The sequence below is a fragment of the Cervus elaphus genome, chromosome 23, assembly GCF_910594005.1.
Source record: "Cervus elaphus chromosome 23, mCerEla1.1, whole genome shotgun sequence".
In the NCBI taxonomy this organism is placed as follows: Eukaryota; Metazoa; Chordata; class Mammalia; order Artiodactyla; family Cervidae; genus Cervus; species Cervus elaphus.
The window spans coordinates 73,124,890-73,196,978 of NC_057837.1; the positions used below are offsets into that span (position 1 = coordinate 73,124,890).

The window sequence follows — 72,089 nt, forward strand, 5'->3', positions numbered from 1 at the left end:
TGCCCTTCTTTGGGACTGGAATGAAAACTGACCTTTTCCAATCCTGTGGCCACTGCTGAAATTTGGAATTTTCCAACTTTGCTGAACATATTGAGTGCAGCACTTTAACAGCATCATCTTTTAGGATTTGAAAAAGCTCAGCTGGAATTCCATCACCTCCACTAGCTTTGTTCATAGTGATGTTTCCTAAGGCCCACCTGACTTCACACTCCAGGATGTCTGGCTCTAGGTGAATGATCACACTATCATGATTATTTGGTCATTAATATCTTTTTTTGTATAGTTCTTCTATGTATTCTTGTCACCTCTTCTTAATATCTTCTGCTTCTGTTAGGTCCATACCATTTCTCTCCTTTATTGTACCCATCTTTGCATAAAATGTTTCCTTGGTATCTCTAACTTAATACTGCTATAAATTAACTATTGATAAAAGTTAAAGAATTTATATTTTTGCAGTATTACTATTACTCTTATCTATCTGACATTCATTAAATGGTTACTCGCCAGTACTTGGACAGACAAAGCATTTAACAAATACAACTCTTTTATTCTCATCATGACCCTATGAGATTGCTAGAGAAAGAGAAAAGCAACTATGAGTTCCAAGACCTGAGCTGGTACCACAGTGGTCCTTATGTTCTTCTGCTCAACATAAACATTTTACCGAACTTCAACATCAGAACAGGCCATTCTGTGTTTGTGAAAGATCTAGAAAAAAACAGTACACTGGATAATCATATTTAAGCTTTGACAAAAGGAGCTAAATTACAGAAAGCACCAATATGATCAAAGCACCTTCCTATCTTGAGTAACTTCTACTTCTTGACCAAGTACAGCTCTCAGAGCCGCGATGAATTTAAGCCTTCTTAGATTTAAGATTAAGATACCCAGTCAGAGAACTACCCCACTTCTTCACAGCCTTCATCCAGAGCAAAGACGGCTTCCTGAAACCCTCCATCAAATCACCTAGTACAGCCCACATCCTGTAAGTTCTTCCTAACATTTTCTTAATAAGACAGCATATTGTTTTCCATGGTGATTCCTGTTCCTTGCTGCAGTGAGTAATAAATCCAATGAGTTCAACTAGGAATGGAAGTTCATCTAGGAACAGGGGTGTTTCTACAGGTCTCTGGCTAGAACTATTAACAAGTAAGATTGTTATCTTTATTTTATAACTGAATAAAGGGAAACTCAGAGATGCTGAGTAATTTTCCAAGACTCTGAGGAAGTGAGTAACAGCACCAGCACCATCTATGTTGTCATTTATGTCATTACTGTGCTTCCTGTGGTCCCCACGCCTCACTTTACTCATCTGTTGTGAGACAGATATTCTCTATTTTCCCAAGGTGCCTCTGTCCTACATCTTTCCGGAGGCAGAGCTGGAAAACGTCATCAAAGTGGATCTACTTAGGAGACTTGGAAGCTGCCGTGTTAGGAAATGAATACAGCCAACTGTCATCTCCATGCCTCCATTTCCTTCCTTGAAGGACTCTTAGGAAGATTATAGAAAAATGCAGGGAAAATGCTAACACAGAGCCCGAGGCACTAAAGTGTAGTTGTCTTTCTGTAACTGAACTAAGAAGCCCCCTCCCCACATGTGATATCAGGGAGTCGGATTTCTTAGAAAAGTGGACAACTGAGCCTCATGCCCATTCTCCTTCTGAGAGTCCAACCTGCTCCCAAACTTGACTGAACTTAGAAGAATGAAATAAAAGCTGTCATGTTGAGGTGTGTGGCTAGCACATTTCTGTGTAGCTTGGGGTGGCTACTAAGAGGTCAATGATGCTTCCCGTACCTGGTAGGGCACAGTGTCTGGACAGGGAGATGGGAGGTGCCCACTGCTCTGCAGAACAGTGAGAAGGACCACTATTTCCATGGACCTTATTGGTTAAGGTTTGTAGTTGCACACAACAGACTCCATTTCAGTCAGTTTAATTTTAATATGCATTTATTAAAATATAACCCACAGTGTTTGAAGCTACAGAAAGGAAAATACAGGATCATTATGGGGTTTAGGGGCTTCTTTATCCCAAAGTCTTCTCTCAGGATGGATGCTGAGAACTGGATGCTGGAAATTCTGCCTTGGCCACCCACAAGGAGAGCAGTGATGGTGGGCAAGGGGATGAAGGTGAGGATGCCATGAGGATGGGGGTGAAAACAAAAATCCTGTGATAAACCGCAGGCTCTGTAGTTACTCTGGTCGTGAGGAATGTGCTCCTACCTTCCTCCCTCCCTTCTTTCCTCAAATAGAACTGTCTCTTTGGTGTCAGGAACTGTGCTAAGTGCTTGGGATAAAGGGAAGACATGTTCTCATGGTGCTGAGAGCCAGCTGAATGAGACAGAAAGGGCATGAAGACCACGGAGGAGAGGAAATAGGCAGGCTCTGCTGTGGAGGGTAGGGGAGAGAAGAACTGCGAGGAGACTGAATAGTGTAGAAGCAGCCACGGCCTAGCCCTGCAGGGATCCTCCGTGGACTTCACATTTTCCGGGAGACAGTCTCTGCGTGTCCTCTGCAAAAAGAAAGGAACTTGCTGAGTGCCATCATTTGTAGCCCCAGACCTGGACACTGGTCATCTTGACAGATCCTAGATTTTCCAAAAAACACAGAACCAGAGTCCTCATGACCTGAACGGCCTACAAGAAAGAAGTGAACTTTCCAAGCCTAGGTGGGGTGCTCAGGAGCATGGCAGACCTGCCCTGGAGGATGGCTGAGTCAGAGTTCCCATCTAAGAAAAGGGAGCATGTGATCAGGCTGAGATGACCACAAAGAGGCATCAGGGGTTGACCTTCTGCCATTCTCTCCCTGGAGACCTCGCTCAGTGTGGGTTTCACAGGACACTGCAGGCTCCCCTCCTGTGCAGGGTGACTGGCGTGTGGCCCCCTGAGCTCCGCCTCTTTCCCCAGCCCTTCCCCTCCTCCGGTGCCCTGCCCCCCGTCTTACCACAGGGACTGTGCCTTTGGATGGCAGGTCTTCCTGCAGTCCCCCAGTGTTAGGAAGTTGTTTTTGTTCCCTCTGATGCCGCCGTATGTAAACGGCTCACAGTGACCGGTCTTGGCGTTGTAGAAGTACCTGCGCATCGAGGCCTTGCCGATACCTACTACTTTAGGCTTCAGGCAGAAGTCAGGCCTAGAATCTGCTGGAATGAGAGGGGCAATTGTCAGTTATGTGGACGGTCATCACAGCTCCATACAAGGACAACAACTAGAACCACTAGTGTGTTTGGAATAGAGAATCTTAGGGTTGTGGGCGATGGTCAAATTGAAAAGCCCATTTGAAAACTTCCTTTTTCGGACTAATTATGATTGTTGCTAGGGGTGACGTGATATAGTAATCATGTACAAATGTATATCTCCTCATGAAGTCTTATAAGAAAATTTGGCATAATGCCTTTGAATAGCCTTAAAACTTCTATAGGACTTCCCTGGTGATCCCGTGGCTAAGAATCTACCTTCTAATGCATCAGTCCAAGGTTCAATCCTTTGTCAGGGAACTAAAGTCCCAAACGCTGTAGACACTAAGTCAACAGGCCATAACTGCTAAGCCTGGGACCCACAACTAATAACCAGCCCACCCAAATAAATACATAAATGCTCAAAAAAGAAAAAAAATTCCACAACTGTGCAACAACAAAAGGACAAAGGTAAAAAATATTCCCTATATGTCAATAATTACTGGGTCTGGATACCTGAGTTTTATAATATTATTAATATTCTCCGTGTTATGTGTATGGTAAAAGCTTTCCATTGTTAATAAAAATTGTGAAGGAATCATGCTATAATGGAAAAAGGCATGAAGAAAACATAACACTGTGTTTACTTCAGTTACCTCATGGGGATTCTATAAATGAATATTGATACTATATATTGTGTATATAAGGAGAAATATACATATTTGTTTTTTCATCATTTTCCTGACAATGAGCCTAAAAATCTTGGTATTTCTTTTGTGATGAGAACAGTAAAAGTGTCTTTTGGTATGTGAAGTGGTTGAGTTTGGAAAGACTCTAATGAGACCAGAATGGGCTCTGATTGCACAGGAAGGGACTGCCTACAGGAGGGTGGGCACTTTCATTCCTACCCTTCCCCTGATCTTCTATCCACTGCTCCTCTCCTTTGCTCAACCTCAGGGAGGGTAATGGAACCATCTATTGAACAGTCTCCAATGGCTAATGATTTAATGCATCATGACTAGGTAATGAAGCCTCCATAGAAACTTCAACGGAGCAAGACATTCATGTTATTCAAGAGACCTGGGATCCACCCAGGGAACAACATAGATACACACTCGGTGAGAGCTAGTTGCAGCGCGCTGCTGGCTGGGGCTCTGTCTCTGCTCTTTACCCCCTTGAGGCCACTCTCTGAACTGCAGCCTGAAGGATTCTGTTATTCTGTCCTTTCTTCACATGGCTCCATCACGACCAATCCTTCAGTGAGTCCCTTTTTCTCTGAGAGTCAAATTCTGATTCTTAAAAAGTCCTACAAGCGTCCTCACGACCTGCTCCTATGGCCTCTGTGCCTCCTCCCCTTCCACTCCTTTTCCCTCATATAAACCCTCTCGTATCCAGCTACCCTGGTCCCTCCTGCTGCTCAGACACAAACAGGCACCTTATTTCTGCAGTTCTGCTCAGGGCCTCCTTATCACAGAAGGTTTCCTTCACCTTGTAGAGAAAAAGGACAGCATCCTTTCTCTGCCTCGCTCTCTATCTTCAAGAAACTGATAACCTACCATAGCATTTCTCCCCTTTGCTATTTTTGTCACCTTCCAAGAAGGCAAATTATTTTGCCATGTTTTTTTGATAGCTGTGTCCCCATCCCCAAGAATAGTGCTTTATAGGGACTTCCTAACTCCCATTTTCATTCTCTCCACAAGTGCAAGGTCATCAAATAGAATGGGTATAATTGATTTCCTTTTAGTACAAAATCACCTTGATGATGGGGCACATCAACATAAAGGTCAATCTCCCTCTAACATTCAGTCCCCAGAGAGCATAATAAAATAGTCTGTCCTAAAAAAAAAAAAAAAAAAGTCTGTCCTGGTAATCATTAACCCTGAAGCCTCTGAACCCAAATATTTATGGATTTTTAAGGAGGTTTTCAATAGATAGCCACTTTGACTGAATTAGCAGCCATTGCTGATTGATCTCGAAGAGCCTGTCTCTCTCCCCAGAGGGGCTGGCAAGAAAGTGGTGAAATTTCCAACCTCTAAACAGGTGTTTGAGTTTTTTGGCAGACAACCCAAAACCTGAAGTTTCCTGGGTTGCTTTCCCTGAGTGGTCTCATGATCTACCAAAGAAAGTAAGTTCCAAGAGTTTCAGGATGTCTGGACCATGAACCAGGACAAAGATCAAATATGGATCAAATATATGAGTAATAAAATGGTAGTCAAAAGAGGACAAGTGAAAGGGCCTGGAGACTTTACTCATATTTTCTCAGCCTAAATCCCACGAGACAAACCACACAGGGCTGTGTTTTTGCACTCCTGAAGTTGATCTGCTCAATGGTCCCACGTCTTTCTGTTTATTTTAATAATAGAAGTATAATCATTATTTGAGCCCTCAGTATGTTTTCTTGCAAGGATAAACTTCTTCAGATTAACTCATTGGTGGAAAATGGGCAAAATTGGTCATGAAATGTGAACAGATTCTTTATATTCATGAGTGGTAAACTGTTCAGAGAACTCATGTAGCATTTTCCCCGTTCACATGAGGAAACTGCAGATGACTTGCCCCAGGACACAAGCATGTGGTGGCAAGGTCAGGACAAGTAACTATGATGTCACAACCCATCGATTACAATACCTGATTCTACCAGGAGTTCAGAAAATACAGCTTACTTTTAAGAGTTTCTGGATGCGGTGTCCTAATTTTATTGCTTCCCTGTCCCAAGCTTCATCTAAGCTCCCACGTCACAGGGCGGAGTGAGCTTGGGTTAAACCTTGACAGCAAATATGTGGTGTCTCTACCAACATCAACCGATTCCCCAGACACCTGCTGGGCGTCCCCCAGTCAATTGACGCCTGATATGAAATCCGTGCAGTTAGTGCAGATCCCACAGGTCTCAAGACTGTCCTCACTTTAGTGCCAGTCATGTGTTCCCTTGTTACTCACACTTGTGACCAAACGGCTAAAATGTGGAGGTTCCATGACCCCACTTCCAAGTTTAACAACTGAATGGAACTGATGACAAAACTTAGGAAAACCCTTACTGTTCTCAGATGAATATACCTGAAAAATTCACAAATAGTGAAATGGAGGAGATGTGTAGGGCAAAGGGGGAGTGGAGGTGTGTGGAGCCTCCGTGCCTCAATGAGCACAGCGCCCTCACATCACGTACTTGTGCTCACCACCCGGGAAACTCTCTGAATTTTAATATTTTTACATTTTTTGAGATTTCAAGAAATAGGCTTATTGATTGAATCACTGGCCACTGGCCATTGGCCAGTGGTGACTGATCTCAGTCTCAGTGCCCTTTCCTCTCCCCAGAGGTACAGAAAGAGAAAACCTTTGTTCTTCTCATTGAGTATTAAGTGTTGAGTATTGAGTGTTGAGTATTGGGTGTTGGGAACTCCTCTAACTGTATGGTTCTTGAGGTGTGCCCTGGAAACCACCACGTGACCTATGAAGGAAAGTAAATTTCAAGAGTTTCAGGAGGCCTGGTCCATGAAACAGGATAAGGATCAAACATGGATAAGATAATAACAGTCAAAAAAAGACAAGGGGGAGGGCCTGGAGACTTAAGCAATATTGTATCAGTCTTGGTCCCACAGCCTCCCACACAAGGGTTGTGTTTCTTGCTCTCCCTGCAGTTGCTCTCCTCCATGGTTCCACATCTTTTGATTAGTTTTAATAATAGAGGAATAACCATTATTTGATAAAGAAATATTTTTACTTGTCCAAAGCAAGTAGGCAGAGAAATTTTTTTCAGATTAATACACCATAGTGGAAAATGGACAAATCTGGCCATGAAATGTGAGTAAACTATTTACATACATGATTCATCATCTGTTCAAAGAACTCATGTAACATGTTTTCCCTGTTCAGATGAGGAAACTGCAGATGACTTGCCCCAGGACACAGTCACGTGGGTAATAGGGTCAGGATAAGATACTGTGAGGTCACAACCCATCTGATACACTGCCTGATTCTGCTAGGAACTTGAAAGTACAGATAACTGGTAAGTGTTTCTGGTGTAGTGTCCTACTTTCCCTACTCACCTCTCCCCAAGCCTCATGTGAGCCCTCAAATCACAAGGGAAGGCGAGTCTGTGTTTTTCCCTGAAGCGGAATACGTGGTTTCTGCACTAACACCATCTGATTCCCAACACCCAATGGGAGAACCACAGTTAACTGACTTCTGACACAAAATCTGTGGAGTTTGGGCCGATGCCACAGGTTGAGGGATCTAGATTGTCCTCTCTTCAGATGCCAGCCAAGTGGTCTTGAGTCACTCATGCTTCTGACCAAGTGACTAAAAATGAGAGTTTCCGTGACCCCAACTCCATGCACAATAATCAGTAGAACCGGTAACTGATCTCAGGAAAACTCCAATTGTTCTCAATCAATGTACAGGATAAAATTCAGAAAGAATGAAATGGAGGAGCTCTGTAGGGCAAAGGGGGAGTGGAGATGTGCGAAGCCTCCATGTCCTGGTTAGATGAGCACCCTCATATAACCTCCTTTTGTTACCGTCCTGAACGCTCTCTCAATGCCAATATTAATGAATTCTTATTGAGGTTTCACTAAATAGGCATGTTGATCAAATCGTTGGCCAGTGGTAACTGATCTCAATCTCAGTGCCCTCCCTTTTCCCCATAGAAGCAGAAAGTTCAAACCTTTCTTTCTTTTATGTATTGCTTTAGCCACTTCATTTGCTAAACCGGATCCTGCTTTGACAATCTTGGCACCTATGAAAGACAAAAATTCCACAATTTTCAGGAGTCTTAGACCATGAACTGGGACAAGGTTCAAATATGGATAATAAAATGATAGTCAAAAGTGGACAAGGCAAAAGGCCTGGAGACTTTGCTAACATTAAATCAGCTTTGTCCCAGGAGCCAGCCACACAGGGCTGTGTTTCATGCTTCCCCTGCAATTGCTCTGCTCAGTGATCCCAGGTCTTTGTGATTTATTATTACAGTAGAGGGATAATCATTATCTGACACATAAATATTCTTTCTCACCCCAAAGCAGTAGGTAGAAATATCTTTTCAAATGAACATATCCTGGTGGAAAATGAGCAAAACTGGCCATGAAATGTAAATAAACTCTTTATATTTATGACTGGTAATATGTTCAAAGAACCCATGTAACAGATATCTGCTGTTCAGATGAGGGAACCACAGATGATTTTCCCCAGGACACATGGCATGTGGGTGGCAGAGTCAGGACAAGATACTGCCCTGTCACAATCCATTTGATATACTACCCTGTTCTCCCAGGAACTCTGAACATATCGATAAGTGCTGAGAGCTTCTGGGTGCAGTGTCCTACTTTCATTACTCCCCTGTCCCCAGGACTCACCTGAGCTCCCAAAGCTCAGGGAGAGTGAGTCTGGGTTTCCCTGGCACCAAATCTGTGGTGTCTCTAGAAACAACTTGCAATTCCTCCAAACACCCACTGCGTGTCCAACAAGGCAATTTAATTCTGATAGAAATCCGGGGAGTTAGTACAGATTCTGCATATTGAGGGCTCAAACTTTCCTCAGCTCAGATGATAGCCATCTTGTCCCAATTCACTCATGATTTGACAAAGTGTCTAAAACTGGGAAGTTCCATTACCCTACCTCGGTGTTCAATAACGCAATAGATCTGACGACCAAACTCAGGAAGACCACTGTCAATAGGGATCTCACGTTATCATAAAGGATAAATCTTGGCACAGCAATGTGAGTGAGATGTGCAGGGCAAAGTGGAAGTGGAGGTGTGGGGAGCCTCCATGTCCTAGAGAACACGGGACCCTCACATCACCGCCATGTGTTACCACCCCAAATGCTCTCTGAATCACATATTTAGGGATTCTTATTGAGGTTTCACTGAACAGGCATTTTGATTGAATCGTTGGCCAGTGGTGCCTGTTCTCAATCTCAGTGCCCTCTCCTCTCCCCAGAGTTGCAGAAAGTTCCCACCTTTAGACACACCATCGATGATATTTTTAATCAGATCTTTTGTTGAATGCTTCTCACGTCCCTGTCTATGGCTTGTCTCCAGACCTATGAAAGACAGTAAATTCAGAGAGTTTCAGGAGACCTGGGCCATGAACCAAGGCAAGGATCAAATATGGAGAATAAAAGAATAGTCAACAGTGGACAAGGCAGGATACAAATATGTATAGTAAAGTAATAGTCAAAAGGGGACAAGGGAAAGGGCCTGGAGACTTTACTAATACTGTATCAACCTTGGTCCCAGAAGGCAACCACACAGGGCTGTGTTTCTTGTTTTCTCTGCTATGGCTCTGCTCATTCATCCCAGGTCTTTCTGATTATTTTTCATAAATAAAGGAACACTCATTATTTGACACCCAAATATTCTTTCTTGCCCAGGACTGGTAGGTAGACAAATTATTTTCAGATGAATTAACACATCCCGGTTAAAAATGCACAAAGTTCACCACCTGCAAAGAGTTGAAATGTATTTCACCTCTTTATATTCATGACTGGTAATCTAATCAAATCAGTCAGTCTGAAAGGCAGTTAACCCTGAATATTCATAGGAAAGGCTAATGCTGAGGCTGAAGCTCCAATACTGTGGCCACCTGATACAAAGAACTGATTCACTGGAAAAGACCCCGATGCTGGGAAAGATTGATTGAAGGCAGGAGGAGAAGGGGATGGCAGAGGATGAGATGGTTGGATGGCATCACTGACTCAATGGACATGAGTTTGAGCAAGCTCTGGGAGATGGTGAAGCACAGGGAAACCCGGTGTGCTGCAGTCCAAGGGGTCGCAAAGAGTTGGACACGACTGAGCAACTGAAGGAAAACAACAAATTTGCTCAAAAACCCATGTAACGTGTATCCCCTGTTCAGATGAGAAAATTGCAGATGAGTTGCCCAGGAAACATGGCATGTGGGCGGCAGGGCCAGGACAAGGTACTATCACGTACAACACATTGGATACACTGCCTGATTCTGCCAGGAACTCGGAAAATACAGATAACCGAGAACAGTTTTTGGGTGCCATGTGTACTTTTGTTGCTCCCCACTTTTGGAGCATCACTTGAGCCCCGAGATCATAGGGGAGAGTGAGTCTAGGTTTCCCTGACACAAAATATGTGGTGCCTCTACCAATAGAAACCAATTCCCAAACAGCCACTAGGTGCCCAGCAAGAAATTCACTTCTGTTTCAAATCCATGGAGTTACTGCAGATTCTGCAGGTTGAGTGCTTAAGAATCTCCTCAGCTCAGATGCCAGTCATGATGTCCTGAGTCACTCATGCTTGTGACCCAATGGCTAAAATCAGGGCCTCTATGACCCCACCTTCAAATTCAACTACTGAACAGAATTGGCGGCTGACCCTAAGAAAACCCTTGCTTGCTATTCCCAGATTAATATGCAAAACAAAACTCAAGGCAGCTCAAGGGAGGAGACGTGCAGGGCACAGGGGGAGTGGAGGTGTACCCAGGCCCCATGCTCTAGTGAGCACAGGACTTTCACAGCATCTTCCTGTGTCCACCATCCTGCAAGCTCTCTGGACCCAGTAGTTATGTACTTCTTTCCAGGCATGTTGGTTGGATTATCTGCCATTGGTGATTGATCTCACTCTCAGTTCCCTCCCCTGTCCTCTGAGGTGCTGGAGTGAGAGGTGGTGAAATCTGTACCCTTTAAATGGGTGTTTGAGGTTTCTTGAAGACCAGCCCCATCTTGAAGGTATCTTGAGTCACCTTTAGTGACTCATCTCATAACCTCAAGTCTCTCACCTCAAGTCAGAAAATTTCAAGAGGTTTAAGAGGCCTTGGCCAAGTCATGAGAAGGATCAAATATGGATCTTTTTATTACTACACTATAGTGAGGTTCAGGGACAATGCAGGGACCAAGAATAGAGAGTCTCACAAATGGGGTTCATAATCTGGTAGATTTAGGTGGGATATATATATATTTAACATATTTCCTCATGAGAGTCATAATGTCAGTGGAGTTCAAAGCTTGCAACCTAAGCCTTCCCTGGTGGTCCAGTAGTTAAGAATCCACCTGCCAACGCAGGGAACAAGGATTGGTCCCTGGTTTGGGAAGATTCCATGTGCCTCATTGCAACTAAGCAGGTGAACCACAACTACTGAACCCAGATGCCTCAAGCCCCGGCTCTGCAACCACGATGAGAAGCCCACACACCACAACCAGAGTAGCCCTTGTAACTAGACAATGTCATCGCATAGCCAGCAAGTCCAAGGCAGCAAAACCAAACAAACAAAAATCCTGCCCAACGTGACAAGAGAAATCCAGAAAGGGTTGGCAGCACCCACCCCACACCTGCCCTGCCCCTTTCCATAGACTTCCATCATTTCCCTCCAGTCTGTAGAGGGGAGGTGAGGCTGGACCTACCTTCATCCTGGGTATGGTGTATATTCAGCGGGGTGCTGTCCACCAGGATAACCAGGAGGACGAGAAGGGCTGCGGAGAGGCAGAGCCGTCTCATCTTGGTGGCCTTGCAGGAGGGCTCCTGAGGATGCTGGGGATGCACTGAGCTTTAATATCCTGGCTGAGGGGTGGGGTCAGGTGATGGGGAGGGGAGTGGGCAAGGGGAGGAGCTGGGTCAGTCCTGTTTATTGCATAATCTCCCTACAAAATTATGCCTCTGGCTTCTCTCTGTAGGGGCCTAAAGTCCAGTAAAAGTACTTCTCAGATTTGACTCTCCCTGTGGGTCTCCTCTAAACAGAGATAGTGATTCTAATATGTCCACTCAGGGAGCGTCCCCGGGCCTAGAGCAGCACATGGCACATGATGGACGGTCAGTGAGTGGATGCGACAAATCACAGGACCTACAAGTGAATAGCAGTGTGTGAGCCCACGTCCTCCTTTCAGCCTCCTGCACGTATCATCTCACCTGGACCTCAGTGCCCTGACCCCCTCACCTAGCTCAGATGACAGGTGTGACACAGGTCACCTTCCTGCAACACTGTCACAGCTTCCCCACTGGATGGACACTTACTCTTGACCAGACACTGGTCCAGGGAGGAACTTAGCTGGGGAAGCTGATGTCCTCCTGGGCTGTAACCCTCCAGTGTGTTCACTCTGGTCACAGCATGAGCACTGGAACCATGGAATATGGAGGGAATACTGATGCTGTCACTATAAAGAAATATCAATTTGGTCTTCTTCCTATTCTTGGCACAGAACTCCTAACACCGCTGGAGTTTCCTGAGAGATGAGAGAAACAAGGAGACTTCTGTCATGTGAGGGAGATGACTGGTAAACACTCAGCCTAAACCAAGGAAGGAGTGTGTTATCAGGGTAACCAACACTTGATTGGGGGAGTGGGAATTTTCATTTCCACCTTTCCTCTTTCCCTGCCCCCACACCTCAGGGAGGGGTGAGAGGTGGAGGGTGAATCCATCACAAATGCCTGAAGATTGAAGGATTTGTGACGAAGCCTCCACAGAAACCTCAACAGAGCAAGTCATTTATGATCTAAAAAACTGAGATCTACTCAAGGAACAACACGGGTACACACTCCACCATGGCTCACTGGACCCCTGCAGCAGCCTGCCCAGGGGCCTTTGTCTCTGCTCTTATTTCCGAGGAGCCACTCTCCACTCTGCAGACTCAGGGATCCTCTAAAAACTTGAGTCCTATCACATGGCTTCCATGACCAATCCCTCAGTGACTCCTCAGCTCTCCCAGAGTCGAATTCGGATTCCAATAAAGTCCTACAAGGCTCCTCACGTCCTGCCCCCATGGCCTGTCTGCCTCATCCCCTTCCACTCCCCTCCCCTCACCCACTCAGCTCCAGCCACCCTGGTCCTGGCTGCTGCTCAAACACACCAGGCTCATTTTTGGCGGCCTCTGCTCAAGGCCTCCTTATTCCAGAGTGTTTCCCTCACCCTCTATAGTCTCCTGAATGCCCATCACTCTCTTTCTTCACAACACTCATCACCGCCTGGCAAGGATTTTCCCTCTGTCTTCATTGTCTGTATCCCTCTTAGAAGGCATATTATTTTACTATACTTTGTTTACAGCTGTTTTCCTACACCAAGAAATATGCCTTCTGGGACAAAAATCCTAAGTATATGATACATATTTGTCATGTAAATGAATCTCCCATGTCATCCTTATTTCAAGTGCACAATCATTGAAAACTCTGGATATAATAATATTCCTTATATTCTATCTGATGATGAAACCTGTATATATATAAGTGTATATATATATATATATATATATATATATATACACCCATATTTATGTATATATAGATGTGATGAAACCTGTCTCTCCCTATGTACCTGTATGTATATGTATATATAGCTTCCCTCATGGCTCAGTGGTAAAGATTATCTGCAATGTAGGAGACCTGGGTTCAGTCCCTGGGTCAGGAAGATCCCCTGGAGAAGGGAATGGCTACCCATTCCAGTATTTTTGCCTGGAGAATTCCCTGGACAAAAGACCTGGTAGGCTATAGCCCATGGGGTCACAAAGATCAGGCACAACTGAGCCATTGACACTTTCACTTTCGTTTACCTGTCCATATAATTATGAGTCTCCTCTAACATCATATATCCCTATAGGAAAATGAAATAATCATCTGAAAGGACAACAAAATGAGCTGCATTGAGTTTTGACTTATATTTTACCAGTTTGGAAAGAACAGTCCTTGCGTCTTGAGCAAACTCCCGGAAGTACTGCATTGCCTGCTGTTCCCACAATGGTCTTCGAAGGTAAGAAGCCCAGTTGTCACTCAATGTTCTGATTAATTTCATCAGAGAAGTGATCATTATTTGATAGACAAATTTTTTTGGAGGGTTGGTGAGGAAATATATGTAGACAATTCTTTTGGACTAAAACATTGTGGTGGAAATTGGACATCATTGACAATGAATGTCAAACTCTTTGTACTCATTGACTGGTAATCCTTTCTAAAAACTCATATAACCTGGTCCCCCTGTTCAGGAGAGGAAAGTGTAGACGACTTGCCCAGGATGGAAAACATGTCGGTGGTAGGACCAGGACAAGTCAGAGTACATTTAATCAAGTATATGATTCTGCCAGGAATTCTGAAAATGCAGAGAACTGGGAGGGGGTTCTGAGTGCTCTGCCCCACATAATATAGTCTCAGGGCCCTGACCCTCATACCATACACAAATGATAGGGAAGTGTGAGTCTGGGTGTTGTCCCTGACTCCAAACATGCTGGGTCTCTACCAACAGCATCTGGTTCCCCAACGCCCCCCTGGGCATCCAGGAGTCAATTCACTTCTGACACTAAATCTGCAGAGTGTACCAGACCCCACATGGTGGGGGGCTCCCTCCCTGAGGACGGCCCACACTTTAAGTGTCGATCACAAGTCCTGGGGTCACTTACACGTGTGGCCAACTGGCAATAAACTGAGAGCTTCAAAGACTCATCTGTAAGGTTCAATAACTTATTAGAACCACTCACAGGACTCAGGAAAGTCCTTTATTTACTGTCCCCCGTTGATGTAAAGCATAAAACTCAGGGACAGGGAAGTGGAAAAGCTTATGGTAAACGGAGAGTAGAGGATGCTGACACTCCAAGCCCTCTCAGGACTCTCCCCCCTCACATTCCCTCGATGGTATCACCTTCTCTGAAGCTCTCTGAACCCAGTGTTCATGGGTTTTAATTGAGGGTTGGATACACACAATTTGATTGAATCTTTGGCCATTGGTGACTGAAATCAGTATCAGTATCCTCTCCTGTCCCCAGAGGGACTGGGCTTGAGAGTTCTAACCCTCTAATCACCTGAGGGCATGTTCTGCAATCCAGTCCCATCCTGGTACTATCTCAGGTCCCATCTTTCACTCATCTCATGATTGAGAATATACAGAAAATTCCAAGTGTTTCAGGGGGCCTGGGGCATGGACGGAGACAGGGGTCAAATTTGGATTTTGTTATGATGCTACAGTAGGATCAGGGTCAAGGCAGGGACCAGGAATAGGGTTTCAGTTATGAGGTCCCTGATCTGGTAGAATCAGGTGGGATATGTCTTTTACAAAGAAGAACACATAATGATACCTCTTGAGAGTCAAGGAATTTCCCTGAAGTGCAAACTGCTAAATTTACTGGAAGAAATGCAGAGAGGTTTTGCTGTGCCCATCCCGTGCCTATACCTCAGCGCCTTCCATGGACTCCCCTCATCACCTGTCCCCAGTCTGTAGAAGAGAAGTGAGCCAGGACTTACCCTGGCACTGGTTCCTGGTTTCACCCACCAGGTGCCCAGAAACACAAGAAGGGCTGTAGAGAGGCAGAGCTGGCTCATCTTTGTGGCCTTGCAGAAGGGCTTCTAAGGAAAGCTGGTGGCCGACTGAGTTTTTGCACTCCAGCTGAGGGGTTAGAACAGCCAACAAGGAGAGGAATGAGGAAGGGAATGATCAGGGGTCCGTCTTGTACAGTGTGTAATCTCCCCACCTCTTATGGTCCTGCTTCTGCCTACTGGGGCCCAATGCCCAGTAACACTGATTCTCAAACTTGACTATGCCTGTCGGTCTTGTAGAAACACAGGGTGTGATACCAAAGGTGGAATTTTGTTCAATATAGTCATTCAGGGAGCATCACAGCTCTTAGAGCAGTGCATAGCAAGTGATGGATGTCCATTCTGTGGATGAAAGCAAATCAAAGGTAGATAATTGAGCAATACTGTGTTAGCTCATGTCCCATTTGCAGCCTCCTGCAGGTGTCTTCACATCTGGGCCTCTATGCCCACCTGCCTCAACTGTACCTACTTAAGAAGACAGGTGTGACCCAGGTAAGCTTCCTGCAACTGTTCTGGCAGCATCTCTACTGGACCCACAGAAGCTCTTCACCTGGCACTGGTCCAGACAGATGGTGAGTCAGGGAAAGAGCATCTGTATCAGCGGAACAAACTCTGATATTTTGGGCAGAAAAAAGAGTAAGGGAGTGGCCAGAAGGGAAGCAGAGACAAACATGTCTCCAGAGCATGACCACCGCTCACCCCTTATCTGGTTTCACCAACAGGAGAGCTGTCTGCCTGAGTGGACTTCAGGGGACCTTGGAAGAACACTGGTAACCACCTCCTTCCTCCTGCTCTCCCTCAGTAGCAATGGGACCGTAGGACCTCGGTTTGGGCACCAGCCCTGTGTTTTCCTAACTTTGTTCCTGAGGATTTAAATCTCCCAGAGTCCTGTGTCCTCAGGTATCAGATGAGATCTGTGCTGCCCACATCATGTGGATACCGTGGAAGCAATGGAGGCAATGGGCAGGTATTCCTCCTCCCTGAGAAGTCTAAGGCCTTTGTAGTGTTAATTATAAGAGTAATAAGTAGTTACACCAGGTAAAGCTTTAAGTCTTCATTGTGGCAGGCATTATCCTAAGCACCTGACACATATAACTCATATAATCCTCAAAAATCTTTAAAGAAAGAGGGAGAAACTATTGATATTTCCTCATGTGACTGAGGAGGTACCTGAGATAATAGGAGATAAAGTAATTTGCTTGGGTCATAGCTTGTAGAGAGAGGATTGGGGCCCAGGGATCTGACTGCAGAGTCTGTGCACACGTGCTCTGCTGCATTGCAAGCTGTGAACCAGAGTGCACACGTCAGGTGTGTTGTTGTTGTTGTTCTGTCACTCAGTTGTGTCTGACTCTCTGTGACCCCACGGACTGCAGCACACCAGACTTCCCTGTCCTTCACTATCTCTCAGAGCTTGTTCAAACTTGTGTTCATTGAATCGGTGATGCCATCCAACCATCTCATCCTCCATTGCTCACTTCTCCTCCTCTCCTCAATCTTTCATAGCATCAGGGTCTTTTTTTTCCAAAGAGTTGTCTCTTCGCACCAGGTGGTCAAAGTATTGGAGCTTCAGCTTCAGCATCAGTCCTTCCAGTGAGTATTCAGAGTTGATTTCTTTAGGATTGACTGGTTTGACCTCCTTGTGGTCTAAGAGACTCTCAAGAGTCTTCTCTGTAACTACAGTTCAAAAGCATACATTCTTTAGTGCTCAGCCTTCTTTTTGGTCCTACTCTCATATCCGTACATGACTACTGGAAAAACCACAGCTTTGACTATATGGACCTTTGTCAGCAATGTTATGTCTCTTCTTTTTAATATGCTGTCTAGGTTTGTCATAACTTTTCTTCCAAGGAGCAAGTGTCTTTTAATTTCATGGCTGCAGTCACTGCCTGCAGTGGTTTTGGAACCCAAGAGAATAAAATCTGCCACTGTTTGACACACCCACAATCCCTTCTTGTATATTTACTTGCAGTTACAACCATGTAACTTCCCAGGTGGTGCTAGAGGTAAAGAACCCACCTGCTGATGCAGGAGACACAGGAGGTCAGGTTTACTCCCTGGGTTGGGAAGATCCCCTGGAGAAGGGCATGGCAACCCACTCCAGTACTCTTGCCCAGAGAATCCCCCATGGGGAGAGGAGCCTGGTGGGCTACAGTCCATAGGGTCGCAAAGAGTCAGATGCAACTGAAGTGGCTTAGCACAGCACACAACCATGTAGCACCGTTGAGAAGGGAAGGAGCTCTCAGTCCTGATCACCCTAGGATAGGATGGCATCAGTAGCCAATTACTCGCAAAACAAGCCACTGTGGGTGTAGGGTCTCCTCTCTCCTGAGACATCTCATATGTACCATTTCATTTAGCCTCATGTCAATCTTATGGCATCTGGATTCTCATCCCATTGTGTCAAGGAGAAAGCAGAGGCTCAGAGAGGTGAAGAGACTTCCTCATTACTCACAACTTGCAGCTGGCACAACTAGGACTTCAGTTTAGGAGGCCCTCTGGCCCTTCCCTTCTTCCTGCTTCAATCTGCCCACCTGAGACCAGGGAGCAGCAGAGACTCCCCCTAAGAGCACAAACTCCTCTCTTCTCCCCCTCCTCTCTCATCTGTCTGTCTTTCTCTCCCAGTGTCCTCCTGTCCTGGTCCTCCTCAGTTTGACCCAGGTTAGAGCCCCCACCCCCACCCCCACCAGCCCCCTCCTCCTCCTCCCTCCTCCCTCTTCCCTGCTCATGAGTGACTGAGATCTCCGATTAGAAACCTCCCCAGTTCCTGGGGGCATCTTCAGAGAAATCATAAGACAGGAAAATCACAGGGTTTGTATCTGGATAAAGACCAGAGAACCCAAAACTCTGATATCAGGTCATATCTCTGCCCCTTAATCCTCAGTTTTTCTGTCAAAAAAGGGAGAAATTTGAATTCCATGATACTTAAGGCCACATCCTGAAAGGATGGAATGTACACTGGGCATGCAGAAGATGTTTAGATTTTTCTGAGGCTTTGTCCTGTGACCATCATTCATATCTGAGTCATGGGTGGTCAATTTCAGGCTACATGATAAAACAGCACCTGACTTTTTGGAAATAAGTAGTTTGCATTCTTCCAATGATGTTGTGAATACTGTTTTTGTTAGGATAATTTTCAGGATTGAAAGGAAAAGTGGAAACCAGAGATTGCAAATCCGGCTAGCATACAAGTATTATTAACCCACATAGTACTTTCTACAATTATGAAACATTTCTGGGATTTAACAGTGGGAGATTTTATAGAAAATGAACTTCTCACATTGTTGGAAAAATAAGTAATCTGGCAACACAGTCCTGCCATTTAACAAGAGCCCTTTTCTGTTACATGGGATTCTCCAGGCAAGAATACTGGAGTGGGTAAACATTCCCTTCTCCAGGTGATCTTCCCAATCCAGGTATCAAACCCACATCTCCTGCATCGAGAAGCCACCTTTACCATCTGAGTCGCCAGGGAGCAGTGGGTCTCAACTCTGAGCGAGCTTCAGAATCCATTAGACATTTGTTGAAACACAGATCTGAGGCCTCCACTGTCTGAGGCTTGATTTGGTAAGGCATGGTTGGGATCTGAGTATCTACATCTACTAGGTTTCCAGGACTGAGGATGTGCTCAAGGGACCACGTTCTGAAATTCGTGAACTAAGCTAAGGAGAGCTGCTCGCTTCTCAAGAGGGGAGCATTCTTTCCAGTTTCCATAATCCCTGCCATTCCTTGTTGTCCCTCCAGCCTCCACCCCAATCCAAATATGTCCAGCCATGTTACTCACCTGGTCCAGGGGCATTTAACATTGTGACCTATGGGATGGGCTCACAGTAAGTGTTCAGGAAAATGTGTTGGTTTCTTTTTAGCTGCTATGTCGTGTCTGACTCTTTGTGACCCTGTGGACTGTAACCTGTCAGGCTCCTCTGTCCATGGGATTCTCCAGGCAAGAATACTGGACTGGGTTGCCTTTTCCTTCTCCAGGGGAATCTTCCCGACCTAGGGATCGAACTGGAGTCTTCCACATTGCAGGCAGGTGCTTTACCCTCTGAGCCACCAGGGAAACCCTCTTTCCTGATAGCTCAGTGGTAAATAATCTACCTGCAATGGAAGAGACATAGGTTTGATCCCTGGGTTTGGAAGATCACCGAGAGAAGGAAATGGCAACCCACTCCAGTATTCTTGCCTGGAGAATCCCATGGACGGAGGAGCCTGGCGGGCTAAAGTCTGTGGATTAGGTTGAGTCAGACACAACCTAGTGACTGAGGATGCACGCACATTCACATTTTAGACATGAGGAAACAAAGTTTATCTAAGGAAAAGTTTCTTGTTGAAAGAAAAAAAGCTGAAAATCAGAAGGAAGACATATACAGAAAGTGTTAGTTGTCTGTCCCATTTCTTTTAATGTTACTAATATACAAACAACACTCAGGCGAACTAGTCTGTTATTAGCATAGATGATGCATTGAAGATACTGAACATGACTTCATGAGTGTCAAATCGTATTTATCAAGAAAAGGAGGTGGGTCCCAGCAGTTGTGGCTGTGGGAGGAGGGGCAGGGTCCAGGCACACAGGTTTCAGAAGGTTCTGGAGATGATGGTGGGGTGGAGGATGAAGGTGAGGATGCAGTGAGGAAGAAGATTAGGACAAGATCCTGGATTTAATCCCGGGGTCCAAAGTCACTCCAGTCATGTGGAGCTTTTCTCCTTCCTTCCTCCAATATTTATGGACTGTATCCTTTGTACCAGGAGCTGTGAGAAGTTCTAGGGGTAAAGAGAAGACTTGCTCTCATGGTGCTTAGGGCCAACTGGATGAGACAGAACTAAACCAAGTAGCCCCATGGGGGGAATGAAGGAGGCAGATTTCTGCTGATGAGGATAGCATTGAGAAGCAAGAGAAGGCGGAACATTTTCAGAAGCAGACAGAGTCCAGCCATGGACTTGTCCTTCAGCATCTCAAGGGAGCACAGTTCACAGGTCCTCTCTAAAAGGAAAAGTGAAAGTGAAAGTGAAGTCACTCAGTCATGTCCGGCTCTTTGCGACCCCATGGACTGTAGCCTACGAGGTTCCTCTATCCATGGAATTTTCCAGGCAAGAATACTGGAGTGGGTTGCCATTTCCTTCTCCAGGGGATCTTCCCGACCTAGGGATTGAACCTGGGTCTCCTGAATTGCAAGCAGATGCTTCTACTATCTGAGCCATCAGGGAAGCAAAAGGAAAGGAACTTGCTAATTAATACCTCTGAAGATCCAGACCTGGATACTGCATCACTGGACAGGACCTAGACCATCCCAGAAAGGAGCAAACCACTGTCCTCCCAAGATGAGGATGGCCACCAAGAAGGCAGCGAATTCTCTAAGCCAAGGTGGGCACTCAGGAGCAATATAGATGGCTCTGTAGGGTGAGAGGTGACTCTGTGTAGGGTGACTGACTTAATGTTCCCATCTGAGGAAGGGGAGCATGGGAGTAGTCTCAGATTGTCATGATGGGGCTTCTAGGTGTGACCTATGCCACGCTGGCCCCTGGAGGACATGCTTAGCCAATGGTTTCAAAGGACACTGCAGCCACGTCCCCTGGGATGCCCTAAGGAAAAAGACACTGTGGGTTTGTGAGGAGTGTGTGCTCTCTTGAGCTCCGCATCTTTCTCCAGCCCATCCTCTACCTGTCTTAGCCCAGGGCCTGATGGCACCACTGTGGGTCTGGAACAGTCCTTCCCCATCTTGACATTGTTCTTCTTTGCTTTGCAGCAAAGGACTTGAAGATCCTGGACTTGGTGTTGTAGATGTATCTGATTACTTTGGCCTTGCAGGGACCCTTGTAAGCAGATTGCAGGCAGAAGTCAGGTCCCAGGGCTGCAGAGATGGGAGAATCTCAGTCAAATAGAGGATGGTCATCACTGTTTGGTTTACAAGGTGAGCAACTGAAACCCACCAGTTTGTTTGCAATAGAGATGGTAGGGGTGCAGGGGGGTGAGTGTGAAAGGCCCTTTGATAGCCTTCTGTCCAGGGCATTATTACCAATGTTGTTAGGCATCACTCACCCTAACAATGTTGTTAGGGTAATGCTGTAAATGTTATGTTGTTACTGAATATCTTTAGATTAATTGGCATAATGCCACTGATTAGCTCCAAAAGAACAAAAGAGGATATGTATTAAGAATAGTCTCCATATGCTGATAATGACTGGAGCTGTACAATGGTCTGTGGGTACTATTTTCTGGATGTGTGTGTGTGATTGAAACTTCTCACCATTAATAAAGGAAGTGTGAAGCTGGATAACCAACAAGGACCTACTGTATAGCTATAGTATATAGTTATATACTGTATACCTACTGTATATACACCTACAGTAATGCTGCTCAGTGTGAAGTGGCAGCCTGGAGGAGAGGAGGATTTGGGAGAGATGAATACATGTGTATGCATGGCTGAGTCCCTTTGCTGTCCACCTGAAACTATCACAATATTGTTGATTGACTATCATTTCACTTCAGCGTTCAGGAAACTAAGATCATGGCATCTGGTCCCATCACTTCATGGCAAATAGATGGGGAAACAGTGGAAACAGGGCAGACTTTAATTTTGGGGGCTCCAAAATCACTGCAGATGGTGACTACAACCATGAAATTAAAAGACGCTTACTCCTTGGAAGAAAAGTTATGAACAACCTAGACAGCATATTAAAAAGCAGAGACATTACTTTGGCAACAAAGGTCCATCTAGTCAAGGTTATGGTTTTTCCAGTGGTCGTGTATGGATGTGAGAGTTGGACTATAAAGAAAGCTGAGCGCAGAAGAATTGATGCTTTTGAACTGTGGTGTTGGAGAAGACTCTTTTTTTGTTGTTGTTGTTGTTTTTTTTTCATTTATTTTTATTAGTTGGAGGCTAATTACTTTACAATATTGTAAGACTTTTGAGAGTCCCTTGGACTGCGAGGAGATCCAACCAGTCCATCCTAAAGGAAATCAGTCCTGAATATTCACTGGAAGGACTGATGTTGAAGCTGAAATTCCAATACTTTGGCTACCTAATACGAAGAGCTGACTTATTTGAAAAGACCCTGATGCTGGAAAAGATTGAAGGTGGGAGGAGAAGGGGACAACAGAGGATGAGATGGTTGGATGGCATCACCAACTCAAGGGACATGAGTTTGAGTAAACTCCGGGAGTTGGTGATAGACAGGGAGGACTGGTGTGCGGCAGTCTATGGGGTTGCAAAGAGTCGGACACAACTGAGTGGCTGAACTGAACTGAACTGATAGCCTATACTCCAATACAAAATAAAGAGTTAAAAGAGAGTGGGAAGGTACCATGCTGTACTAGAGAAATGCATGGAAGAAGAGCCACCAGTGTGTTCACTTTGGTTACATCATGGGCACTGGAATAATGGAATAGTGAGGGAATATTGACACTGTGACTTATATGAGAAATATCCTGTTCTCCATCTACATTCATCTGGAGGGCAAAAGCTCAGCTGTCACTCAATGTTGTGATGAATTTTATTACAGATAAATGATCACGATTTGACAGATAATTTTTTAGAGGGGTGAGGAAATATAGGTATACAAGTCTTTTGGAGTAAAACATTTTGGTGGGAAGTGGACATTATTGGCTACAAATGTGTAAACTCTTGATACTCATGACTGGTAGTCCTTTCAAAAAACACTTGTAACCTGGTCCCCATGATCAGGTGAGGAAATTGCAGATGACTTGCCCCAGGGCACAAAGCATTTGAGTGTTAGGATCAGGATAAGTCACAACCCATTTAATCAAGTATGTGATCCTGCCAATAATTCTGAAATGCAGAGAACTGGGAAGAGGTTCTGAGTGCTTAGTCCCAGGGTCCTGACCCTCATGGTAGACACAAATGGTAGAGAAGAGTCACTTTGAGATTTGTCCCTGACTCCAAACATGCGGGATCTCTGCCAATAGCACTGAGTTCCCCCAAACCCACTGGGCATTCAGGAGTCAACTCACTTCTGACACTAAATCCACAGAGGTGACCTGGATCTCACAAGGGAGAACTTGGTCCCTGAGGACTGCCTATACTTTCAAGTGTTGATCACAAGTCCTGTGTTACTTATATGTGTGACCAACTGGCTATAAATTCAGAGGTTCCATGATGCACCTCCCATGTTCAATAACTTATTAGAACCACTCCCAGAACTCAGGAAAGCCCTTTATTTGTGGTCCCCAGTTATTATAAAGCATAAAATCAGGGACAGCCAAATGGAGGAGAAAAGGTATTAGTTGCTCAGTCATGTCCGATTCTTTGCAATCCCATGGATTGTAGCCCTCCATGCTCCTCTGTCTGTGGAATTCTCCAGGCAAGAATACTGGAGTGGGTAGCCATTCCCTTCTCCAGGGGATCTTCCCAACCCAAGGATGGAACTTGGGTCTCTTGCATTGCAGGCAAATACCTTACGATCTGTGCCATCAGGGAAGCCCAATGGAGGAGAAGCGTAGGGTAAATGGGGAGCTGGGGCTGTAACGCATAAAACTCAGGGACAGGGAAGTGGAAAAGCTTAGGGTAAATGGAGAGTAGAGGATGCCGAGACTCCAAGCCCTCTCAGGAGTCTCCCCCCCTTTATCCCTTTGTGTGTTCACCTCCCCTGGAGCTCTCTGAACCCAATGTTTATTTGGGTTTTAATTGAGGGTTGGATGCCCGCAATTTGATTGAATCTTCAGCCACTGATGCCTGAACTCCATGTCAGTACCCTCTCCTCTCCCCAGAGGGACTGGGGTTGACAGTTCTAACCCTCTAATCGCCTACTGCCATGTTCTGGAGTCCAGTCCCATCCAGACACTATCTCAAGTCCACTCATCTCATGACTTACAGAGATACAGTAAGTTCTAAGAGTTTCAGGAGACCTGGGACATAAATGGAGAAAAGGATCAGTTACAGATCTTGTTATGACACTACAGTGCAGTCAGGGACTAGACAGTGACCAGAAATAGGGTCTCAGAGATGAGGTCCATGATCTGGTGGAGTCAGGTGGAATGCTTTTTTTTTCCCCAAAGCTGAACACATAATGATACCTTTTGAGAGTCAAGAAAAGTCCCTGGAGTGAAAACTGCTCAATTTATCAGGAGAAATCCAGAAAGGGTTTGCTGTACCTCCTCTACCCCTACTCCCCAGTCCCTTCCATGGACTCCCCTCAACCCCCACCTCCACCAGCCTGTAGAGAAGAGGTGATCGGGGACTTAACCTGGGCCTGGATGCAGGTTTTACCCGCTGGGGGTGCTCTGGAGGATGAGAAAGTCTACAGAGAGGCAGATTCTGGCTCATCTTCATGGCCTTGCAGTAGGACTTCTGAGGAAAGCTGGGGGCTGACTGAACTTCTCACCTCCCAACTGTATGGAGGATGAGGAGAGCAAAGAGGAAGGGGAGGACTGGGCTAGTCCTGTTCATGCTTGACCTCCCCATCTAACCAGACTTCCTGTCTCTGCCTGCTGGGGTCAAGTGCCCAGTAACAATATTTCTTAGACTTGATTATGCCTGTGGGCCTGGTGGAAACATAGATTATGATTCTGCAGGTGGAATTTTGTCCAGTATGGTCCCTCAAGGAGCATCCCAGCACCTAGAGCCGTGCATGGCATGGATGGATGGTCCGTGAGTGGATGAGAGCAGATCACAGGACAGGTAGGTGATCAGCAGTGTCTTAGCTCAGGTCCTCCTTCTGAGCTTCCTGTAGGTGTCTTTACAGCCCCTGCTCCACTTCAGCCCCACCTTCTTCACAAGGTGGGTGTGACATATCAGGCTTTCTGCAATTATTGTGGCAGCATCTCTACTGGACAGACACCAGCTCTTTACCTGGCAGTGGTCCAGGCAGATGGTGAGCCGGGGGAAGAGCATCTCCATTTGGGGCACAGCCTTGATATTCTGGGTAGGAAAAAAAAAGAGTAAGGGCAGTTGGCTGAAGGGGAGCAGAGAGACAAAAATGTCTTCGTAGTGTGGTCCCCCACCGCCCCTCACCTGGTTTTACCAACAGGAGAGCTGCCTGCCTCAGGGCACCCTGGCAGATCGCCTGCAACACCACACAACTCTGGTCTTTCCACCTGTGGTTTTGGGAGCAGAGACCTCAGTTTGCATCCAGTTCTGCCTTTTCCTAACGTTGTGGCCTGGGGTCACAAATTTCCCTCCTCTTTACATGTTACACAGCAGAGTGACATACATACATAGTTACATAGCAACTCATGCTGCTCACGTTGAGGAGTTCTGAAAGCAACTGGAGAAGGAAATGGCAACCCACTCCAGTACTCTTGCCTGGAAAATCCCATGGACGGAGGAACCTGGTAGGCTACAGTCCATGGGGTTGCAAAGAGTCAGACATGATTGAGCGACTTCACTTTTTTTTTTCTGAAAGCAATGGAGGCCATGACATATATCCTACTCCCTGCCAAGTGTAAGTCCTTTGAAATAATAATGATGGATGAGTAGTTATGTTAACTCCTTTGGCCAGAGGGTCAAATAATGGCAAAGTTAGGTGGGAAAAGGGTTGGACCTGGGTGAGGTCAATCACTGAAGCAAGAGGGCTTTCAGTTACCTCTGAGGAAGAAGGAGACCTGTTTGGAGAACAGACTGTGACTCCACTCTGGCACTGGGGGAACTTCCTCACAGTGAACTTCTAGAAGGGGACACTACAATAGTCAATGCTATTTTTATTTTTTCTTTACTATAGTTGACAGCACATTTAAAGAGGAGTCAGGAGCCGAGGAAACTAACACTCTATGTGCTTCTAGACAATTTGCCTGTTCTGTGGTGTTCAAAGCACGTTAGCAGCATAATCAACAATGGTTCTCTAAAAGACCCAAGTCTGGGGTTTTCTTAATGCAGACACCATGATCCTCTTTTCCTAAAAGAGAATCTGTGTCTCAGGGAGGTGAAATGACTTGTTCAAGACCACACAGCAGTTTAGTGAGTTATGGAAGTCAGTCTCTTTCCTTTAATACCAAGTCATTTCCCATTACACTGTTATAAATTAATAATTTTAGTAAAAATCAAATTCTTTACATATTTGTAGTATCACTATTATTGCCATCAGATCTGACATTTATCAAAATGTTACTGTTGTCAATACTTACACAAAGGATTTAACATATATCTTATCTTTTTTCTTCTGATTACAATATTATGAGATTGATAGATGAAGCAAAAAGCAACCTCTGAGTTGCAAGGTCTGACCTGGCACCACAGTGGGGCTTCTGTTTTCTTGCTCATCATAAACATTACACAGAATTGAAAGATCAGACAAGTTCCTACCATGTCTGTGAAAGGTCAAAACAAAAATAGGACATTTGGTAATTATGTCTGAACAGACACAAGAAGTTACATTATACAAACCACCGAAATGACCACATATCCCCCTATCTTGAGTGACTGCTACTTCCTGATCAAGTACAGCTCTAACCTCTATCTAGTCTTCCCTTCTTAGAGTTAAGATTAAGATACCAATTCAGAGAACTACCCCACTTATAACACCAATCATCCTGAAACCCTCCCCCAAATCATTTAACACAACCCACATCCTAGAAGTTCTTCCTAACATTCTCTTAATGAGACATCATACTGTTTTCCAAGATGATTTCTTCCCCTTACTGAGGGGTGGAGGGTGAATCCATTATAAATGGCTAAAGATTTAATGAATTGTGATTTGTGATGAAGCCTACACAGGGCAAGAAACCTCAACAGGGCAAGTCATTCACGTTCTTCTAAAGAACTGCGATCTATCCAAGGAACAGAACAGGTACACACTCCATCATGGCTCCCTGGACCACTGCAGCAGCCTGCCCAGGGGCCTCTGTCTCTGCTCTTCGCCCCCTAGAGGACACTTTCCACTCTGCAGCCTCGGGGATCCTCTTAACACTTGAGTTTTATCAAAATGCTCGCATGATGAATCTCTCAGTGACTCCTCAGCTGTCTCAGAGTCTGCCTTTCTGCATCCTTTCTCAAACTCTTGGGCAGCCTAGTGGCCCACATCACATGGGGTGAAACCAGTAACCAGGCTCAGGATAAGTCCCAGCTCACGTCTCCTCTACAGACTGGAGATGAAGGAGGTGAGCCCGTGGAATAGGCTGGGAACAAGGGGTGTGCTGGATTCTGCCAGACCTGTCTGGATTTCTTTTGGAAAGTGAGCAATAGAACTCTAGGGACATTTCTTGACTCTCAAAAAAACTATGTGTTCAGATTTATTTTTTAAAAAAGATCCTACCTCACGTTACAGAATCAGGGACTTTATCTCTTCACTCTCTAATCCTGGTCTCAATTTTGTCTCTAAACCCCACTTTAGTATAACAAAAATATCCATATTTGATCCATGTCCTGGTTCATGCCCCAAGCCTTCTGAAACTCTTGGAATTTAATATCTTTCAATAAGTCATGAGATAAGTGAAGAATGAGATCTTAGATAGTGTCTATGTGGACCTGGACCCCAGAACATGCCATCAGATGATTAGAGGGTTAGAACGATCAGTTCCCAGTCCCTCTGGGGAGAGGAGATTGTACTGATACTTAGTTCCATTAGCAATGGCCAAAGATTCCATCAAATTGCCTCCATCTAACCCTCAATTAAAACACATGAATACTGGTTCAGAGAGCTTCAGCTGAGGTGATAACATCAAGGGATTGTGAAGAGCGTAGGGTCCTGAGAGGGCTTAGAGGCTCAGTATTTCCTACTCCCTCTTTGTCTTATGCTTCTCCTTCCTGTCCCTGAGTTTTGCTATCCCTGAGTTTTATTCTTTATAATAACTGGGGACAGTAATTAAAGGGCTTTCCTGAGTTCAGTGAATGGTTCTGATAACCTATTCAACATGGGACATGGGTCCAGGGATCTCTGAATTTATAGCCAGTTGTTCACAAGTGTAAGTGACCCCAGGGCTCATGATCAACACTTGAAGTGTGGGCCATTCTCAGGGATGCAGTCCTCACCTTGTGGGGTCTGAGTCACCTCTGTGGATTTAGTGTCACAAGTGAGCTGACTCCGGGATGTCCAGTGGATGTGGGGTAATTTGCCTCTATTGGCAGAAACCCTACGTGTATGGAGTCAGGGACAAATCCCAGACTCATTCTTTCCTACCATTTGTGTCTGGTGTGAGGCTCAAGGACAGGGGACCATATTATGTTGAGCAGAGCACTCAGAACCCCTCTCCACTTCTCAACACTTTCAGAATTCCTGGCAGAATCAGGTACTTGATTGAATGGATTGTCACAGACTGTGTCTTGTCCTCATCCTACTACCTACATGCTGTGTGTCATTTGGCAAGTTCCATCTGCAGTTTTTTTTTGGTGAGAGCAGGGGAACCATATTACTTGAGTTTTTTGAAAGGATTACCAGTCATGAGTACAAAGAATTTACATGTTTGTGGCCAATATTGTCCATTTTTCACCAAAAGCTTTTAGTCTGAAAGACTTGATGACCTACCTACATTTCTTCATGACACATCAAAAAAAATACATATGTGTCAAATAATGATCATTTCTCTGTGATGAAATCAATGAGAGAGTTGAGTGGCAGCTGAGCATCTTCCCTCCAGAGGCAGCTGCAGGCAGATCAAGAAATGTAGTACTTTCTTGAGTTTGCTTGTGGGCCCAAGACTGCATTTTCCAGGCTGGTATGATATTAGTCAAGACTCAATGTCCTTCCTCTTGGTCCCCTTTCAGACTATATTTTAATTTCCTTTAATGATATAGATGAAAGTTACGCTCATAATTATATAGACAGGCCTCATCATCATAGAGACTAACAAGAATTTTACTCTATCCAGTCTCTTCAATGATGGTGTACTTGGCATGAGTATGAAATAGGAGAGTCATTTACTGGAGAAATATTTATCAAAATTTATCCTTTTGGTTCAACAAACAAACATGGTTCTTGGAGTTGGTAAACAACTGTAAACAAAATATAGTAAAATAATACCCTATAGGAGAAAGACACAGAATAAAGACGGGAAAATCCTATGCCAGGTGGTGATTAGTGTCATGAAGAAAGAGAGTGATGGGGATAAAGGAGACTGTCCAGGGTCAGGTAAACCCTCTGTGATAATGAGGTGTTGAGCAGAGCCTGCCAAAGTCATGCCTATTGTGTTTGAGCAGCAGACAGGAGCAGGATGGCTGGACCTGAGTGAGTTGAGGGGACTGGAGTGGAAGGGGATGAGGCACAGAGGCCATGGGGGCAGGTCTTAAAGAGCCTTGTAAAACTTTAAGAATCAGAATCTGACTCTCAGAGAGCTGGGGAGTCAGAGAGGCACTGGACAGGGGAGCCACGGGATAGAATTCACTGTGAAACAGGTTCCTTGTGGCTGCAGTGTGGAGAGTGACCTCTAGGGGGCGAAGGGCAGAGACTGAGGCCCCTGGGCGGGCGGCTGCATTAGTCCAGGCGGCCCTGGAATGTGTACACATATTGTTGCCTGGATGAATCACAGTTCATTAGAATTACATGAATAACTTGTTCTGTTGAGGTTTCTGCAGAGGCTTAATAAAAAATCATGATTCATTAAATCTTTAGCCATTTGTGATGGATTTACTTTCAAACTTTCTCCTTTCCTTGAGGTGTGGTGGCAGGGAAAAGCAGAAAGTGGAAATTAAAACTCCACCCCTTAATCAGGAGTTGGTTACCCAGGCAAGTAATCTCCATTCTAAGGTTAAATTTAGCCTTTACTAGTCACTTCCCTCACATGATAAAAGACTCCTGTAGTGCTCTTATCTCTTAGGAAATCCAGTGAGTGGTTTTAGGAGTTCTGTTTCAGGAATTGGAAGAAGACCAAATTATCAATATTCCCTCAATATTTCATTTTTCCAGTGCCCATGATGTAACCAGAGTAAACAGTGGGCTTTCTTCCATGCCTTTTTTCATTAAATCATGATGCCTTCACACTTTCTTTCTTTTTTTTTTTTTTGTAGAGGCTTTCAACCACATGCATGTACAGAAAATAGTATAAAGTCATGGGCCATTGTTCAGCTCCAGTCATGATCAACATATGGAGAATATTCTTAACATATATCCTTTATTCTTGTTCTATTTGCAGTTAATCAATGTGTCATGCCAATTCATCTATAAATATTCAGTAACAACATGTAATTATTTACAATATTACCCTGTCATTGTGAAACCTAAAAATATTAATAATAATGCCCTAAAAGGCAAGATATCTAAGGCCTTTTCACAGTCACACCTCTGCACTCCTTCCACTCCCTATTGCAAACATACTGACGAGTTCTGTTTTTTACCTTTTAGACCCAGCTGTGCTGACCATCGTCATATTTCACAGAGATCCTCCCATCCCTACAGCCCTGCAGCCAGACATCTGCCTGGAGCCTCCATACACATGTCCCTGCAAGGCGAAAATAATCAGACACTTCTACAATGCCAAGTCCAGGTTCTGGGAGACCTTTGTATATGATAGCTAAAATGTTAAGAACAAAGATGGGTGGGTCTTTGTGGGTGGATGGGGCTGTGTTAAGACCCTTGGTGGTGCTATCCTATCCTGGGTAAGACAGGGGGCAGGGCATGGGTGGAAGGGCTGGGGAAAGAGCTGGAATTCAGGAGGGCACATACTCCTCAAAACCACCCACAGTGACATTTGTTTCCTCGATGCCTCCCAGGGGAAGTGGCTTCAGGGTTCTTGAAATGATGGACTGAGCATGTCCTCCATGGACCAGCTTGGCAAAAGGCCAGCTATAGAAGCACCAGCTTGATAACCAGAGCTTACTACCGTGTTCTCCTTTCTCAGAGTGGATCACTAAGTCAGCCACTCTACACAGCAGGTCCGCAGTACTCCTCAGTGCTCCACTTCGCTTGGAAGATTCACTTCCTTTGAGTATTTTGGTGGTCATCGTGGTCTTGAGAGGACTGTGTCTGCTCATTTCTAGGATGGTCTAGGACCTGTCCAGGTATACGTTGTCCAGCTCTGGGGCTTCAGCGATGTCAGTCAACAAGTTCCTCTCCTTTTGCAGAGGCCATGAGCACTGGGCTCTGAGATGCTGAAGTCCAAGGAGCAGCCAGTCAGGGCTGAGCTCTGGCTGCCTGTGATAGTTTTCAGCCTTTCCCTCTTGCTTCTCAACCCTACTTTCCTCAGCAGAAATCTGCTTCTTTCCTTCCCTCCATGTGTCTACTTGCTTTACTTCCATCTCATCCAGTCAGCTCTAAGCACCCTGAGAGCATGTCTTCTCTTTATCCTTAGAACTTTGCACATCTCCTGGCACTAAGGATACAGTCCAAGAACATTAGAGGAAGGGAGGAAAGAATGCAAGAGAAAAGCTCCTTATGATTGGAGTGACTGTAGAGCCTGGGATTGAATCCAGGATCTTGTCGTAATCTTTTTCTTCACTACATTTTCATCCTCTACCACACCATCTCTTCGAGAGCCTTTGGAACCTGGACTGTGTGGATGCTGCGAGAATTGCTAGGATACAACTCTGATTCTTGTAAATGTGATTTGACACTCATGAAGTCATGTCCAAAATCTTCGATGCATCATGTATGTTAATATCAAATAAATTTGCCTGGGTGGTGTTTGTGTGCTTGTGAATTAGTGACATTGCAATAACTGAGGACACTTAACTAACAGGCAAGTGTCTTCCTTCTGATTTCAGCTGTTTCTCTTCCAGCAAGTCACTTTTCCGTAGCTGAAGTTCAATATCTTCATTGCTAAAAAGGGAATAATAATATTTAACTGATGAATTGTTATAGAAGAGCAAGCTACCTTTTTTGAACACTTACTGTGAGCCCACCCCACAGGTCACAATTTTAAATGCCGTCTTACCAGGTGAGTAATCCCTAAGGTTAGAAGTATGTGGGGGTAGGGATGGAGGCATGGGAACAGTAAGGAATGATGGGGATTATGGCAACTGGAGAGAATGCTCCCCTCCTGAGGAGAGAGCTGCACTCCATAGCTTAGTTCACGGTTTTCGAAATGTGGTCCCTTGAGCCGCATCATCAGTGCCTTGGGAAACTTGTTGATGCAGACACTTAGATCCCACCTTTGCTACTGTATCAAAAACTCTGGACTGAAGTTCTCAAATCTGTGTATGACCAAATGGCTAAGGGTTTCTGATGCTCACTCAAGTGTGAGTCTCGCTGCCCTTGTTAAATTGCAGGACTGTGATGCTAGTTTGTTTTCCTTTTCCAGCGTGGATAGAAATTTTTATATGAAATCGCCCACTGTGAAATCCTGTAAATGCTTTAAAATTGTAAAATGAGCTCTGTGGGCTAACAATACATATATTCTAGACAGGTTTGCAGCCTCTGGTTTATTCTCTTCCTTTTAATCCTGAAAATAATCTTTAAAATCGCACAATGTGGTCCAAAAATTGAGGTGCTGTTTTATCATGTAGCAAGAAAGTTGTCACCCTTTACTCGGATATGAATGTACTTCTCGGAAGCTCCAATACTTTGGCTACCTGATGCATGGAGCCGACTCATTGGAAAAGGCCCTGATGCTGGGAAAGCCTGAGGGCCAGAGGAGAAGTGGGCGATAGAGGATGAGATGGTTGGATGGCTTGCTCACTCAATGGACAGGAGTTTGAGCAAACTCCAGGAGATGGTGAAGGACAGGGAAGCCTGGCGTGCTGCAATTCCTGGGGTCACAAAGAATTGGACACGACTGAGCGACTGAACAACAACTCAGAGGGCATAGCATCTCAAACATCTAAACATCTCTTTGCCCTGGGTGCATTCCGTCCATTTCAGGATACAGCCTTAGATAGCATGGAATCCAAGATCTCACTTTTCAGATGGGAAAAAATGTAGGATAGGAACAGAGATATGAACTGTGGTCCCAGGTTGTCATGGTTATTGGTCCTTATCCAGAATATGAACAATATGAGGTTCCTGCCCTGTAATTTCTCTGAAAAGGCCTGCAAGGGCCTGCAAGATTCCTAATTAGAGACCAGACACAGTCAGGAGTAGGCAGCGGGGAGGTGAGGGGAGGACTGTATTATCTGGGGGCCTCTCCTCTGGGGGCATCTAATCCAGATCAGAGTGAAGAGAACCAGGAAAGGAGGACATGAGGGAGAAAGACAGGCAGATGAGAGAGGAGGGGGAGAAAAGAGGAGTCTCTGTTGTTAGGAGGAGGCTCTGCTGCTCCTGGTCTCAGATGGACAAACAGGCAGGAAGAGGTGCAGGGCCAGAGGGTTCCTCAACTGAAATCCTGGTTGTGCTGTCTATTGTTTGTGGGTCCTGAGCAAGTGGTTTTACCTCTCTGAGCCTGTACTTCCTCCTTGACACAGTGGGATGAGAACCCAGACGCTGTAGGATGGACATGAAGCTAAATGAAATCATGCATGTGGGATGTCTCAGGAGAGAGCAGACCTTCCTCTCACAGTGGCTTGGGTTTGGTGAGTCACGGGCTCCTGATGCCCTTCTGTCCTGGGGCAGCTCAGTACTGAGAGCTCCTGCCCTTCTCCAGGGAAAGGGTGTCTGTGCAGGAAGGCAGCCCCCCGTGTCCTCTCAGCTGATCACCCAGCTCTGAGCCTGCTTGATATTTGGCTGGACTTGCTCCTGTGGCTTCTGGGCATTGAGCCCGGCTCCCTTCTCCTTGACCCTGGAGTGGAGCACAGGGTGTGTGTGTGTGTGTGTGGTTGGGAACTGCTTGTCAATGTGTGGATGAGTGAATGGGTGGGAGTCTTGCGCTACATGATTGTAGCTGAGAGTGGATAAATGGGTGTGAGTGAGGGGGTTGTGGGTGTATCACCCTCATGTGTGCACCATAGTTTACAGCCAACAATGCAAAGAGTATGTGTGCACAGACTCAAACCAGATTCCTAGGGTCAAATCCTCTTTCTCCACTCTATGACTTTAGAAAGATTACTTTATTGCTTTTTACCTCAATTTCTTTCTTTGTAGCATGAGGAAATATCAATAGTCCTTCATACCCTCTTTTAGGACTTTTGTGAATTAAATGAGTTAATACATGTCAAGACCATAACACATATAACACATAGAAGAGTCTATATATTATCATCTATAAATACTCAGTATTATTATTAATACTACAAAGGACTTTGACTTCTCAGGGAGAAGGAATATATTTTTGCTGAGTCCGTTGATTCCACAGCAACCCCGTGATGTGGGCAGCATGGATCTCATCTGACACTCGAAGACACGGAGCTCTGGGAGGTTTACATCCTCAGGAACAAAGTTAGGAAAAGGTAGAGCTGGTATCCAAACCAAGGTCCTGTGGCCCCATCACCACTGAGGGAGAGCAGGAGGAAGGGGCAGCTGTAGCCAGTCTTCAAGGCCCCCTGAGGTCCACTCAAGGAAGGCACACTTCTGTTGGTGAAGCCAGGTGAGGGATGGCAGGTGGCCAGGTTGTAGAGATGTGTATCAACTCCCCGCTTCCCCTCTGCCCGCTCCCCTTACCCCCTTTTCTACCCAGAAAACAGGGTTGCTGCTCCAGCAGGACATCACTTTCCTCATCACCATAGGTCCTGCCTGCACCAGTGGCAATTGCCAGCAAGCGTCCATCCAGTGGAGAAGTGGTGACAATAGTTGCAGGAAATCATCCTGTGTCACACGTGTCTTCTGAGCTAGGTGAGGGGGGAAGGACATTGCTATCAGGATGTGATGATTCCATGGGAGGCTGAAAAGGAGAACCTGAGCTAAACTCAACTTTGCACTTCTCTGCCCATTGATTTGCTCTCATCCACTCACTCCGTGTCCATCACTTGTCATGCACTGCTCCAGGTGCTGGGATGCTCCATGAGCATCAAACAAAAATTGCACCTGTGGAATCACAGACTGTGTTTTCACAGGATCCACAGGCAAAGTAAAGCTGGAGAAGCAGTGTTACTGGGCATCTGGCCCCAGCAGGCAAAAGCAGAAAGTCTGGCTCTGTGAGGGATTTCACACTGGACAAGCCTGACCCCCGCTCCTCCCATTCTTTACTCCCCTCTTTGTCACCTGTCCCACCATACACCTGGGGTGTGAGAAGCTCAGTCACCCCCAGCTTTCCTCGGGAGCCCTCCTGCAAGGCACTCTGCCTCTCTGCAGCCCTTCTCATCCTCCTGGGCACTGTGATGGCTTGCATCCTGGTGGGTGAAATCAGCAATCAGGCCCAGGGTAAGTTTCAGCTCACCTCTCCTCTACAGGATGAGGTAGGATAAAGAGAGTCCACGGAAGGCGCTGGGGAGCAGGGGTGGGGTGGAGGCTGCCAAGTTCCTCTTGATTTCTTCTGGGATATTGGGCAGTTTTCACTGCAGGGACATTTCTTTTTTATTTTTTTTAAAATTTATTTTAATTGGAAGCTAATTACTATACAATATTGTGGTGGTTTTTGCCGTACATTCACATGAATCAGCCATGGGTGTACATGTATTCCCCATCCTGACCCTTCATCCTACCTCCCTCCCCATCGCGTCCCTCAGGGTCATCCCAGTGCACCAGCCCCGAGCACTCTGTCTCATGCATCGAACCTGGACTGGTGATCTGTTTCACATATGATAATGTACATGTTTCAATGCTATTCTCTCAAATCATCCCACCCTTGCCTTCTCCCACAGAGTCCAAAAGTCTGTTCTTTACATCTGTGTCTCTTTTGCTGTCTTGCATATAGGGTCACTGTTATCATCTTTCTAAATTCCATATATATGTGTTAATATACTGTATTGGTGTTTTTCTTTCTGACTTACTTCGCTCTGTATAATAGGCTCCAGTTTCATCCACCTCATTAGAACCGATTCAAATGCATTCTTTTTAATGGGTGAGTAATATTCCATTGTGTATCTGTACCACAGCTTCCTTATCCATTCGTCTGCCGATGGATGTCTAGGTTGCTTCCTTGATTCTCAAAAGGTAACACTATGTGTTTCTGTGCTCAGTCCCTCAGTTGCGTCTGACTCTTGGTGACCCCATGGACTGTAGCCCACCAGGCACCTCTGTCCATGGGGATTCTCCAGGCAAGAATGCTGGCATTCTCCATGGCAAGAAGGGTTGCCATGCCCTTCTCCAGGGGATCTTCCCAACCCAGGGGCCAAACCCAGGTCTCCTGCATTGCAGGCAGATTCTTTGCCATCTGAGCCACTGAGGAAGTCCCCAATTATGTATTCACATTTTTTTTTCTCTTAAGTATCCCAACTCACTCTACCAGAATAGGGACCCCATTACTGAGATCTCTCTTCCTGGTCACTGCAGCTGGTGCTGCTAAGTCACTTCAGTTGTGTTTGACTCTGTGCAACCCTATAGACGGCAGCCCACCAGGCTCCTCTGTCCCCGGGATTCTCCAGGAAAGAACACTGGAGTGGGTTGCCATTTCCTTCTCCATTTTTGGTCACTATCTTGTCCCTAAAACTCAATGTAGTATAATAACAAAATCCTTATTTTGTTTATTCCTTGTTCCCATTCCTGCCCAGGCTTCCTGAAACTTGGAATTTAGCATCTTTCTGTAAGTCATGAGATGAGTGCAGGATGGGACCTGAGATAGCATCTGGATGGGACTGGACTTCAGAACATTCCATCAGGTGATTAGAGGGTCAGGAACTATCAACCCTAGTCCCTCTGGGGACAAGAGGGTACTGATACTGAGTTTAGTCATCAATAGCCGAAGATTCAATCAAATTGCCTACCTCCAACCCTCAATTAAAACCCATGCAGATTGGGTTCAGAGAGCTTCAGAGGAGGTGATAGCATCAAGGGTTAGTAAAGGGGAGAGTTTGTGAACCTGAGAGGGTTTGGAGGCTTGGCAGCCTTACCTCCCCACTTCCCCTATGCTTCTCCTCCATTTCGCTGTCCCTGAGTTTCATGCTTTATACTAACTGAAGACAGGAAGTAAAGGGCTTTCGTTAGTTCTGTGAGTGGTTCAAATAAGTTACTGAACTTGGAGGTGGGTTATGGAACCTCTAATTTTGTAGCCAGCGGGTCACACGTGTTAAGTGACCACAGGACTTGTGATCGACACTTGAAGTGTGGACAGTCTTCAGGGACCAAGCCCTCACCCTGTGGGATCTTTGTCACCCCTGCGGATTTAGTGTCAGAAGTGAATTGACTCCTGGATGCCCGTGGGTGTTGGGGAACTGATTGCTGTTGGTAGAGAACCCGCATGTTCAGACTGGGACAACACCCGGACTCACTCTTCCCTATCATTTCTGTCTGGTATGAGGTTCAGGTCCCTGGAACTATGTTATCTGGGGAGAGCACTCAGAACTAATTCCCAGTTCTCTGTATTTTCAGAATTCTTGGCAGAATCAGGTACTTAACTTAATGGATTGTGACTTTTCCTGATCTTAATACTCACAGGCTTTCTGTTCTGGGGCAAGTCATCTGCAGTTTCCTCTCCTGAATAGGGGGACCATGTTACATGAGTTTTTTTGAAAGGATTACCAGTCATGAATATAAAGAATTTGCACATTCGTGGTCCATGATGGTTCACTTTCCACCAAAATATTTTACTCCAAAAGACTTGTCTACCTACATTACCTCACCATCCCTATAAAAATATTTCCTCTGTCAAATCATGATCATTCCTCCGTTATGAAATTAATCAGAATGTTTAGTGATGGCTGGGCTTCTTACCTTTGGAGACAATTGCAGGAAGAGCTGGAAATGCAGTACTTCTGAGAGTTTGCTCAAAGTGAAAAGACTGTTATTTCCAGCCTGGTACAATGTAAGTCAAATCTCAATGCACCTCAGTTTGTTGTCCTGTCAGACTATTATTTCATTTTCATATCAGCATATACAATGTTAGAGAGACACATTATTATACAGACAAGTGAAAGAAAGTGAAAGTGTTAATTGCTCAGTTGGTGACTCTTTGTGATCCCATGAACTGTAGCCCCTCCAGGCTCTTCTATCCATGGAATTTCCCAGACAAGAATACTGGAGTGGGTAGCCCTTCCCTTCTCTGGGGATCATCCTATCCCAGAGATCAAATTCAGGTCTCCTGCATTGAAGGCATTCTTTACCATTGAGACATGAGGGAAGCCATATCTATCTATCTCTCTATCAATCAACATACACAGCCCTCATTATCAAAGAGACTAACATGAACTTTAATGTATCCAGACTCTTCAATAACTGTACACTTGGCATGAGTGTGACATGGAGATTCATTTACTTGACAAATATTTATCAAATATTTATCCTTTTTGTCCCAGAAGGCATATTTCTTGGTGTAGAAAAACAGCTGTAAACAAAATATAGTAAAATAATATGCTATCTAAGAGGCTGACAGACAATGAAGACGGGGAAAAACTTATGCCAGGTCATGATGAATGTTGTGAGGAAAGAGAGTGATGGGGATTCAAGAGGCTGAAGAGGGTGAGGGAAACACTCTGGAATAAGGAGGTGTTGAGCAGAGGCCGCCAAAAATGAGCCTGGTATGTTTGAGCAGCAGCCAGGACCAGGGTGGCTGGAGCTGAGTGGGTGAGGGGAGGGGAGTGGGAGGGGATGAGGCAGAGAGGCCATGGAGGCAGGTCGTAAGGAGCCTTGTAGGACTTTGTAAGAATCAGAATTTGACTGTGAGAGAGCTGGGGAGTCACTGAGGGACTGGTCCTGGAAGCCATGCGATAGGATTCAAGTTGAAATAGGAACCCTGAGGCTGCAGGATGGAGAGTGGCCTCTAGGAAACGAGGGCAGAGACCGAGGCCCCTGGGCAGCCTGCTGCAGTGGTCCAGTGAGCCATGGTGAAGTGTGTACCTGTGTTGTTCCATGGGTAGATCTCAGTGCTTTAGAAGAACATGAATGACTTGCTCTGTTGAGGTTTCTCTGGAGGCTTCCTCACATATCACGAATCCTTCAATCTTAAAGCATTTGTGATGGGTTCACCCTCCACCCCTCTCCCCTCCCTGAGGTGCGGGGGCAGGGAAAGAAGAAAGATGGAAATGAAAATTCCCACTCCCCCAATCAAGTGTTGGTTACCCTGACAACACACTCCATCCTTGGTTTAGGCTGAGTGTTTTTTTTTAATTAAAAAAATTAATTAATTTATTTTAATTGGAGGCTAATTACAATATGGTAGTGGTTTTTTAGGCTGAGTGTTTACTAGTCACCTCCCTCACATGATGAAAGACTCCTTGTTGCTGTCATCTCTCAGGAAACTCCAGCAGTGTTAGGAGCTCTCTGTCAGGAATAGGAAGAAGACCAAATTAACATTTCTTTATAGTCACAGTATAAATACTCCCTCCATATTCCATGATTCCAGTGTTCATGCTGTGACCAAAGTGAACACACTGGAGGGTTACAGCCCAGGAGCACATCAGCTTCCCCAGCCAAATTCCTGCCTGGACCAGTGTCTGGTAAAGAGCATGCGTCCACCCAGTGGAGAAGCTGTGACAGTGGTTGCAGGAAGGTGACCTGTGTCACACCTGTCATCTGAGGTAGGTGACGGACATCAGGGCACTGAGGTCCAGGTGAGATGATACGTGCAGGAGGCTGAAAGGAGGATGTGCGCTAACACACTGCTGATCACTTATCTGCCCGTTGATCGACTCGCATCCACTCATGACCATTCATTACATGCCATGTACTGCTCTAGGTGCTGGGACTTTCCCTGAGTGACATATTGGAATCATGATCTGTGTTTACAGAGACACACATGCATAGTCAAGTCTAAAAACTGCTATTAATAGAATTTAGGCCCCTGCAGAGAAAAGCAGGAGGCATGGTTAGGTAAGAATATTGGGTAATAAAAAAGACTTACACAACTCCTCCCCTTCCCCACTCCCTTCCTCATCACCTGAGGTCACCCCCTAGCCAGGATGTTAAAAACTCGGTCCATCCCCAGCATCCTTAGGAGCCCTCCTGCAAGGCCACGAAGATGAGCTGGCTCTGCCTCTCTGCAGCCCTTCTGGTCCTCCTGGTCAGTCTGGTGGATAGCACCCCAGCGCTTAGAAACAATATTCAGGACCAAGGTATGTCTGGACTCACCTCTCCTCTACAGGCTCCAGGGAATGATGGGGGGAGGGGGGAAGGTGAGAGGTCATGCTGCCAGCCCTCTCTGATTTCTCCTGGCGTGTGGGGCAGGGTTTTTGTTATTTTGGTGCTGGCTGCACTGGTCTTCCTCAGGAGACGAGGACGTTCTCTAGTTCTGGGCTCAGCTGTCCGGTTGTGGCGTGTGAGCTTCTCGCTGGGGTGGCTTCTCTAGTTGCAAAGCAGGGGCTCTAGGCATCTGGGCTCACTAGTTGCAGTTCACCTGCCTAGTTGTGCCGAGGCATGTGGATCTTCCCAAATCAGGGTTCAAACTCATGAACGCTGCAATGGCAGACAGATTCTTAACTATTGCACCCCAAGGAAGTCTGAAGTTGCAAGGATTGAGCTCCACTGATATTATAAATGTCATGAGTAAATATATTACATATGTAGGGCTTCCCTGGTGGCTCAGCTGGTAAAGAATCTGCCTGCAATGCGGGAGACCTGGGTTTGATTCCTAGACTGGGAAGATCCCCTGGTGAAGGGAAAGGCTACCCACTCCAGTATTCTGGCCTGGAGAATTCCATGGACTGTATAGACTCACAAAGAGTCAGACTTGACTGAATGACATTCACTTGTACTGTTGACTACTATTTTACGGTCCTGTATTTGATTGTTGTCTTGGCCCAGACCTCCTGAAACTCTTGGATTTGCTGTCTTTATAGGACTTGAGACAAGCCAGAGAAGGGGACCTGAGAAGCAGTCAGAACCCAATGTGTTTCCAGATATCATTAACGATGTGATTTTAGGTTTGAACTTTCTGCATCTCTGGGAAAGGAGAGGGCACTGAGACTGAAAACAGTCACTAGAGGGCAATGATTCAGTCAGTATGCCTGTTTAGGGAAATGATAATAAAAATTCAGAAATACGGGCATTCCAAGAGCTTTTGGGGTGCTAACAGACGGCCGTGATGTGAGGTACCTGTGTCCTCTAGGGCCTTGGGACTCCCCACATAGCCACTTCCACTTTGCCCTGCACATCTCACTCATTTCGCTGTCTCTAGATTTACCCTTTAAAATAACGTGAGATCTGTATGTGAGTGGTCTTCCATCTGTACTAACTCCCCCGATTTCTTATCAGAATTAAGTTGACTTGTCGAACACTTAGTGGATGTTTGGGGAATTGGATGTTGTTGCTAGAGACACCACATATTTGGTGTCAGGGAAACCCAACACACTCTTCCTGTGCTTTGGGAGCTCAGGTGAGTCCTGGGGACAGGGGAGTAGTGATAGTAGGAGACTGCACCCAGAAGCTCTCAGCAGTTATCAGCATTTTCAGAGTTCCTGGCAGAATCAGGTAGTGTATCAAATGGATTGTGGCAGGGAAGTATCTTGTCCAGACCCTGCCACCCACGTGCTGTATGTCCAGGAACAAGTCATCTACACTTACCTCCTCTGAACAGTGGATACATGCTACATGGGTTCTTTGAACATAATACCGGTCATTAATATAGAGAGTTTATTCACATTTCACTGCAAATTTGGGTCATTTTCCACCACAATAGGTTCATTTCAAATGATTTCTCTACCTGCTTACTTGGGGCCAGAAGTATATTTTTGTGTCAAATAATGATTATCCTTCTCTGATAAAAATTAATGAGAAAGACCTGTGATCACTGAGCAGAGCAACTGCCAGGAAAGCATGAAACTGTGTGGTTTGAAACCACAGTCCTTGTGTGGTTGACTGGTGGGACCAGGGCTGATAGAAAATTAACAAAGTCTCCAGGTCTCTTTCCTTGTTATGTTTGGCTATCATGTAGTTATTTATATTTGAACTTTGTCCTGATTCATGGTTGGAGACCCCTGATAATTTGGAGTTTTTGTCTTTTCTAGGTAGTCGGGTAATTGAATTAGGATCCAATATAATAAAAAGTGTGGCTGAAGTATTTGAACGTGGATATAAAGGTTTGAACTTTCTGCACCTATGGGGAAAGGGGAGGGCACTGAGACTGAGATCAGTCACCAGTGGCCAATGATTCAATCAATATGCCTATTTAGTGAAACCTCAATAAGAATTCATTAATACTGGCATTCAGAGAGCTTCTGGGATGGTGAGAAATGGAGGTTATGTGAGGGTGTTGTGCTAACCAGGGCGGGGAGACTTCACACACCTCCACTCTCTCTTAGCCCTACATGTCTCCTCCATTGCACTGTTTCTAACTTTCATCCTGTACGTTAATCTGAGAACAATGAGTAAGAGTTTTCCTGAGTTCATTTGCCTGTGTGACTGAGTTATTGAGCATTGATGTGGGGTCATGGAAAATTCGACTTTTATTAGTCACTTGGTCAGAAGTATGAATGACTCGTGATCACATGGCTGGCTTTTGAAGTCAGGACAGTCTGGATCCCTCAGCCTATGTCATTGGCACTAACTCCACAGATTTGATATGAGACGTCAATTGATAGTGGTTTGCCCACTGGGTGTTGGGGATTGGATGGTGTTTGGAACTGGATGGTGTTGGTGGAGAAGCCATGTGTTTCATATCAGCAAAAAACCGAGACTCCCCCTCCCCTATGATTTGGAGGCTCAGGTGAGGTCTGGGGAGAGGTGACTAGGATAGTAGGACCCTGGACCCAGAAACTCTGTATTTTCAAGTTCCTAGCAAATCAACAATGTGTCAAATGGGTTGTGACATGACAAATCTTGTCCTGACCAGGCCATCCACATGCTTGTGTGCTGGGGCAAGTCATCTGCAGTTTCCTCATCAGATTAAGAGAAACATGTTACATGAGTTCTTTGAATAGACAACGAGCCAGAAATATAAACAACTTATTCACATGTCACAGTCAGATTTGTCCATTTTCTACCACAATATATGAATCTGAAAAAAAATTTCTCTACTGGCTTGCTTTACCAAGTGAAAATATTTCTTTATCAAATAATGATTATTCATATGTTATTAAAACTAATCAAAAGATGTGGAACCAAGGAGAAGAGCAGTTGCAGGGGGAGCAAGAAACACAGCGCTCTTGTGGTAGGCTGTGGGACGAAGATTGAGGCAACGTTATGAAAGTCTCCAAGCCCTTTGCCTTGTCTTTTTTTGACTGTTATTTTCTTATCCATGTTTGATCCTTTTCCTGTTTCATGGACCAGGCCTCCTGAAACTCTTGTAATTTACTCCCTTTCACAGATGAGAAGATGATTTTTGGAAGACAACATGAGAAACACATTGTACAAGAGTTCCTAACACTAATACTCAAACAGGCAGATAAAGGTTTGTGATTATTGCACCTCTGAGGAGAGGGAATGGCACTGAGATTGATATCAATCACCAATGGCCAATGATTCAATCAATAAGCCTATTTCTTGAAACCTCAGAAAAGTGCATGAGCATTTTGGCTCAGAGGGTTTTCGGGGTGAGGAACACAAGTACGTGATGTGAGGGTGCTATGCTCACTAGTGCATGGATGCTCCACACACCTCCACTCCCCTTTGTCCTACACATCTCCTCCATTGCACTCTCTGTCAGCTTCCTGTGTGTGTTCATCTGAGAAGAGTAAGTATGGGCTTTCCTAAGTTTGGGTGTCAATTTCTTTCTGTTATTGCATGTAGAGGGGTGATCATGGAACCTCCACATTTTGGCCGCTTGGCCACAAACATAAGTAACTCAGGATCAGGTGGCTGGCACTGAAATGAGGGCACTTTTGAGCCCTCAGTGTGTAGGATTCGCACTAAATGCACTGACTTCACATCAGACATCAGCTGACCAGGAGACACCCAGTAAGTCGTCGGGGAATTGATTGATGTTGGTAGAGACATCACATATTTGGTGTGACATCACTCACTCTGCTCTGTGATTCGGGGGCTCAGGTGAGGCTTGAGGCCAGGAAGTAATGAAAGTAGACACTGTATCCAGAAACTCTTACAAATAAGCTATATTTTCAGAATTCCTGCTAGAACCATTTATTGTATTAGATAGGTTGTAGGCATCACCGACTCGATGGGCATGAGTTTGAGTAGACTCCGGGGGTTTGTGATGGACAGGGAGGCCTGGCGTGCTGCAATTCATAGGGTCGCAAAGAGCTGGACACGACTGAGTGACTGAACTGAACTGAACTGAATATCATAGAAACTAGTCTTGACACTACCACCACAACTTTTGTCCTGGGTCAAGTCATCTACAATTTCCTCATCTGAACAGGGGACACATGTTGCAAGCATTCTTTGAACAGATTACCAATCATGAGTGTAAAGAATTTATTCATATTTAATGGCTAATTTTGTCATTTTCCACCAACATGTTAATCTGAAGAAGTTTATCCTTTTACCTCCTTTGGGGAAGAAAACATATTGAGGAGTCAAATAATGATTATTCCTCTACTATTAAAATAAGCAGAAAGAACTGGGACCACTGAGCAGCAACCGCAGGGGCACAAGAAACACAGCCCTCGTGTGGTTTGGCACGTGGGATCAAGGCTGAGACTATATGAGTAGAGCCTCCGGACCTTCCCCCATGAATTAGAATTTTAAAATTTCACCACTTTCTTGCCAGCACCTCTGGGAAGAGGGGCAGGGCCTGAGATTCACATCAGTCAGCAAAGGCTGCTAACTCAGTAAATATGACTATTTATTGAAAATCTTCATAAAAATCCATAAATATTTGGGTTTGGAGAGGTTTCTGGGTTAATGATCACCTGTAAAGACTTTCAATACCCTCTCAGCAGACTGAAGGCTAGAGGGAGATTGACCATTATGTCGATAAGCCCCATCATCAAGGTGATTGTGTCCTACAAGGAAATCAATTATATCCTTTGTATTTAAGGACCTTGCCCTTGTTGAGAGAATGAAAATGGGAATTATTAAGCCTCTACAAAGCACGGTGCTTGGGGGTGGGGAAACATGGCACAATAACTTGCCTTCCAGAAGGGAGACATAAAATAGCTAAGGGGAGAAATGTTATGGTGGGTTATCAGCTTCTGGAAGGTAGAGAGTGAGGCAGAGAAAGGAGTTGTGCTTTTTGTCTAAAGGGTCAGGGAAACCCTTTGTGATAGGGAACTGTTGAGCAGAGACTGCAGAAGTCACATGCCTGCCGTGCTCTGAGCAGCAGCAGGGACCAGTGTTGCTGGAGACGAGTATGTGTAGGTGAGGGGAAACAAGTGGAAGGGGGTGAGGCATAGAGGCCTCTTTGAACAGACTGTCAGTCATGAATATAATGATTTGTCAAGGGAGCAGGCCATGAGGAGCCTTGTAGGGCTTTATAAGAATCAGAATTTGACTGCCAGAGAAAAGGGGACTCACTGAAGAATTGGTCTCCTGGGAGCCATGGGATAAGACTGAATTAAGAGAATCCCTGAGGCTGCAGGGCAGAGTGGCCTCTAGGGAGTAAAGAGCAGAGACAGAGCCCCAGTGATTAGGCTACTGCAGTGGTTCACATGGAGTGTGTATTTACACTGTTCCCTGGGTGGATCCCATGTCTTCTGAATAACATGAATGTCTTGTTTTGTTGAAGTTTCTAGGGAGGCTTCATTTCCTAGCCATGATGCATTAAATCATTAGTCATTGGAGATTGCTCAATAGATGGTTCCATTACCCTCCCTGAGGTTGAGGCTTCCCTGTCCATCACCAACTCCTGGAGTTTACGCAAACTCATGTCCATTGAATCGGTTATGCCACCCAACCATCTCATCCTCTGTCGTCCCCTTTTTCTCCAGCCCTCAATCTTGCCCAACAAGAGGGTCTTTTCCAATGAGTCAGCTCTCCACATCAGGTGGCCAAAATATTGGTGTTTCTGCTTCAGCATCAGTCCTTCCAATGAATATTCAGGACTGATTTTCTTTATGATGGACTGCTTTGATCTCTTTGCAGTCCAAGGGATTCTTAAGAGTCTTCTCCAACACCACGGTTCAAAAGAGTCAATTCTTTGGCGTTCAGCTTTCTTTATAGTCCAACTCTCACATCTATACATGACTACTGGAAAAACCATAGATTTGACTAGACAGACGTTTGTTGGCACACCTGCTTTTTAACATGCTGTCTAGGTTGGTCATTGCTTTTTTCCCAAGGAACAAGCATCTTTTAATTTCATGGCTGCAGTGACCATCTGCAGTGATTTTGGACGTCAAGAAAATAAAGTCACTGTTTCCATTGTTTCTGCATCTATTTGCCATGAAGTGATCAGACTGGATGCCATGATCTTAGTTTTCTGAATGCTGAGTTTTAAGCCAACTTTTTCACTCTCCTCTTTCACTTTGATCAAGAGGCTCTTTAGTTCCTCTTTGCTTTCTGCCATAAGGGTGGTGTCATCTGCCTATCTTAGGTTACTGATATTTCTTCTGGCAATTTTGATTCCAGCTTGTGCTTCCTCCAGGCTGGCATTTCTCATGATGTAGTTGGCATATAAGTTTATTAGCAGGGTGACAATATACAGCCCTGACGTACTCCTTTCCCCATTTGGAACCAGTCTGCTTTTCCATGTCCAGTTCTAACTGTTGCTTCTTGACCTGCGTACAGATTTCTCAGGAGGCATGTCAGGTGGTCTGGTATTCACATTTCTTGAAGAATTTTCCACAGTTTGTTGTGATCCACACAGTCAAAGGCTTTGTTGTAGTCAATAAAGCAGAAGTAGATGTTTCTCTGTAACTCTCTTACTTTTTTGATGACCCATTGGATGTTGGCAATTTGATCTCTGGTTCCTCTGCCTTTACTAAATCCAGCTTGAACAGCTGGAAGTTCTCTGTTCTTGTACTGTTGCAGCCTGTCTTAGATTTTGAGCGTTACTTTGTTCTTGTGTGAGATGAATGCAATTGTGTGGTAGTTTGAACATTCTTTGGCATTGCCTTTCTTTGGGATTGGAATGAAAACTGACCTTTTGCAGTCCTGTGGCCAATGCTGAGTTTTCTTAATTTACTGGCATATTGAGTGCAGCACTTTCATAGCATCATATTTTAGGATTTGAAATACCTCAACTGGAATTCCATCACCTCCACTATCTTTGTTCGTAGTGATGCTTCCTAAGGTCCACTTGTCTTTGCATTCCAGGATATCTGGCTCTAGTCCAGTGATCACTCAATCATTTTTATCTGGGCCTTGAAGATCTTTTTTGTGTAGTTCTTCTGTGTATTCTTCCTACCTCTTCTTAATATTTTTTGCTTCTGTTAGGTGCATACCATTTCTGTTCTTTATTGTGCCTATCTTTGCATGAAATATTCCCTTGGTATCTCTAATTTTCTCAAAGAGATCTCTAGTTTTTCCCATTCTGTTGTTTTCCTCTATCTTTGTCTTGAACACAGGAAGGCTTTCTTATCCCTCCTTGCTATTCTTTGGAACTCTGCATTAATATGGTTATATCTTACCTTTTCTTCTTTCCCTTTCAGTTCTCTTCTTTTTTCAGCTGTTTGTAAGGCCTCCTCAGACAACCATTTTGCCTTTTTGTATTTCTTTTTCTTGTGGATGGTCTTAATCACTGCCTCCTGTACAATGTCACAAACCTCCATCCATAGTTCTTCAGGCACTCTATCAGATCTAATTCCTTGAATCTGTCACTTTCACTGTATAATCGTTAAGGATTTGAGTTATATCATACCTGAATGGTCTTGTGGTTTTCCCTACTTTCTTCTATTCAAGTCTTAATTTTGCAATAAGGAGTTCATGATCTTAGCCCCCGTCAGCTCTCAGTCTTGCTTTTGCTGACTGGATAGAGCTTCTCCACCTTCGGTTGCAAAGAATATAATCAATGTGATTTTGGTTTTGACAATCTGGTGATGTCCATGTGTAGAGTCTTCTATTGTGTTGTTGGAAGAGGGTGTCTGGTATGAGAACATTACCTAGTCATGATGTATTAAATCATTAGCCACTGGAGATTGTTCAATAGATGGTTCCATTACCCTCCCTGAGGTTGAGGGAATGTGCGGGTTGGTGGATAAAACACCTTGGAAGAGGGTAGAAATGAAATTTCCCACCCTCCTATAGTCAGTCCTTTCCTGTGCAATCAGAGCCCATATGGCTTATGAGGGTATTAACAAACTCACTGACTTCACATACCAACAGACACTTTTATTGTTTTCATCACATGAGAAATACCAAGATTTTTAGGAATGGTGTCATGGAAAAGATGAAAAGACAATTATATGTATTTCCTCTTATAATCACAATATCAGTAGTATCATTACTCAATTTATAGAATCCCATGAGGTAAACAAAGTAAACAGTGGTATGCTTTTTTTCAATGCCCTTTGCCTTTATAGCATGATTCCTTCACAATTTTTATGAGTAGTGAAATGTTTTTACCATACAGATCAGTGCAGAGAACATTAATAGTCTTATAAAACTCAGGTATCTATACCCAATAATTATTGACATATAAGGAATATTTTTTACCTGTAACCTCTTTTTGCTGTTATTGTGCTGTGGGTTTTTTTTTTTGAGCATTTACACATTGATTTGGGTGAACTGGTGATTAGCTGTGGGTCCGAGGCTCAGTAATTATGGCCTGCTGACTCAGTGCCTACAGCATTTGGGAGTTTAGTTCTCTGACAAGGATTTGAACCCAGAATTCCTTTCTTGGAAGGAGAATTCTTAACTACTGGACCACCAGGGAATCCTATAGAAGTTTTAAGGCTAATCAAAGGCATTACATGAATTTTGCTTAAAATAATTCATGGGGAGATATACATTTGTACATGATACATTTGTATATCACATCATGCCACACAACATTCATAATTCTGTCTGAAAAAGAAGGTTTCAAATGGGCTTTTCAATTTGACCATCCTCCACAACCCTAATATTCTCTATTGCAAACTAACCCATGGTTCTAGTTGTTATCCTTGTATGGAGCTGTGATGACCACCCTCATAACTGAGCCTTTGCCCCTCTCCTTCCAGAAGCTTCTAAGCCTACTTTCTGCATGGAGCCTCAATTAAAGGGTGACTGCAAGGCCACGATAATGAGATACTTCTACAATGCCAAAACTGGCCTTTGTGAGCTGTTTAGGTATGGCGGTTGCGGAGGAAACAGAAACAACTTCCTAACAAAAGAGGAGTGCATGAAGACCTGTTCTCCATTGCCAGGTTCCCTGTGGTAAGACAGGGGGCAGGGCACCGGAGGAGGGGAAGGGCTGGGCAAAGAGGTGGGGCTCAGGGGGCCACACACCATTCACCCTGCACAGCGTCCTCCTCCTCGCTGCTGCCAGGAGGGGAGGCTGCAGTGTCTTGTGAAACCCACACTGAGCGAGTTCTTCAGGGAGAGAATGGCAGAAGGTCAGCCCCTGATGCCTCTTTGTGGGCATCTGAGCCTGATCACATGCTCCCCTTTCTCAGCTGGGAACAGCGATTCAGCCACCCTCCAGGGCAGGTCTGCAGTGCTCCTGAGTGCCCCACCTAGGCTTGGAAAACTCACTTTCTTCTTTTAGGCCGTTGGGTCATGAGGACTATGGTTCCATATTTTTTGGAAAGTCTAGGATCTGTCTAGTTGACTGGTGTCCACCTGTGGGACTACAAAGATGTCACTCAACAAGTTCCTTTCATTTTGCAGAGGACATGAGAGGAGTGGTCCCTGAAACTCTGAAGTCTGAGGAGGACCCCTGAAGGGCTGTGCTGTGTCTGCTTCTAAAGCAGTTCAATCCCTTTCCAGTTTTTTCTCCCTCTACATGCCTCAGCTGTACTTGCTTATTTCCTTTCCTCCTTTGTCTTCATGTCTTAGCTCTGCCTCATCCAGTTGGCTCTCAACACCATGAGACCCGTAAGCTCAATTCTTGGCCTGAAGGAGAGAGTTCATAATTATTTGAGGAAGGGAAGAAGGAATGTAGGAGCACATTTCTCATGACCAAAGTAACTATAGCCCTTTGGTTTGATGCCAGGATTTTTGTTGATGCCCCATCCTATGGCATCCTCACTGTCATCCCCCTCCCCACCAGCACTGCTCTTCTTATTTGTGGCCAAGGTGGAATTTCCGGGATCCAGTTCTCAGCATCCATAATGAGAGAAGAGTTTGGGGTAAAGAAGGCCCTTGACCCTACAATGATGTTCCAAGTTTCCTTTCTGTAGCTTCACACACTGTGGCTTATATTTCTATAAATGCATTTTCAAAACTAAACTGCCTGGAGCGGAGTCTGTTTTTTGCAACTACAAACCTTAACCAGTAGGGTCCATGGAAATGGTGGTTCTTCTCTCTGTTCTGCAAACTGTGGGCACCTCCCCTTGCCCTGGCCAGAGACTGTGCCCTACCATAGGAAGCAAGTTCATTGTAGCATCATTGACCTCTTAATAGCTACACAAGCCACACAAAACCATGGGAGACAGACTCTTCCACATTACAGCTTTTATTCCTTTCTTCTCAGTTCAGTCAAATTTTGGGGTAGTTTGTCCTCATGGACTCTCAGAAGGAGAATGGGCATGAGGCTCATTTGTCCAGTTTTCTAAGGTATCTGATTCCCTGAAGTCACCTGTGGGGAGGGGGCTACTTAGCTCAGTTAAAGAAGGACGATTACGTTTTAGTGCCCCGGTCTCTGTTTTAGCATTTTGCTTGCATTATTGTATTAACCATCCTGAGGCCTTCAAGAGAGGAAATGGAGGCATGGAGATGACATTTACTGGTCATTTCCTAACATGGCAGTTTCCTGCTCTCCCCAGCAGAGGGCCTTTGATGATCTCCTGCTTCTGCCTCTGGGAAGATGTAGGATGGAGGCACCATGGGAAAACAGATAGTATCCATTTCACGACAGATGAGTAAAGTAGGCATGGGGACCACAGAAAACACAGAATTGTAATAAAGAAGAATGCAGATGGTCCTGGTGCTGTTACTCACTTCCTCGGAGTCTTGGGCAAATTTCTCAACATCCCTGAGCTTTCTTTTGTTTAGTATAGGATAAGGATAACGATCTTACTTCTTAGTATTTCTAGCTAGAGACCAGTAGAAATACCCCTGCTTCTAGTTGAATTTGTTGGGTTTATTACTCACTGCAGTAAGGAACAGGAATTATCCTGGAAAACAATATGCTGTCTTATAAATACAATGTTTGAAAGAACTTATAGGACATAGGCTGGATTAGATGACTTGGTGGAGGGTTTCAGAAAGCTGTCTTTGCTCTGGATGAAGGCTCTGAAGAAGTGAGGTAATTCTCACTTGATAATGGTATCTTATCAAGTAATCTTATCAAGGTAATTTGATTTTGCATCTTAATGTTAACTCTAAGAAGTGAAGTGAAGTGAAGTGAAGTGAAAGTTGCTCAGTTGTGTGTGACTCTTAAACCCCCTGGACTATACAGTCCATGGAATTCTCCAGGCCAGAATACTGGAGTGGGTACCCTTTCTCTTCTTCAGGGGATCTTCCCAACCCAGGGGTCATACCCAGGTCTGTCACATTGCAGGTGAATTCTTTCCCAGCTGAGCCACAAGGGAAAACCTAACTCTAAGAAGGGAAGACTAGATAGAGGTTAGAGCTGTACCAGGTTAAGAACTGGGACATATGACTAATACTTTGATAAGTGTCCTTTTCTGATTTTCAGATGTTTTTCTTTCAGCAAGAGACTTTTCCTTAGGTGAACTTTGTTTCTTCATCTCTAAAATATCAATATGTGTGGATGTGCTCAATGTGCCTGACTCTTGCCACCCCATGGACCGTAGCCCACCAGGCTCCTCTTTCCTTGTGATTTTTCAGGCTGGAATACTTGAGTGGGTTTCCATTTCCTGCTCCAGAGGATCTTTTGGACAAAAGGATTGAAACTGAGTCTCACATGTCTCCTGCATTGCTTTACCCACTGAGCGACCTGGGACAGCTCAAAATAGTAATAATAATACTTAACTCATAAGACAGTTAAATAAAAACAAGCTACCTTTTCCTAAGGGCTGCCCTCTTGGTTAAGGGGTGAAGAATCCACCTGCCAATGCAGGACACATGGTACTGATTCCTGGGTGGAGAAGATCCCCTGGAGAAGAAATGCAGTCCACCCGAGTATTCAAGCTTGGAAAATCCCACAGGCAGATAAGCCTGGTGGACTACAGCCCATGGGGTCTCAAAAGAGTCAGACAGGACTTAGGAACTGAACAAGGACAACAATGGGATAATGAGTTGTTATTAAGGAAAAGATATTGGCTTAAGTAACTCACTATGCTGCTGTGCAGTCTTGGGCAAGTCATTTCATCTCCCCGAAACACAGATTCTTTCTTTCTAAAAGAGAATAATGGTGTCTGCATAAAGAAATCCCCAGATTTGGTTACTTTTGAGAACCATGTTGATTATGCAGCTAATGTGCTTGGAACAGCACAGAACAAGGCAAACTGTTGAGAAGCACATAGACTTTTAGTTTCCTTGGCTCCTGATCGCTCTTTAAATGTGGTGTCAACTGTAGTAAAGAAAGGAAGAAATAGGACTGGATGCTGTAGTTTGACCTTCTGATATAGAAATTCACCAGCAGAGCAGGAAGTTCCCTCAGTGCCAGAGTGGAGTCACAGTCTCTCTTCCAAATAGGTATCCTTCTTCCTCAGAGGTAGTGGAAAGCCCTCTTGCTTCAGTGATTGACGTCACCCAGGTCCAGGCCTTTTCCTACCTCATGCTATTGGGTGTGTTCTAAAGTCACTTCAGTCCTGTCCCATTATTTGTGACCCTCCAGGCTGTAGCCCACCAAGTTCCTCTATCCATGGGATTCTCCAGGCAAGAATACTGGAGTGGGTTGCCATTTCCTCCTCTAAGGGATCTCCCCAAATGGGAAGGAACCAAGGTCTCTTAACTCTCCTGAATTCGCAGGTGGTTTCTTTCCCACTAGCACCACTGGGGAAACCCTTTCCCACCTCACTTTGTCAGTATTTAAACCTCTAGTCAAAGGAGCTAAGTGTTACAGTAATAATTACTCAATAATATTATCATTTCAAAGGACTTTGAGTTTGCAGGAAGTAGGAATATATGTCTTTGGTCTCCACCACTTCTGCAACACCCTCAGGATGTGGGCAGTGCTGATCTCTTGTGACACCTGAAGCCAAGGGGCCCTGGGATAATTCTGGTCACAAAGTTAGAAAAGGCAGAATTGGGACTCAAACTGAGGTCCTCTGATCCCAAAATGCACACTGGGGAGACCAGTGTTGGGGGTCAGGAAGTGCAGGTGTACTTCCGAGAGCTGACCCCTGAGATCTACTCTAGCCCCTGAGGTCCACTCAGCAGGCAGCTCTCCTGTTGATGAAACCAGGTGGGGAGGCTAATTACTTTACAATATTGTAGTGTTTTTTGTGGTTTTCTTTCTGATTTACTTTACTCTGTGTATAGGCTCCAGTTTCATCCACCTCATCAAAACTGATTCAAGTGCATTCTTTTTAGTAGCTGAGTATATGTACCACAGCTTTCTTACCCATTCGTCTGCCGATGGACATCTAAGTTGCCTCCAGGTCCTAGTTATTGTAAACAGTGCTGTGATGCACACTGGGGTACACGTGTCTTTTTCAATTCTGGTTTCCTCAGTGTGTATGTCCAGCAATGGGATCGCTTAGTTGTATGGCAGTTCTATTTCCAGTTTTTTAAAGAATCTCTGCACTATTCTCCATAGTGGCTGTACTAGTTTGCATTTCCACTAACAGTGTAAGAGGGTTGCCTTTCCTCTGCACCCTCTTTAGCATTTATTATTTTTGATAGCTTCAAATTCTGACCAGCGTGAGATGGTACCTCATTGTGGTTTTGATTGGCATTTCTCTGATAACGAGTGATGTTGAGCATATTTTCATGTGTTTGTTAGCCATCTGTATGTCTTCTTTGGAGAAATGTCTGTTTAGTTCTTTGGCCCATTTTTTGGATTGGGTTTATTTTTCTGGTATTGACCTGCATGAGCTTCTTGTTTAATATTTTTGAGATTAATTCTTTGTTAGTTGCTTTGTTTGCTATTATTTTCTCCTATTCTGAAGGCTGTCTTTTCACTTTGCTTATAGTTTCCTTTGTTGTTCAAAAGCTTGTAAGTTTAATTAGGACCCATTTGTTTATTTTTGCTTTTATTTCCATTGCTCTCGGAGGTGGGTCATAGAGGATCCTGCTGTGATTTATGTCAGAAAGTGTTTTGCCTATGTTTTCCTTTAGGAATTTTATAGTTTATGGTCTTACATTTAGATCTTTAATCCATTTTGAGCTTATTTTTGTGTATGGTGTTAGAAAGTGTTCTAGTTTCATTCTTTTACAGGTGGTTGACCAATTTTCCAAGCACCACTTTTTAAAGAGATTGTCTTTTCTCCATTGAATATTCTTGCCTCCTTTGTCAAAGATAAGTTGTCCATAGCTGCGTGGATTTATCTTTGGGCTTTCTAATTTGTTCCATGGATCTCTATTTTTGTCTTTGTGCCAGTACCATACTGTCTTGATGACTGTAGCTTTGTAGTATAGTCTGAAGTCAGGCAGGTTGATTCCTCCAGTTCCATTCTTCTTTCTCAAGATTGCTTGGCTATTTGAGGTTTTTTTATATTCATACAAACTGTGAAATTATTTGTTCTAGTTCTGTGAAAAATACCATTGATAGCTTGATAGGGATTGCATTGAATGTATAGATTGCTTTGGGTAGGATACACATTTTCACTATATTGATTCTTCTGACCCATGAACATGATATATTTCTCCATCTATTTGTTTTATCTTTGATTTCTTTCATCAGTGTTTTATAGTTTTCTATATATAGGTCTTTTGTTTCTTTACAAAGGTTTGTTCTTGTCTGTATTCCCCTCCTCTTTCATTTGTTTTACATAGAAGCAAACATTTCTAGAAATGTCATCAAGGGTGTTGACTTCACCAATAACCCACCATCTCTTATTTTCAGATTGCAATGTTCTCCTGTTGAAGAATGCTCTGAAACAGAGTGTGAGGGTCTCAGAGGTGGGCATTATGCAGGGCAGTCTTAGAAGCTGAAACCTGGTGGGTTCTTCCTAAACAATCTTGAGTGTTTGCATTAATGCATGATAACTGCTTATAGAAGAGTTTTACCTGTAATATGTTTTTATAATGCTAATGGGTACCTGGGATTAATTTCGGAAGACTTAAATCCACTTAAGAGTTTAACTGGAGTGCAGTTGCTTTACGATATGGTGATAGTTTCTGCTGCACAACACAGTGAATCAGTCATATGTATGTGTGTATATATACGTATGTATCCCCTCCCTCATGGACCTTCCTCCTTCCTGTCCCTTCCCACCCATCGAAGCCATCGCAGAGCACTGAGCTGAGCTCCCTGTGTCACACAGAAGCTTCCCACTGGCTATTGTTTTACCCGTGGGGTGTATATATGTCAACCCTAATCTCTAGGTAGATTTATTTCTAAGTATTTTATTCTTTTTGTCACATTGGTGAACAGAATTCCTTCCTTAACTTCTCTTTCTGTTTTCTCACTGTTAGTGTATAGTAATGCAAGGGATTTCTGTGTATTAATTTTATATCCTGCAACTTTACTATATTCATTCATTAGCTCTAGTAATTTTCTGGTGGTGTCTTTAAGGTTTTCTATGTAGAGGATCATGTCACCTGCAAACAGTGAAAGTTTTACTTCTTCTTTTCCTATCTGGATTTCTTTTATTTCTTTTCTCTTCTCTGATCGCTGTGGCTAAAACTTCCAAAGCCATGTCGAAAAGTAGTGGTGAGAGTGGGCACCCTTGTCTTGTTCCTGACTTTAGGGGAAATGCTTTCAATTTTTCACCATTGAGGGTAATGTTTGCTGTGGATTTATCATATATGGCTTTTGTTATGTTGAGGTATGTTCCTTCTATAGCTGCTTTCTGGAGGATTTTTATTATAAATGGATGTTGAATTTTGTCAAAAGCTTTCTCTGCATCTATTCAGATAATCATATGATTTTTATCTTTCAATTTGTTAATGCAGTGTATCATATTGACTGATTTGCAAATATTGAAGAGTGATTGCATCCCTGGGATAAAGCCACTTGGTCATGATGTATGATCTTTTTAGTATGTTGTTGGATTCTGTTTGCTAGAATTTTGTTGAGGATTTTTGCATTTATGTTCATCAGTGATATTGGCCTATAGTTTTCTTTTCTTGTGGAATCTTTGTCTGGTTTTGGTACTAGGGTGATTGTGGCCTTATAGAATGAGTTTGGGAGTTTACCTTCCTCTGCAATTTTCTGGAAGAGTTTGAGTAGGATAGGTGTTAGCTCTTCTCTAAATTTTTCATAGAATTCACTTGTGAAGCCATCTGGTCCTGGGTTTTTGTTTGTTGGAAGATATTTGATTACAGTTTCCATTTCCATGCTTGCCATACATTTGTTAAGATTTTCTATTTCTTCTTGGTTCAGTTTTGAAAGGTTATACTTTTCTAAGAATTCATCCATTTCTTCCAAGATGTCCATTTTATTGGCATATAGTTGCTGATAGTAGTCTCTTATGATCCTTTGTATGTCTGTGTTGTCTGTTGTGATTTCTCCATTTTAATTTCTAGTTTTGTTGATTTGTTTCTTCTCCCGTTTTTTTCTCAATGAGTCTGGCTATTGGTTTGTCTACTTTATTCATCTTCTCAAAGAACCAGCTTTTCAGTTCAGTTCAGTTCAGCCACTCAGTCGTGTCCGACTCTTTGCCACCCCATGAACTGCAGCACACCAGGCCTCCCTGTCCATCACCAACTCCCAGAGTCTACCCAAACTCATGTCCATTGAGTCAGGGATGCCATCCAACCATCTCATCCTCTGCCGTCCCCTTCTCCTCCTGCCCTCAATCTTTCCCAGCATCAGGGTCTTTTCACATGAGTCAGCTCTTCACATCAGGTGGCCAAAGTATTGGCGTTTCAGCTTCAACATCAGTCCTACCAATGAACACCCAGGACCAATCTCCTTTAGGATGGACTGGTTGGATCGCCTTGCGGTCCAAGGGACTCTCAAGAGTCTTCTCCAACACCACAGTTCAAAAGCATCAAATCTTCGGTGCTCAGCTTTCTTTATAGTCCAACTCTCACATCCATACATGACCACTGGAAAAACCATAGCCTTGACTAGATGGACGTTTGTTGACAAAGTAATGTCTCTGCTTTTTAATATTGCTGTCTAGGTTGGTCATAACTTTCCTTCCAAGGAGTAAGCATCTTTTAATTTCATGGCTGCAATCACCATCTGCAGTGATTTTGGAGCCCCCCCAAAATAAAGTCAGCCACTGTTTCCACTGTTTATCCATCTATTTGTCATGAAGTGATGGGACCAGATGCCATGATCTTACTTTTCTGAATGTTGAGCTTTAAGTCAACATTTTCACTCTCCTCTTTCACTTTCATCAAGAGGCTCTTTAGTTCTTCACTTTCTGCCATAAGGGTGGTGTCATCTGCATATCTGAGGTTATTGATATTTCTCCCGGCAATCTTGATTCCAGCTTGTGCTTCCTCCAGCCCAGCATTTCTCATGATGTACTCTACATATAAGCTAAATAAGCAAGGTGACAATATAGAGCCTTGACATACTCCTTTTCCTATTTGGAACCAGTCTGTTGTTCCATGTCCAGTGCTAACTGTTGCTTCCTGACCTGCAGAGTTTTGGTCATCTTTGCAATAGTCTCCTTTATTTTTTTTTTCATTTATTTCTGACCTAATTTTTATGATTTCTTTCCTTCTACTAACCCTGAGGTTCTTCATTTCTTCTTTTTCTAGTTTCTTTAGGCATAAAATTAAGTTATTTATTTGATTTTTCTCTTGTTTCTTGAAGTAAGCTTGTATTGCTATGAACCATCCCCTTAGCACTACTTTTACTGAATCCCATAGGTTTTGGATTGTCGTGTTTTCATTTTCATTTGTTCCTATGCATATTTTGATTTCTTCTGTCATTTGTTGGTTATTCAGAAGTGTGTTGTTTAGCCTCCATATGTGTGTATTTTAATAGTTTTTAGATGTAGATGACATCTAATCTTACCGTATTGTGATCAGAAAAGATACTTGAAATGATTTCAATTTTTTTGAATTTACCAAAGCTAGATTTATGGCCCAGGATGTGATCTATCCCATGTGCACTTGAGAAAAAGGTGAAATTCATTGTTTTGGTGTGAAGTGTCCTATAGATATCAATTAGGTCTAACTGATCCATTGTATAATTTAAAGTTTGTGTTTTCTTGCTACTTTTCTGTTTGACTGATCTATCCATAGGTGTGAATGGGGTATTAAAGTCTCCCACTATTATTGGATTACTGTTAATTTCCCCTTTCATATTTGTTAGTGTTTGCCTGACATATTGTGGTGCTCCTATGTTGGGGGCATGTATATTTATAATTTTTATATCTTCCTGTTGGATTGATCCTTTGATCATTATGTAGTGTCCTTCTTTGTCTCTTTTCATGGCCTTTATTTCAAAATCTATTTTATCTGATATGAGTATTGCTACTCCTGCTTTCTTTTGATCTCCATTTGCGTGAAATATCTTTTTCCAGCCCTTTACTTTCAGTCTGTATTTCCCTTGTTTTGAAGTGGGTCTCTTGTAGACAGCATATATAGGGGTCTTGTTTTTGTATCCATTAAGCCATTCTTTGTCTTTTGGTTGGGGCATTCAACCCATTTACATTTAAGGTAATTATTAATAAGTATGATCCTGTTGCCATTTACTTGGTTGTTTTGCATTAGAATTTATAAACCTTTTCTGTTTCCTGTCTAGAGAAGATCCTTTAGCATTTGTTGAAGACCTGTTTTGGTGGTGCTGAATTCTCTCAACTTTTGCTTATCTGTAAAGCTTTTGATGTCTCCTTCATATTTGAATGAGATCCTTGCTAGGTGTAGTAATCTGGGTTGTAGGTTTTTCTCTTTCATCATTTTAAGTATGTCCTGCCATTCCCTTCTGACCTGAAGAGTTTCTATTGAAAGATCAGCTGTTATCCTTATGGGGATCCCCTTGTATGTTATTTGCTACTTTTCCCTTGTTGCTTTTAATATTTGCTCTTTGTGTTTAATCTTTGTTAATTTGATTAATATGTGTCTTGGGGTGTTTTGCCTTAGGTTTGTCCTGTTTGGGACTCTCTGGGTTTCTTGGACTTGGGTAGCTATTTCCTTCCCTATTTTAGGGAAATTTTGAACTATTATCTCCTCAAGTATTTTTTCATGGCCTTTCTTTTTGTCTTCTTTATCTGGGACTCCTATAATTCAAATGTTGGGGTGTTTCACATTGTCCCAGAGGTCTCTGAGTTTGTCCTCATTTCTTTTAACACTTTTTTCTTTTTTCCTCTCTGCTTCATTTATTTCCACCATTCTATCTTCTACCTCACTTGTCCTATCTTCTACCTCAGTTATTCTACTGTTGGTTCTCTCCAGAGTGTTTTTGATCTCAGTTATTGAATTATTCATTATTGATGGACTCTTTTTTATTTCTTCTAGGTCCTTATTAAACATTTCTTTCATCGTCTCAATCCTTGTCTCTTGTCTATTTATCTGTAACTCTATTTTGTTTTCATGATTTAGTATCATATTTACTTTCGTTATTCTGAATACTTTTTCAGGTAGACTCCCTATCTCCTCTTTTGTTTGGTTTTGTGGGCATTTATCATGTTCCTTTACCTGCTGAATATTTCTCTGCCTTTTCATTTTGTTTAGATTGCTGTGTTTTGGGTTGCCTTTCTGTAGGCTGTAAGTTTGTGGTTCCTCTTTATTGTGGAGCTTGCTCCCTGTGGGTGGGGTTGGACGAGTGGCTTGTCAAGGTTTCCCGGTTAGGGGAGTTTGTGTCCATGTTCTGGTGGGTGGAGCTGGATCTCTTCTCTCTGGAGTGCAATGATGTGTTCTGTAGTGAGTTTTGGGGTGTCTTTGGGTTTGGCATGGCTTTGGACAGCCTGTATTTTAATGCTCAGGGCTGTGTTCCTGCATTGCTGGAGAATTAGCATGGTATGTTTTTCTCTGTAACTTGTTGGCTCTTGGGTCGAGCTTGGTTTCAGTGAAGGTATGGAGGCTTTTGGATGATCTCTTGTCTATTAATGTTCCCTGGAATCAGGAGTTCTCTGGTGTTCTCAAGTTTTGGATTTAAGCCTCCTGCCTCTGGCTTTCAGTTTTATTCTTAGAGTAGCTTCAAAAATTCCCCATCCATACAGCACAGATGATAAAACATCTAGGTTAATGGTGAAAATATTCTCCACCATGAGGGACACTCAGAGAGGTTCACAGAGTTACATGGAGAAGAGAAGAGGAAGGAGGGAGATAGAGGTGACCAGGGGGAGAAGAGAGGGAGTCAAAATGGAGCAAGCAATCCAGCCAGTAATCAATTCCCTGTGTGTTCTCCACAGACTGGAACACCAGAGAGGTTCATGGAGTTACACAGAGAAGAGAAGAGGGAGGAGGAAGATAGAGGTGACCAGGTGGAGAAGAGGGGGAGTCAAAAGGTGAGAGACCAATACAGCCTATAATCAATTCCCTAAGTGTTCTCCACAGCCCAGAACACCCAGAGAGGTCCACAGAGTTACATAGAGAAGAGAAGAGGGAGGGAGGAGATAGAGGTGAATTGGGGGAGAAAAGGGAGAGTCAAAAGGGGAGAGAGCAATGAAACCAGTAATTTCACATCTAAGTGAAAATGGATACTGAAGATTAGATTCTTAAAGGTACAAAATTGATAACAAATACCAAAAATCAAGGATTAAAAATCTAGAGTAGCGGTTAGACTATCAAAAATACAGTATTAAAAATACAAAAAAAGTCAATCAAAAAATTATAATATATATATATGTATATGAAATTTGCTTTAAAAGTAGGGCTTTTTTTTTTAACAAGGTACTAGAACATTATAAAAATGAGAAAGGAGTAATAAAGAACTTAAAAAATAAAAAATAATTTTAAATGAGAATAGTAAAAATATATCTAGGAATTTTTCTGGAGATGTTGTGGGCAGTGTGGGGTCAGTTCAGTTTCAGACAGTTCTTTGTTTCAGGACAAAAGCTGACTCCAGATTCCTGTAAAGTGGACTGTATGACACTGGAAAGGCAACAGGGATATATTGAAGAACAACAAAATGTCCTTGCCCTCAGGGTGCTTATGTTCTGCAAAAGTTCTGTGAAGAATTACCTGCAGGCATGATGAGATGGATACAAGATTGTGGAGTAGAAGGACGTGTGCTCATCTTCTCCTGAGAGAACTCCAAATTACAACTCGCTGCTGAACAACCATTGACAGGAAAATGTTGGATCCCACCAAAAAGATACACCACATCCAAGGGCAAAGGAGAAGCCCCAGCAAGATGGTAGGAAGGGTGAAATTGCTTTTAGAATCAATTCCCATACCTGCTAGAGATGCTCGGAGGGCATAAAAAACCCTTGTGTGCACCAGGACCCAGGGACCCCACAGAAACTGAGCCAGAGCTATGTTTGAGTGTCTTCTGCAGAGGTACAGGTCAGCAGTGACCTGCTGCAGGGGCAGGGGCTCTGGGTGCAGCAGACCTGTTTTTGGCATAAGGTTATCATTAACCCCACCATAGAGCCACCAGAACTTACACAGGGCTGGGGAAACAGACTCTTGGAGGGCACAAACAAAACCTTGTGCACACCAGGATCCAGGAGAAAGGAGCAGTGACCTCAGAAGAGACTGACCCAGACTTGCCTGTGGGTGTCCAGGAGTCTCCTGCAGAGGCTTTGGTCATCAGTGGCCTGCTGCAGGATCAGGGGCACTGATGCAGCAGTGGGTGCACTGGACCTTTTGAAGGAGGTCACCATTATCCTCATTACCTCCACCATGGTTTGGCCTCAGATCAAACAACAGGGAGGGAACACAGCCCTGCCCATCAACAGAAAGTTGGATTAAAGATTTACTGAGCATGGCCCACCCATTTGAACAAGACCCCGTTCCCCTTCAGTCAGTCTCTCCCACCAGGAAGCTTCCATAGCCTCTTGTCCTTATCCATCACAGGGCAGACAGAATGAAAGCCACAATCACAGAAAACTAACCAAACTGATCACATGGACCACAGCCTTGTCTAACTCAATGAAACAACGAGCCATGCTATGTAGGGCCACCCAAGACGGATGGGTCATGGTGGAGAGTTCTGACAAAACATAGTCCACAGGAGAAGGGAATGGCAAGCAACTTCAGCATTTTTGCCTTGAGAATCCCAAGAACAGTATGAAAAGGCAGAAAGACAGGACACTGAAAGATGAACTCCCCAGGTTTGTAGGTGCCTAATATGCTGCTAGAGATCAGTGGAGAAATAACTGCAGAAAGAATGAAGAGATGGAGACAAAGCAAAAATAACACCCAGTTGTGGATAGGACTGGTGTAAAGTAAAATCTGATGCTGTAAACAGCAGTATTGCATAAGAATCTGGAATGTTAGGTCCATTAATAAAGGCAAATTCAGTTCAGTTCAGTTGCTAAGTTGTGTCCGACTCTGTGACCCCATGAATCGCAGCACGCCAGGCCTCCCTGTCCATCACCAACTCCCAGAGTCCACTCAAACTCATGTCCATCGAGTCGGTGATACCATCCAGCCATCTCATCCTCCGTCGTTCCCTTCTCCTCCTGCCCCCAATCCCTCCCAGCATCAGAGTCTTTTCCAATGAGTCAACTCTTCGCATGAGGTGGCCAAACTACTGGAGTTTCAGCTTTAGCATCAGTCCTTCCAATGAACACCCAAGACTGATCTCCTGTAGGATGGACCGGTAGGATCTCCTTGCAGTCCAAGGGACACTCAAGAGTCTTCTCCAACACCACAGTTCAAAAGCATCAATTTTGTGGCACTCAGCTTTCTTCACAGTCCAACTCTCACATCCATACATGACAACTGGAAAATCATAACCTTGACTAGACAGACCTTTGTTGGCAAAGTAATGTCTCTGCTTTTTAATATGCTATCTAGGTTGGTCATAACTTTCCTTCCAAGGAGTAAGCGTCTTTTACTTTCATGGCTGCAGTCACCAACTGCAGTGATTTTGGAGCCCCCCAAAATAAAGCCTGACACTGTTTCCACTGTTTCCCCATCTATTTGCCACGAAGTGATGGGACCAGATGCCATGATCTTAGTTTTCTGAATGTTGAGCATTAAGCCAACTTTTTCACTCTCCTTTTTCACTTTCATCAAGAGCCTCTTTAGTTCCTCTTCACTTTCTGCCATAAGGGTGGTGTCACCTGCATATCTGAGGTTATTGATATTTCTCCCGGCAATCTTGATTCCAGCTTGTTCTTCTTCCAGCCCAACGTTTCTCGTGATGTACTCTGCATATAAGTTAAATAAGCAGGGTGGCAATATACAGCCTTGACATACTCCTTTTCCTATTTGGAACCAGTCTGTTGTTCCATGTCCAGTTCTAACTGTTGGTTCCTGACCTGCATACAGGTTTCTCAAGAGGCAGGTCAGGTGGTCTGGTATTCCCATCTCTTTCAGAATTTTCCACAATTTATTGTGATCCACACAGTCAAAGGCTTTGGCACAGTCAATAAAGCAGAAATAGATGTTTTTCTGGAACTCTCTTGCTTTTTCTATGATCCAGCAGATGTTGGCAATTTGATCTCTGGTTCCTCTGCCTTTTCTAAAGCCAGCTTGAACATCTGGAAGTTCACGGTTCACATATTGCTGAACCTGGCTTGGAGAATTTTGAGCAGTACTCTACTAGTGTGTGAGATGAGTGCAATTGTGTGGTAGTTTAAACATTCTTTGGGATTGCCTTTCTTTGGGCTTGGAATGAAAAGTGACCTTTTCCAGTCCTGTGGCCACTGCTGAGTTTTCCCAATTTGCTGGCATATTGAATGCAGCACTTTCACAGCATCATCTTTCAGGATTTGAAATAGCTCAACGGGAATTCCATCACCTCCACTAGCTTTGTTCGTAGTGATGCTTCCTAAGGCCCACTTGACTTCACATTCCAGGATGTCTGGTTCTAGCTGAGTGATCACACCATCGTGATTATCTGGGTCGTGAAGATCTTTTTTGTACAGTTCTTCTGTGTATTCTTGCCACCTCTTCTTAATATCTTCTGCTTCTGTTAGGTCCATACCATTTCTGTCCTTTATCGAACCCATCTTTGCATGAAATGTTCCCTTGGTATCTCTAATTTTCTTGAAGAGATCTCTAGTCTTTCCCATTCTGATGTTTTCCTCTATTTCTTTGCATCGCTCGCTGAGGAAGGGTTTCTTATCTCTCCTTGCTATTCTTTGGTACTCTGCATTCTAATGGGAATATAATTCCTTTTCTCCTTTGGTTTTCAAAGCTTCTCTTCTTTTCACAGCTATTTGTAAGGCCTCCTCAGACAGCCATTTTGCCTTTTTGCATTTCTTTTCCATGGGGATGGTCTTGATCCCTGTCTCCTGTACAATGTCACGAACCTCTGTTCATAGTTCATCAGGCACTCTGTCTATCAGATCTAGTCCCTTAAATTTATTTCTCACTTCCACTGTATAGTCATAAGGGATTTTATTTAGGTCATACCTGAATGATCTAGTGGTTTTCCATACTTTCCCTACTTTCTTCAATTTAAATCTCAATTGGCAATAAGGAGTTCATGATCTGAGCCACAGTCAGCTCCCAGTCTTGTTTTTGCTGACTGTATAGAGCTTCTCCATCTTTGGCTGCAAAGAATACAATCAATCTGATTTTGGTGTTGACCATCTAGTGATGTCCATGTGTAGAGCCTTCTCTTGTGTTGTTGAAAGAGGGTGTTTGCTATGACCAGTGAGTTCTTTTGGCAAAACTCTATTAGCCTTTGCCTTGCTTCATTCCATACTCCAAGGCCAAATTTGCCTGTTATTCCAGGTGTTTCTTGACTTCCTACTTTTGCATTCCAGTCTCCTACAATGAAAAGGACATCTTTTTTGGGTGTTGGTTCTAAAAGGTCTTGTAGGTCTTCATAGAACTGTTCAACTTCAGCTTCTTCAGCATTACTGGTTGGGGCATAGGCTTGGATTACCATGATATTGAAAGATTTGCCTCGGAAACGAACAGAGATCATTCTGTCATTTTTGAGAATGCATCCAAGTACTGCATTTCAGACTCTCTTGTTGATCATGATGGCTACTCCACTTCTTCTAAGGGATTCCTTCCCACAGTAGTAGATGTGATGGTCATCTGAGGTAAATTCACCCATTCCTGTCCATTTTAGTTCGCTGATTGAATGTCGACATTCACTCTTGCCATCTCCTGTTTGACCACTTCCAGTTTGCCTTGATTCATGGGCCTAACATGCCAGGTTCCTATGCAATATTGTTCTTTACAGCATCGGACCTTGCTTCTATCACCAGTCACATCCACAACTGGGTATTGTTTTTGCTTTGGCTCCATCCCTTCCTTCTTCCTTCCTTCTTTCTGGAGTTATTTATTCACTGATCTCCAGTAGCATATTGGGCACCTACTGACCTGGGGCATTCCTCTTTCAGTATCCTATCTTTTTACCTTTTCATACTGTTCATGGGGTTCACAAGGCAAGAATACTGAAGTGGTTTGCCATTCCCTTCTCCAGTGGACCACATTCTGCCAGACCTCTCCACCATGACCCGTTCGTCTTGGGTGGCCCCACACGGCATGGCTTAGTTTCATTGAGTTAGACACGACTGTGGCCCTGTGATCAGATTGGCTAGTTTTCTGTGATTATGGTTTCAGTGTGCCTGCCCTCTGATGCCCTCTCGCAACACCTACTGTCTTACTTGGGTTTCTCTTACCTTGGACGTTGGGTATCACTTTACGGCTGCTCCAGCAAAGCGCAGCCGCTGCTCCTTACCTTGGACAAGGGATATCTCCTCACGGCCACCCCTCATGACCTTGAATGTGGAGTGGCTCCTCTCGGCCCTCCAGCGCAGCCGCCTCTCCTTGGACATGGGGTTGCTAAGTGGTCAAACAGGAGATGGCAAGAGTGAACATCAACATTTTTGGAATCAGTGAACTAAAATGGACTGGAATGGGTGAATTTAACTCAGCTGAAAAGGGGATATGAGCTAACACACTACTGATCAACTGTGTGCTGTGCTTAGTCATTCAGTCTTTCCGACTCTTTGCAAGCTGAGCCCATGTATTGTAGCCCACCAGGCTCCTCTGTCCATGGGATTCTCCAAGTGAGAATACCAGAGTGGGTTGCCATTTCCTTCTCCTGGGGATCTTCCCAACCCAGGGTTCAAACCTGGGTCTCCTGCATTGGAGGCAGATTATTCACTCACTGAGGCAACAGCACTGATCAATGATCCATCTTTGATTTGCTCTCATCCACTCACTGACCATCCATCACGTGCCATGCAGGAGAATCTCCAGGAGCTGGGATTCTCCCTGAGTGACCATTTTGGACAAAATTCCCCCTTTGGAATCATAAGCTGTGTTTCCCATGAGACCCACAGGCATAAGCAACTTTGAGAATCAATGATACTGGGCATTTGGCCCCAACAGGCAGAAGCAGAACCATGAGAGGTGGAGATCTTACACATTGTACAAGATGGATCCCAGATCAACCCCTTCCTCACTTGCCTCTTTGTTGGCTGTTCTGACCCCTCAGCTTGGGTACAAAAAGCTCAGTCAGCCCCCAGCTTTCCCAAGAGGCTCTCCTGCAAGGCCACAAAGGTGAGCCAGTTCTGCTTCTCCTTAGCCCTTCTTGTCTTCCTGGGCACCTGGTGAAACCAGGAAGTGGTCCCAGGGAAAGCCCTGGCTCACTTCTCTTCTATAGGCTGGAGACAGGTGATGAAGGAGGTCCATGGAAGGCACTGAAGTACAGGTGTGGGGTGGGTACAGCAAAATCTTTCTGCATTTCTTCTGGTAAATTAAGCAGTTTTCATTTCAGGGAAATTCCTTGACTCTCAAAATGTACCATAATGTGTTCAGCTTTGAAAAAAACAAAATCCCACCTGATTCTATCATATCAGGGATCCCATAACTGAGACCTTATTCCTGGTCAGTGCCTGGACCCTGATCCTACTGTAGTGTCATAATAAAATCCAAATTTGACCCCTGTCTCTGTCCATGCCCCAGGCCCCCTGAAACACTCATATTTTCTGTATCAAAATCAGGAGATGAGTGAAGGATGGGGCCTAAGATAGTGTCTGGATGGGACTGGATTGCACTGATTGCCACCAGATGATTAGAGGGTTAGAACTATCAAGCCCAGTCCCTCTGGGGACAGGAAAGGGTACTGATACTGGGTTCAGGCATCGTGGCCAAAGATTCAATCAAATTACCTGCATCAAACCCTCAATTACAACTCATAAACACTGCATTGAGCTGATCTTACCACTGACAGGCTTTCTGTCCTGGAGCAAGTCATCTGCAGTTTCATTTCCTGAACATGGGGACCAGGTTATATGAGTTTTTTGAAAGAATTACCAGTCATGAGTGTAAAGAGTTTCCATATTCGTGGACAATGATGTCCACTTTCCACCAAAATGTTTTAGTCCAAAAGACTTTTCTACCTACATTTCCTCACCATCCCTCTAAAAAAATTATCTGTCAAATAATGATCTTTTCTGTGTTATGAAATTAATCAGAACGTTGAGTGAAAACTGGACTTCTTATCTTTGGAGACAAGTGTAGGAACAGCAGAAAATGCAGTACTTTTGAGAGTTTGCTCAAGGTGCAAAGACTGTTCTTTCCAGGCTGGTATGATATAAATCAAAATTCAATGCACCTCATTTTGTTGTCCTGTCAGACTACTATTTAATTTTCCTACCAGGATATGCATTTATAGAGGAGACTCATAATTGTATAGACGGGTGAAAAAAAATGGAAGTGTTAATGGCTAAGTTGTGTTTGATCTTTGTGACCCTATGAACTGTAGCCCACCAGCTCTTCTGTCCATGGAATTCTCCAGGCAAGAATAGTGGAGTGGTTAGCCATCCCCTTCTTGAGGGGATTTTCCTGACCCAGGGATTGAATCCAGGTCTCCTGCATTGCAGGCAATCTTTACCATGAAGACATGAGGGAAGCTCTCTCTCTCTCCATATGTGTATATATATATATATATACACACATATGCACGCCAAAAGATATACCTTATGGGACATGAAGCCTATGTATTTGATAAATATTTGTCAAGTAAATGAATCTCTCATGTCATACTCAAGCTAAGTACACAGTCATTGAAGAGTCTGGATAATAAAATTCATGTTAGTTTATTTGGTGATGAAACCTCTCTCTCTCAACATAAATATCCCAGAAATATCCCAGAAGGTATATTTCTTGGTTTAAGAAAACAGCTGTAAACAAAATATTGTAAAATTATATGCCTTCAGAGACCAACAGACAATGAAGACATGGGAAAATCCTATGGCAGGTGGTGATGAGTGACGTGAAGAAAGAGAGTGATGGGGATTCATGAGGCTTAGAGGGTCAGGGAAACACTCTGTAGTAAGAAGGCCTTGAGCAGAGGCTGCCAAAAATGAGCCTGGTGTGTTTGCCCAGCAGTCCAGACCAGGGTGAGGGGAGGGGAGTGGAAGGAGATGAAGCAGAGAGGCCATGGGGGAAGGTCATGAGGAACCATGTAGGACTTTATTAGAATCCAAATTTGACTCTGAGAGAGCTGGGGTGTCACTGAGAGAGTGGTTATGGGAGCCATGTGATAGAACTCAAATTTTAAGAGGATCCCTGAGGCTGCTAACAAAGGTCCATCTAGTCAAAGCTTTGGTTTTTCCAGTAGTCATGTATGGATATGAGAGTTGGGCTGTAAAGAAAGCTGAGCACTGAAGAATTGATACTTTTGAACTGTGGTATTGGAGAAGACTGTTGAGAGTCTTTGGACAGCAAGGAGATCCAACCAGTCCATCCTAAAGAGATCAATCTTGAGTATTCACTGGAAGGACTGATGCTGAACTCCAATACTTTGGCCACCTGATACAAAGAACTGACTCATTTGAAAAGACCATGATGCTGGAGCTTCCCTCATAGCTCAGTCGGTAAAGAATCTGCCTGCAATGCAGGAAACTTGGGTTTGATTCCTGGGTCGGGAAGATCCTCTGGAGAAGGAAATGGCAACCCACTCCAATATTCTTGCCTGGAGAATCCCATGGACAGAGGAGCCTGGCAGGCTACAGTCCATGGGGTTGCAAGAGTCAGACATGAGTGAGTGAACTTCACTACTCACTACTATGATGCTGGGAAAGATTAAAGATGTGAGGAGAAGGGGAGGACAGAGGATGGGATTGTTGGATGGCATCATTCACTCAATGATGATGATCGTCACTGACTCAGTGGAGTTTGAGTAGGCTCTGGGAGTTGATGATGGACAGGGAAGCCTGGCGTGCTGCAGTCCATGGGGTCGCAAAGAGTCTGCCATGACTGAGTGACTAAACTGACTGAACTGACCTACTGAGGCTGCAGAATGGAGAATGGCCTCTAGGGGGTGAAGGGCAGAGACAGAGGCCCCTGGGCAGGCTGCTGCAGTGGTCCAGGGGGCCATGGTGCAGTGTGTACCCGTGTTGTTCCTTGAGTAGATCTTGTTTCCTCAGCAGAGCATATATGACTTGCTCTGTTAAGGTTTTTGTGAGACTTCATCCCAAATCACGATTCATTCAATCTTTAGGCATTTGTGATGGATTCACCCTCCACCCCTCACTCGTCCCTGAGGTGTGGGAGCAGGCAAAGGGGAAAGGTGGAAATGAAAATTCCCACTCCCCCAATTAAGTGTTGGTTACCCAGGTAACCAACTCGATTCTTGGTTTAGGCTGAGTGTTTGCTAGTCATCTCCTTCACATGACAAAAGTCTCCTTATTTCTCTCATCTCTCAGGAAACTTCAGGGGCATCAGGAGCTCTGTGTCAGGAATAGGAAGAAGACTGAATTAATATTTCTTACATAAGTCACAGTATCAATATACCCTCAATATTCCATTATTTCTGTGCTCATGCTGTGACCAAAGTGAACACACTGGGTTACAGTCCAGGAGGACGTCAACTTCCCCAGCTAAGTTTCTGCCTGAACCAGTGTCTGGTAAAGAGTAAGTGTCCATCCAGTTGAGAAGCTGTGACAATAGTTATAGGAAAGTGATCTGTGTCACATCTGTCTTCTGAGCTAGGTAAGGGGGTCAGGGCATTGAGGTCCAGGTGAGATGATACATGTAGGAGTCTGAAAAGGAGGCCATGGGCTCACACACTGCTATTCACTTATAGGTCCTGTGATTTGTTGCATCCACTCCCTGACTGTCCCTCATGTGCCATGCAGTGCTCTAGGTCCTGGGACGCTCCCTGAGTGAACATATTGAAATCATGATCTGTATTGACAGGAGACCCACAGGCATAGTCATGTCTAAGTTCTGCTCTTACTGGACATTTGGCCCCTGCAGAAAGATGCAGAAGGCATGGTTAGGAGGGAGATTATGCAATAAACAGAACTGACCCAGCTCCTCCACTCCCTCACTTTCCTCCTCATCGCCTGATCCCACCCCTCAGCCAGGATATTAAAGCTCAGTGCATCCCCAGCATCCTCAGGAGCCCTCCTGCAAGGCCACGAAGATGAGACGGCTCTGCCTCTCCGCAGCCCTTCTCTTCCTCCTGGTTATCCTGGTAGATGGCACTCCGGTGTATGAACACCATTCCCTGGACCAAGGTATGTCTGGACTCACCTCTCCTCTACAGGTTCTCATGAAATTAGGAGAGTCCATAGAAGGGTTAGGGGGAGGGGATCAGTGGTGGGGTGGGTGCTGCCAACCCTCTCTGGATTTCTCCTGTAAAGTTGGACAGGATTTTGTTGTTAGTTTGGTTTAGGCTGCCTTGGTGTTCCTCGATATGTGAGGATATTCGCTATTCACGAGGGCTACTCTATGGTTGCGGTGTGAGGCCTTCTCATTGTGTGGCTTCTCTTGTTGCAGAGCAGGGACTCTAGGCATCTGGACTCAGTAGTTGCAGTTCACATGTTCGCTTGAGGCAACATGGAATTTTCTCACGCTAGGGATCGAATCCACGTCCCCTGAAATGGCAGACGGATTCTTAACTGCTGAACCACAAGGGAAGTCAGAAGTTGCAAGCTTTTAACTCCACTGACATTATGATGTGCATGAGGAGATATATTAAAATTCATATATATAAAGATAAATAATCCCACCTAACTGTACCAGATCAGGGACCCTATTTGTGAGACTATCTATTCCTGGTCCTGCCTTGTCCATGAACCGCACTGTAGTGTAGTAATAAAAAGATCCATATTTGATCCTTCTCATGATATGGCCCATGCCTCCTAAACTCTTGGAATTTACTGATTTTAGTGGTTATGAGATGAGTCACTAAAGGTGATTCGGTACCTTAAGAATGGGGCTGGTCTCTAAGAAACCTCAAATACTGCTTTAAAGGTTACAGTTTTCACCACCTCTCATTTCAGCACTCTGAGCTAAGGGGAGGGAACAGAGAGTGAGAAAAATCAACCATGGCTGATTATCCAGCCAATATGCTTGTTTAGCGAAACCTAGAAAGAAATACAGAAATGTTGGCATTCAGAGAGCTTGCAGGTGGGTGAATGCAGGAGGATGGTGTGGCAGTGATGTGCTCACTAGTGCTTGGGGGCTGGGCACACCTCCCTCCCTCTCTGCCCTACACATTTCCTCCCTTTGCTGTCTTGAGCTCTATTTTGTATATTTTTCTGAGAACAGTAAGTAAGGGTTTCCCTAAGTTCAGCCTCCGGTTTTAAATTGTTGAATGTGAAGGTGGGGTCACGGATGCCCTGTTTTTAGCCATTTAATCACAAGCACGAGTGACTCTGGACCTCATGGCTGGCATCTAAACTAAGGACAGTCTTGAGCCCCCAACCTGCAGAATCTGCGGTAACTCCATGGATTGGAATCAGAAGTAAATGGACTTGTTGGACACCCAGTAGGTGATTGGGGAATTGGTTGCTGTTGGTAGAGACACCACATATTTGATGTCAGGGAAACCTAGACAAACCTAGACTCACTGTCCCCTGTGATTTGGGGTTCAGGTGATGCTCCAGAAAAAGGGAGAAATGAAAGTACGTATTGCAACCAGAAACTGTTCTCACTTATCTGTATTTTCAGAGTTCCTG

At 44.3% G+C, this 72,089-nt stretch overlaps 1 protein-coding gene across 1 annotated transcript; it reads right to left on the reverse strand.

The window, feature by feature from the left end:
* Positions 1–2,937: 2,937 nt before the first annotated feature.
* LOC122681119 (trophoblast Kunitz domain protein 1-like) lies at positions 2,938–11,628 on the reverse strand. Its single transcript, XM_043882834.1, has 5 exons — positions 11,535–11,628; positions 9,123–9,206; positions 7,831–7,902; positions 6,502–6,615; positions 2,938–3,137 (listed from the first exon to the last, which is right to left on the reverse strand). Exons 1-5 carry the CDS (start codon positions 11,626–11,628, stop codon positions 2,938–2,940), a joined length of 564 nt encoding a protein of 187 aa, XP_043738769.1.
* Between the last annotated feature and the right edge of the window lie 60,461 nt (positions 11,629–72,089).

What these genes read in the sequence shown, in the direction of transcription:
- LOC122681119 (XM_043882834.1), bottom strand. Translation starts at nt 11,628, where the DNA reads ATGAGACGGCTCTGCCTCTCCGCAGCCCTTCTCGTCCTCCTGGTTATC. An exon ending in ACACCATACCCAGGATGAAG is followed by an intron (nt 9,207 to 11,534) that starts GTAGGTCCAGCC and finishes TGTCTTTCATAG; the next exon opens with GTCTGGAGACAAGCCATAGA. An exon ending in AATACATAAAAGAAAGAAAG is followed by an intron (nt 6,616 to 7,830) that starts GTTTGAACTTTC and finishes TTTCCTTCATAG; the next exon opens with GTCACGTGGTGGTTTCCAGG.